Source organism: Lytechinus pictus, chromosome 8, assembly GCF_037042905.1.
Source record: "Lytechinus pictus isolate F3 Inbred chromosome 8, Lp3.0, whole genome shotgun sequence".
Classification (NCBI taxonomy): Eukaryota; Metazoa; Echinodermata; class Echinoidea; order Temnopleuroida; family Toxopneustidae; genus Lytechinus; species Lytechinus pictus.
The window spans coordinates 1,493,728-1,552,500 of NC_087252.1; the positions used below are offsets into that span (position 1 = coordinate 1,493,728).

A 58,773-nucleotide genomic window follows, 5' to 3' on the forward strand; every position below is an offset into this window, starting at 1 on the left:
TTATTACACATTTATGTGGCTTATAAAGTAAAGCTAGGAAATGACTGTTAGGACATGGGCGTTTTGCCCACCCCCCCCCCCAAAAAAAAAAAAGAGAGAATCAAGACTAAGAAAAAATAGAGAGAAAAGGAAATGGATTAGGATGAAATATAATATTATTTACCAAATATTATGTCAAAATCTATCACAACCTTGTATTTTTGTAATAAAAATGTCGGCATATTTGCTTGCTCGCTTCGCTCACTGGCAACTTCTTATTAATTTTATGCGATACACCATATCGAGCCCCCTCGAAATTGTTGGCTCATTACGGCACTGGGACAACCCCTTCAAAGAAAAAAAAATCAACTTTGAGCGGCCGATCGGGGAAAATATGGGTGAAAAATGGCCCCTCCCCCTACTGGCGGAAGATGGGTCCGCCCCTGACTTAGGCTTTCAGGATATAATACATGAAAAATCTATTTAAAAAAATCAGATCGCGCTTCGCGTTCTCATTATTTATTTAGGCCATGTGAGAGACCTCAATGTGTTTTTAAGAATGAAATCTCAGATTTTCTTTAACGTCTACCCCCCTCCCACTTCATTTATTTTTTTTAACTTGGTGCCGTCGCCACCCCCCCCCCCCCCCCGTGCACCCATGCTGAATAAATACGCCACTGATGAGGAGAATTAGTCGATTGCTTCGAGATTGCATTATTCCCAAGAGGTTATCATTAATATTATTGAAGGGTATTCTAATTCAACAGTACAGAAACTACAGCTCTCGTTCACACAATATTCTAGTAGGGCCTACTCTGGTTAGAAGTTACACCAATTTGAACACCCCCCCCCCCCCCATCGCTCGTGGTTCGCGCTCCCATTGATATCACATTATACATGTATATTGAAGGATTTTTTTTTTTTTATAGAACACATGAAAAAGTGGTCTTTGTTTTTTTTTAATGTGATTATAAGATAATTCAAAATCCATTTAAGGCACTTAAGTTAGCCTGGCCAGGAGGGAGTGGGCGCCATTTTTCGAAAAGTACACATGGGCGCCAAAAATTAGGTCAAATTCCCCCCTCCCTCCCCACGAAATCCTGGATCCGCACCTGGGTTCTATAACAATAACCCAATTAGGGCAATCACCCCCTGACAACTACTTCAAGGAAAACATTATCCCCATATTTTTACCGCCGGGGACTGTTACCCCCCCCCCCGGAAATTTACTCTCCAGACGGAGCCTTGAAACTGCCATCAACGTGAAGACATGGCGTGGTACTTTATCTTGCCATGTCTTAATTAATCATTGGTGGCGGAAGGCAAAAAAAATTAGGGGGTCCACCTAAAATTTTGGGATGGACACAGGTAAAAATTTTGACAAGCAAATCAACCAAAATTTATAGGAGGGACCACCAAAATTTCTTGACAAGAAAAAAAAAAGGTTATCAACCAAAATTAGGGGGGGGGGGGACAAAAAGATTTTAGGGGGGCCCACCTCAATTTAGGGGGGTGGACGTAGAAAACAAATTGACAAGCAAACAAAAAGGTTCTCAACTAAAGATCTAGGGGGGACCGTCCCCCACCTCAAATTTAGAGGGGAAATACCCCCCCCCCCCCCGCTTCCACCGCCTAAGTAATTAATACGCTTATTATTTCGACATAGCGATATATTCTATCTTGTCAAGTCGATATGTCCACATGGCGAGATATGAAGTGTACAAGTCCCGGCGAGAATCCCGATATATCGCCTTGCTGACATGTAACTTATTTAAGTCGACTTGGCAAGATAAAATATCTCGCCATGTTGACATATAACTTTTTATAAGTGGACTGGCTTGGCAGGATAACGTATCGCGCCATGCGGACATAATAAGCTTATTTAGTCGACAAGGCAAGATAAAGTATCTCGCCATGTCGTCAAGTCGATGGCATTTTAGAGGCTCCGTATGGCGTCTAGAGGGTAAATTTCCGGGGGGAGGGGGGTAACAGTCCCTGCACGATAAAAATATGGGAATAATATTTTCCTTGAAGTAGATGTCAGGGGGCGATTGTCCTTTGGGTCATCGTTATAGAACCCCATGGACTCGTATCATTGGCCTTTTGACCTCTTGATGACATTGGATCTCACTATATCCTGATCATAATTTTACACACACCGCGGACTATCGGACCCGCGGTCTATCGGACCCGCGGTCTATCGGACCCGCGGACTATCGGACCCGCGGTCTATCGGACCCGCGGTCTATCGGACCCGCGGACTATCGGACCCGCGGACTATCGGACCCGCGGTCTATCGGACCCGCGGTCTATCGGGCTGTAACCGTGAAAGACGGTGAAGAGAGAGGGAGAGGAGGCCCTGGAGAAAGTGACGGGAAGAGGAATGGGGGGGGGGGGGGGGGGTGTGGGAACGTGGAGTGTCCCCGGGGTGTGTCTGGGGAGTGAGGGGGTGTTGTATAATATTAAGGTAGAATGCCTTCCTGGGAGGCCAACTTCATGTCGAAGCGGAGATGCACTTGACAATACTTAAAAGGAAGGATGAGGCTTCGGCAAACATCTTTATCAATTTATTTTACAAGTAAACGAATAAGAGTCACACAAAACGTCGACATGAACTCCCTTTAAGCCCTTTGGAGGTACTCTGCCCCCCCCCCCCCCCGTACACCAATAAAGCAACTAAATTATTCTGGTCCAAATAAACAATACAAATTTTCAGGTCTAAAATATGAGTTTTAGACCGAGAGATAATTTTTAGATTTTTAGTTGCATGAGCACAGACTGTAAGACGTACAACAAAAGAGGGCGTTTGTAGAAAAAAGTTTGCGTCAGGCCGAGGCAACTCCGTGAGTTCAAAACACCACCTTTCTCTCACTATTTCTTATTTTGCGTTTACATTTAGAAAAAAAAGAGGAGGAAGAAAAATTAATCCATGTTACCCGATCAAATCTGCATCTTGCGATTCCAGCAACAGCCAAGGGCCTAACTTTTTTTTCTTTTCTCAGAAATAGCACTTCCAACCAGTAATCCCTTGCTAATGCTATTTGGTCCGTCCTGTTCAAAAGATGGATTAATCGATTTTGTTTTTAGTTCGCTTTTCATCCAACAATGGTCTTGATCTGGGATTTCCAACTACACGTGAATAGGAAGGAGGAGTATCAGATACTCAAAAGGGCGAATGTAAGATAACAGTGTTTGATGCGACAACAGAGCTTTAAAAACACAGTTGTCGCATCATTATTTGTTAAGATGGTGTGCATACACTGGCGATGGTGGTGGTGATGATGGTGATGATGATGATGATGAAAATGGTGATGATGATGATGATGATGATGGTGGTGATGATGATGATGATGATAATGGTGATGATGATGATGATAATGATGAATATGATGATGATAATGACGATGATGACGATGATGGTGATGATGGTGATGGATGATGGTGATGATGATAATGATGATGATGAATATGATGATGACGATGATGATGATGATGGTGATGATGGTGATGGATGATGGTGATGATGATGGTGATGATGATGATGATGATGATGATGATGATGATGATGGTGATGATGATGGTGATGATGATGGTGATGATGATGATGATAATGATGATGATGAATATGATGATGATGGTGATGATGATGATGTATATGATGATGATGATGGTGATGATGATGATGATGGTGATGATGATGATGATGCTGATGATGATGATGCTGATGATGATGAAAATGGTGATGATGAATATGATGATGATAATGACGATGATGACGATGATGGTGATGGATGATGGTGATGATGATGGTGATGGTGATGATGATGATGATGATGATGATGATGGTGATGGATGATGGTGATGGATGATGAATATGATGATGATGATGGTGATGATGATGATGATGATGATGATGATGGTGATGATGATGATGATGATGGTGATGATGATGCTGATGATGATGATGCTGATGATGATGAAAATGCTGATGATGATGATGATGAATATGATGATGACGATGACGATGATGATGATGATGATGGTAATGGATGATGGTGATGATGATGATGATGAATATGATGATGACGATGATGACGATGATGGTGATGGATGATGGTGATGGATGATGATGATAATGATGATGATGAATATGATGATGATGATAATGATGATGATGAATATGATGATGGTGATGATGATGATGATGATGATGATGATGATGGTGATGATGATGATGATGCTGATGATGATGATGATGAATATGATTATGATGATGATGATGATAATGTTGATGATGATGATGATGATAGGTCAGAGAGAAAGATGTTCTTTAAAATGTACTTTCTCTAATTTCTGTTTTTTTTTTCTTCAATTTATTGTGCTCGTGTCTGCCCTAATTTGGAAATTTCTATCCCAATTGATAATTGCTCAATTGTTCCAAATTTTAGAGCAAGTTTTCCATTATGACGTTAATCATCATCGACCGATCATGAATTGTGGTTGCTTTCCAAAACAATCGAAACTTTTATTTTTAAGCTGCAGGTTTATCCAGATTATTGATCAAAATAATATGTGATTGTTATAAAATGTTATTTTTGCACACAATGTTACATAATTCTATTTGAAAAGATAATAAAATAATTTAAATATTTCTTACAGCCACAATGTATATTATGGAACCATACACTTCTATCACAAACATAAAGTGTTCATTTTCCCTCGTTTGCTGCACTCGCTCACACAAGTCATATATATTATCACTATATGGTTTAAACAAGCAAACTAATCTAGAAAGCAAGAAGAGGAAACCAATTTTAATTACAGAGCATGGTTTCGGAAGCTAATGATTTAGCTGAGCGAGATGACCGAAAATATAAATCATTATGACAAAATATAATATCTTCATCTAATTTTTTTTCTCGCATCACTCGTTCTTTATATCTATAAGACAGTGTAATTTTGGAATTACATCCTTATTGGCATATTGTAATTATAGTATGCAAAATTTTGCAGTTATGTGATCATTGTTACCCTCTATTTTATTGAATGAAAAAATATATTTAGCGAAAAAAAAAGACCGGTTTGTTCCATTTGCAGTGATTTGCATACGAGCTAATCGAGCGAGCCAAAATGCCCACATAAATTTGTGGTATCAAGGAAAAATGGGAAGAGGGTATACCTACAATGATGGAGATAGGTGAGGATAAAGAGTAAGGCGAGGGAGAGTCGGTCGATGTGGGAGAGATGCACGGGCCTATCTATGGAGAGGGGGATGGCGAGAGGATGAGATAGCTAGAGGCAGTGAAGGGGAGGGATGAGGGGCGGGGGAAGAGGGATTGGGGATGGAGCTAGGGGGGGGGGGCTGGAAGTGTGGGAGGAGATAGAGGGGTTGCATGATTGTATATGGCTTAGGATGCCTTCATTGAAGCTACTGAGCAAGGAGAGGCGGAGATAGGATGGGGGGGGGGGGAGAGGGGTAAGACAAAGGTGTCAGTATACATCGACGAATTCTCTGCAAAATCTAGGGCGTCCATCCCAATAAAAATGTCGTCTCACTCTCGCTCCCCATACATACCCATCCCCCCTTCATGTTATACCAACTTTCTACGGGATGTCTGCCCATCGACCAATGCGAGATGCTGGTGGTGTGACGTCATTACCTACGTCAAAAACCTTCATTCCATGTCTTCTCGAAGCCCGTGATGAGCGGGAGATCGATCGCGGTTGTCATGGTAATGAGTATCACTTTCCTCGCGTACGCTCCGCATGGATGGTGTGTGTGTGTGTGTGGGGGGGGGGGTGTCTCTAGTTTGTTCTCGCTGAGGTCTCGTTAGTTGGGTAAATGCAAATTAATGCCAAACAACAATACGATCAAGAAAAAGCATTCTCTAATTCAGCCAAGACAAAGTACTGGTGATAAAGCCGTGGGGGAGGGGTTATACTTATACCACTCCAGTCACCTCTATATCCTTTAAACTTTTATGACCCCCTTACCTGTAATTATGGGAATAATCCTTTCTGTAAAAGTAATTAAGCAAGTCCGTAGCCGGGGGGGGGGGGGGGGTCCGATCAAATCCTCCCATTCTCCCAAAGGAATAAAACAAAAAATAGGGAAGGAAATATATATATTTTCGGGGACGAAATTTAAAACAATTTTTACAGAAGATTTTTTTTAATTATTATAATTCTCTGGTAAGGGATCGAAACCCTAATTGAAAACCCTGGCCACGGGGCTGAAACGAGAGAGAGAGAGAGAGAGAGAGAGAGAGAGAGAGAGAGAGAGGGGGGGGGGGTTAAAGTAATAAATCGGAAGGTTACTTTAGTATGATGAATAATAATAATGATCATAAGGCGATGATGATTACAATTTTGATGACGATGGCGATAATTAGATGATAATAATAAAAATAAAGATACTACTTCTAAAAATAACATTGCCGGTATTATTAGTAATAAAAACAAAAATGATAATGCTGACACTCATAATCATATTCAAAACATTTTCTTTGTTCCAGATTAACAAAGAAGATTTCAGTTTTGACATTAAACCACAATACGGTATACAAAAGGTTTGAGTTGTGTATGTCTGCCATTTGCAGTATTTTGATTCCTAGGTGGTGCTCTTAATGCATGGAAAATTCACGTGGCATCATATAGAGGATTGTAACATTTGTATGGATTGGTTATAGATCTCTCTATTACTTTGTTTCGAATAAAAGTTCAGTAATAATAATTTATATCTTTAACAATATAACAAAATCAGCCATGTCAGTCTCCCTTTTCCTTTGAAAGTTCTTGTTTCTAAATACTTAACATTTTTCGCCCAATATATTGAACGACAGAGAGGCGTTTTAAGACAGTGTACACTGGTTTAACGGTTGAATAATGAATGACGTACAATGTGACCTTTTGTGCAAATTTTCTTTCCTCTTGACTTTTATTTCTGCGAAAGAGTTTGTCACTGTAAAGTTGCCCCTATAGATGGCGCTATAGCAAAAACAAGATGAAAACGACACCGATCGCCGCTGATGATCCATCGTTATATGGGGATATACTCTCACAGAGCTAGATTTTCATTTTTTTAAAAGGTCAGTATTTTTGCTTGTTCGCTTTGCTCACTCGTTACGATTAAGAAACTGTATCTACATAGACCTACGTCGTGTTGTTTGCCTCGACATTTTGCCTCATTACGAAACTGCTCTCATCTTTAGTACCAGACCAGTCAGACAGGTTTTTTTGCTCTTTTATGTCTATTTTTCTCTCTCATGATGTAAATTATAACTGCGCGAAGCGCTGGAACTAAGCTCTCTGATCTGATTAACATATAGGAGATGAAGTATCACATGACTGAAATTCAGTGTATCTTCGCCATTCAAATAATTAAGAACATGGTCATAATGAAGCACATTAAAACAGACCGTATATAAACTTATAGCAGAAAATGGTTATGAGGGCGTAGACCCCCTGTCTACGGATGGGTGGGGGGGGGGGGGGGGGGGGGGGAGGGCAGAGACTTAATTGCAGAGTGAGCCAATTATATGAGGGGGGGGTTGTTGAGGATGAAGGGAATCGTCGAGCAAGCAAACATTTCGACCATTTTTAGACAAAAATATAATTTTTGGATAGATTTTGACACAAAATTCAAAGAATATAGTAGGCCTATATAATATTTCACTATTTCCCATTCCCTAATACTTTCCTTTCTCCCCTTTTCCCTGCATGGTCATGAAACCTTTTTTTCTGGGGTGGGGGAGGGGATCTCACCCAGACATCTCTACATCTTACTCCCAAGTTGGCAATCGTATACGGTTGCGTGGATCAGAAGGGGGGGGGGGGGGTATTGCGCTCTATCTATTATTTTGATGCAAATGCTTTCATGGCGTTTAAAATAAATTGGATAGCACTGGAAAAGACCTCGAGGTAGGCCCTATTTGTTAGAAATGTAGGATGGGTACCAGTGGCGTACCTAGGATTTTCCACAGGGGGGGGGGGGGGCAAAATCGGCAGTGGCGTACCTAGGATTTTCCACAGGAGGGGGGGGGGCAAAATCGGCCGCCAAAAAAATTGACAAGCAAAAAAAAAAAAAAAAAAAAGGTCTTCAATAAAAAATAAAGGTTATTTTTCCAGAAAAAAAATTGACAAGCAAAAAAAAAAAAAAAAAAAAAAAAAAAAAGCTCGTCAGGGGGGGGGGGGCAATAAAGGTCTTCAAGCTCGTCAGGGGGGCATAAAAGGTCTTTCAAGTTCGTCGGGGGGGGGGGGCAGTGATATGTATTTTGTATGGGTTGTGGCTCGTCAGGGGGGGGCAGAGTGCCCCCCCTGCCCCCCCCCCCCGTAGGTACGCTAGTGATGGGTACTGCAAAATGTCTTTCATCGGAGACGGAAAGGAGAGGAGAGAGAGAGAAAAAAAAGAGAAGTTAAGGGGTGTGTCCCTTATCATTCACATACATGTATGTTTGAGCTCCCGTCATAATTTATATCGGGATTTTCTTTCACAGACTGCAGTATGTAAATCAAATCTTTGGAATGCTAGTGTGCTCACATACATTCTAACTTTTCAATTAAACAATTATAGTATTTGCAGCTCGTTGTTTATATAAAAACATGATGAAAAATAATTTTTGAGATCAAGTTCTTCCAAAACCATTTCGCGGGACCTCGCGATATCGCTCCTGATTTAATTTATAAACAATGATGACGTCACCGGTTCAAACCCAGAGATCCTCCAGAAACATGGCGACCGGATTTTTACGAATCCTTTTTCTGGTGCATATATTATCACTCTTAAGTGTTTCAGTGCATTCTTTCAGACCAGGATCGAGGTCAAAAACTCTAAATTTTCCTCACCAAGAAATCAATGATGGAATAAAAAGGATAAGGCGGAGTATCCCCACTGAAAATGCAGCGTCTTCTTCGCGGTCGCGGACGGCAAGACAAGCGGAGAGCTCAGCCGACGATTCCGGGGGACATGGTATTCAAGTCACGAAGGTTTGTATTGGCTGCACTGCTGCGGTGTGTGTGTTATGTCATCCATTGTCACCTGTTTATTTACGCAATGCCTAGTGGAAATACAAACTTGTTTGACTTCCTCATCTTTAGTTCACGAAGCTTATGACTTATGTTATCTTTATGTACATGCTTATGGCGTTATGCAGTCCAGAATGGCCAGATGAGGATAACTTAACTGTCTTTAACTTTTAAGTTTAAAAATTGTTGAATTGTAAAATAAAAAATTGAAAAAGGAATGCTTAATGAATAACAAATCAGTAACAATCATGACAATTGTCATTCTGTATATATGCTGTAATTGTTAAATCCCACTTTTGGCCTTTATGACGTGAGAGTATAGAGCTAGAGTAGATCTAAACTCCGTGGACATGATGGACAAGCAAAAAAAAAAAAAGAAATGGGGTCTATCACCTACACGTATGACTTATTTTTTCCAAGTATGAGCATTGAAATTTTGAGGCTAGGGGGTGCAGTAACTTAGATGATGAGCATGAAGGCAAGATATTTAAGTTACTTCAGGAATTCTTTAAAATACACTTTTCTGAGCTGTCCTCTAAATTTTTAAATTTTGAGATACATTTCCAGTCAAGCAATGATGTGATTTATGAATGATATTCTAGAATAGAAATATATTCTAGATCATATTTATTTGCTTGGAAGCTTGTTTTTTAATGAACTACATGTAACTACATGTACAACTTTTATAAAGACAATTTAATAATACATTTATAATACATATGATTTATATAGCGTCTTTTCCATTTTGATTAAATGCTCAAGGCGCTTAGAAGAGAGCAAACTTATAAGTAAAGAGAACTAAAAGAAGACCCCCCCCCCACAGATCCAGGAAATTACTTTTCTGGAAGATTTTTTTTTTTATATGACAACATGTATAAAATGATAAATTGTTAAATATTTCTTCATTCCCTCCTACATACATGTACATTCTGATGGAAACTTAGATTATTTGTGTGAAGCTTTATATGGAATGTGCTTTTATTTTGTAAATAAAAAATGTAAAATAACAATTTATTGATTTTTATTGAAGTGATTGATGTTAAAATAGTAAGATCCTGTATATTAAGGTCTACAGAAAGTGTTGATTATTTTCTTTTAAGTATTTTCCCTCCTTTTTTATATTTTGGTTGGATCATGTAAATTTGATTATAACATTTCCCTCCTTTTTTATTTTGGTGGGATCATACAGTATATACAGTAGGCTTACATGTAAACTAAGATTTGTATTGTGTACTCAAAGATTTTTACCATCCATGTTCTCCTTAAATCCTTGATTTTGATTGGCTATTGAGTATTGTTACCATAGCAGTAACCATTTGAGAGTAAAGTTACAATAATGGTACCTTATTTGCATGAGGGTGCCTGTAATAAACTAATTATAGATAGTAGGGAGTGGGTAAATTTGGAATATGACTTGTCCTTTTATATTGGAATGTAAAATATACTGCAGTACAGTACGTGTAATTAAGAAAACATAATATAATTCATGTTAGTTGAAATAATGTATTTATGTAATGTTCAGACATGTATTTAGTTTTTGTTGTTCTGCTCTGAAGCGCTTTGAGCATCTAATCAAGATGGAAAGTGCACTGTACAAATCTCATGTATTATTATTATTATCATTCATGTCTACCAAACTAGTTGAATATTTCTTGTGTTTGTCTCCCCCTTCCACCATACAGTTTGACCTGAATGACCCTCACCCGGAGCTTATTGTTCATTGGGCGGGTAAAGGCAGTGATGTCATATTGTGTCTCACCCGTGACATCACGCAAACCACCCATTCAGCGAGCTACGTTTATATCTCAGAAGACTATGGGGCAACTTTCACAAACAAGTCTAGTACAATGTTCAACACTTCACCCAATCAGAGACCAGTCTACGATCGATTTTACAGTAGTAAGGCTGATGAAAGGAGGGTAAGGCTTTGTTTAATTCCCCAGGCACCTGTTTCATAAAACTTGCTCTAATAACAAATTTCTGATAACAGTTTAAAGCTACTGAAATCATACAATTTGATTGGCTAATAGTAAACTTGTTATTATTACAAGTCTTTATGAAACAGGACCCATGCTTTTAATTTTATGTTTTTTTCACGTTCTTCTGAAAATAATTTTCAAATAATTTCCTACTAAGACCACATGACCACGGGTATTGTGGTCTAGTGGTTTGATCACTGGACTCATAATCGCAAGGTTGTGAGTTTGAATCCCAACTCTGCCACTGTCTCCACTTTGATTAAAAAAAAAAAAAACAGAGAGTAATATATGTCGTCTATATGGTCAGCCACTATGACTGATTAAAGGTTAAAAGACGGTAGTTGCAGCAAATAGTTATTTCATGAAAAAGTCTTTTTAAAATTAAATCAAGGTTAATTGTCAAAATATTAACATACACTGTATATTTAGATTGGGTACATTAATGTAAACTTGTAAAATCATGAAATCTTAGCTCGAAATCGATAATTCTGATGATCAGTAACACAGAAAAGCATATGTGGAACAGTGTATTAATATTGCTTTGAAAAATACCCGACATTTGATGGAATTTCATGCTTATTTTGCTAATTTCTCCACAATTTTTCTTCCAGAGCTACGTACATTTAATAGGCAAATGTATATATACAAACACTTTGGTGGTAATTTCATTGGATTCTCTTCAAACTCGGTTTGAGATCTTTACCACAATTATCTTTAAACTAGACGTAAAATGTTTGCTATGTAATTGGTTATACCAGTTTGGCGTTTACCAGCAAAAAGCTGTCCTGCTGAGTTCCTATGGGAGTTACCATAAACAGAAACAGAAATAGATAATTCCTTGGCCCCTGAATATCTCAGTGAAAAATTAATCAGATAATACCTTCACGTAATCTAAAGATCTTCACAGACATATAAAAGTGTCCAGTTGTTCAGACCAAGTTCTATGGGGAGAGATCATTTTGTCATGCTGCCCCTAAACTTTGGAATTCGATCCCATCTTCCATGAAGGAGGCATCTACATACATGCTCTACATTCTAAAGTTGCCTCAAAACTTATTTGTTTTGATTGAGTCAGTCTAAGTACTGCTTTAATCCACTCTCTTCCCTCTAGATCTATTTTCCTATTAAGCGCATCTAGAGAGATGCCTTTGGGCAGTGATATGCGCTATACCAGCACTGTCGTATTATCATTTATTAATTATGCAAAATCTTCTAAAAATGTATTCACAGATAAAGCTTGAAAAACACATGCTAACACTCAGGTTGGATGGGCAGATATTCCACTTAATGCCCAGTTTTCTTTAAGATTTTGCTTTGGAAACATTTGTTTTGGCCTTAAAAATTGTGTTTGTGAAATTCTGTGAATTCGGTAAGAGGATTTTTTTTAACGATCAATTTAACCTCAACAAAACCAAACACAGAACAGAAAATCAGGTGTTAGTTTAAAAGTTATAGAAAATTGATTAAAGTTATTTTTCAGTTTTAATTTGATGTTACAACTTCACACCGTGCATAGATAAAGTAAAGGGGTGAGTTGTAACTTGAAATATGGTGGCCTAAAATAATGTCCAAAATTTCAAATTCAAACATATTTTGTGAAATCCTGCTTGATACTACATGTAGTTTGATTTTGAACATTTAAGCTTTGGAATTTTATGAATTTCAAAATTCTTTGGATCTAAACCAGTCTAGATTTTAATTTTAGAAATTGGTTTGCAAAAATGACCATGATGACCTACATACAATAATGTAGTACATCTTTAAGTATAACTTATACATACATGTACAAACAATAATATGAAACACCCCCTAGTTCAGTTCAGGTACACATGCTCTTTTTAGAGTCTTAGACACCGTTCTCATTACGCTTTCTAAAACTAGTTTACTGGAAACCGATTCAGGAAACCAGTTTGGAAGATCGCTTTGCTAGCGTTCCCACTTGATCACACGAAAGTGGTTTTCAATATCACTTCACGTAAAGCGATCTTGTTGCTATAGAAACGCTCTCAGTGGGGCAACACGTTTCATGCAAAATTCGAAATCGCAAAGTAGGAATTCTACACCTGTCGTGTGGAGTAGCGCACTCAAAATGTGCGAAGATCGCTTCCCGATGAACGGTTGTGTCCTCACTTGCGCTAAAACCAGTTTAAAGCGATCTTGAAAACTACATCGCAAGGTTTTTTTCTGAACTGGTTTAAAAGATCGCTTCAACTTTTCTCACTACGCGTTTAACTAGTTTCCACTAAAACTAGTTCCAGTAAACTAGTTTTAGGAAGGTAGTGAGAATGGTGTCTTAAGGCCACCGCAGACCTTACGACTGTTCGCGATCCGATTTTGGAACAAATCGCATCTTGCTCATTTCCTGAAAATGTGAATGGAACATATTATTTGAGGTTTAAATTAATTGGAAGAAAGCTAATATAACCATTTTGAAAGATTGCAAGCCTTTATTTCGAAGTAAAGGCCAAATTAGTTTTAAAACATAGGCAATGGTACGACTGCTATGACGTCATTACGACTAGATATAAAATTCGCTTTTATTCTAAGAAGGATGATAGCATAGTCACAGACTTGAACATACTGTAGGTATTCGTACGATGATTTAGAACATTACACAGTATTCCAAGTCTCAATGCTAGCATCAAATTCTAGTCCATTTTATTCTGAAATCGGGTCGCAGCAGACCAATCGTAAGGTGTGCGGTCGCCATTAGATATAAAAAAAGCAAGAAAATGATTGATCATAAACAAGACCAATTGCAGCTTGTGTCTAGAGTAGACATGTTTGCAGCACCTTCATAAAACAGTTTGATCATGTGACCCAGAATTGGGACAAAGAGGGACTTGACTAGGATCTGATTGGATAGGGAAGAGAATCAACCAAACATCGTTCCAGAAAGAGCAAATAGTATTAAAATCTATATTGTCATATTTCTATGGGTTGGTGGCAAACAGTATGGTCGTACATGGGCACAGTGCTTTGTGTGGATGTTCATTGCCAACAGGTGTGCATTCATGTGTGTAGAATGGCAATGCCCATGATGAGAGAGAACTTGGTACAATGGTCATATTTCAGTGCACACAAATGCATCCTTGTGTCACGTGCGTGCAGACTGCAGAGCAAATAATCTTTTTGTGTACCTATAGTGATATTTATTCATACATGGCCTGGCAATGGTTGAATGTGATAGTTTTGTCAAATTACAGACCAATTTCATTAAAAAAACTTTTGAGATACATTTTATTGGGTTTGTGTATTTCAGGCAAAATGGGCTGCCAATATTGTCCAGCTACATGTAGTTGAGAGTGAGACTCCTGTAGGCCAATGACATCAAAATTAGTGAGATCAATAGAAATGCATGCGAAATGAAATAGAGTGAGAAAGGACCAAAATGAGTGAGTCTCACTCTCAATGAGTGAGAGTTGCCTTTTTTCAATTTCAGGGCCACTTTTCACACCAGGCTACAGTATTGGCCAAATATCTCCTACATTGGAGAAGCTTTAAGATTGCAGTGATTCCAGTGAATGGGGACATTCCAGGGCTCTTTCAAGCATTTCGGAAGCAAAATCACCCAAGCCCCATGTTCTTTATTTATTTATTTTTTTTTGGGGTGTATTTTAACATTTTTGCACATAATTTGTAAAATAAAAAAATGATATCAATACCGGTAATTTGTTTTCTCCTTTTCTGTGTAGTGTACGGTACATGTAATGCTGAAGTTAAAGGAGAATGAAACTCTTGGAGCAAGTTAGCTTTTGTGAAAGCAGAAAAATCAAAGAATAAGATCAACAAAAGTTTGAGTAAAATAGGACTAGCAATAGAAGAGTTATGAGCATTTGAATGTTGAGATCACTAATGCTATGGAGATCCTCCCATTGGCAATGCGACCAAGATCTATGATGTCACAGATGAACAACTCTCCCCTTTTGGACACTGAAAATATACCCCAAAACATCTCTTTTTGCTCATTCTAATCATATGACAAATGATTCATCAATGATATAATGTTGTGAAACCTCTGTACTTGTCCTCTCATAAAGAGAACACCTCACCTTGTGATAGACTCTATAAAAGTGAGAATATAAGTGAAATAAATACTAAAGTAATGAGGGAGTTGTACGTGTGTGACATCACAGATCTTGGTCGCATTGCCAATAGGAGGATCTACATGGCATTAGTGATCTCAATATTCAAATGATCATAACTTTCTTATTATTCATTCAATCTTCCCCAAACTTTCAACAATCTGTTTCTTTGATTTTTCTCTTTGATATGGATTCAGCTGGTTTCAAGGGTTTCATTCTCCTTTAAGTTAATAATATTATGGATCAGTATCCATAGTGCAATACATGTAAAAGAAATTGCAATTAATTTCCCCCAAAACAATGGGTCATTATTATCCCTTCAGAATCAATGCAGCATAACATTACATGTACATGTAGGCCTTACATTTGATTCAAATTTATGGATAATTCTTTCCTTTACATGTATATATACTTGTAGGAAGCCAGATTCGGATATGTTCGAAATGCTTGTGGAAAAGGTTGGGGTTGTTTATTTACCTTTTGAGAAAAATTATGTTGTGCATGTTAGTTTTTAGGATTTAAGGATATTTAGAGATAAATAAAAAAAACCTGGACTTCTCATTCTCTTTTCTTTTGTTGTTGCCTTCTTGCCTGTTTCCCCTTTTTAACTTCTTGAAAAATCCAAGGGGTGGAGGAGCAGTCACCCGACTTCCCCATCATTTATCCATCATCCGAATTTCAGGATATTTCAATGAATTACACAACCAAGATCTCTCATGTCTTCTTTATCGTGTCTGCTGCTTGCTCCATCATTTTTCCCCCTGTCCTTTCCTTTTTTTTTAATGAAAAATGATGTTGGGGGGGGGGGGGGGATTGGCGCCCTGTCTGAGCTGCAGCCCCCATTTAAGGTATACAGTAGATTCCTGCCTCTATTCATCTCTGTATGTATGCATTTCTTCCTATCCTGTTTGTATTATTCTATGATGATGAGCTATTGTAATACTACACTAGGCATGCCTCTTGGGATAGATTACTTCCCAAGCACAATTTGTAGATACTATGCTCGCTAGGATCAATTACAAAGTCAAGTAAGGTTTTGCATCTAAAGCTTTTCACACCTAAATCAGATTTATTCACATTTCACACAAGGACCGGTAGTATACATACATACGTAATAGGCCTGGGTGTACATGTAATATGTAGTTGCATGTAGATTCAACTGAAACATGCTTTGGCTATTGTCTGGATGTATGCAATGAAAATATATCAAAAATTATTATAAAATTGGGAAATTTCTTCAAAACAAATGCAATATCTCAACACATGAATCTTTCCCAATCTTGCTCGGGTTTAATCAAGACTGTCCAAAAAATTAATCCAAGAATGTTTGTTTTTTATAATGTACATTACATGTAGGTACTGAATCAGGCACAAAACTGTTAATATAATTTTTTTTTTGAGGGGGTTACTTTTCAAGTTTTCACAATATTAGTATACACGTACACTCTGCAACATTTAAGCTTTATCATTGCAAGGAATTGAAATTTTCCATGGCCCCTTTTATATTTCACTTTCCAGGGCCCTTTTGAGCATTTCAATGCGAAAATGCCCAACCCCCCATGTAATTCCCCCCCCTATAGGTCTACTGCATGCATGGATCTTGGTACATGTAGCTCATACAGTACATACATGTATGTACAATGTAGTTCATTTTCTAGTTCAGGTGGGATTTGAACCCTCGACCCTTGGTTAAAGAGTCAAGTGACCGAACCACCACACCATTATATCTTTCAATTCAATTCAATTCAATTTATTGACCATTAAAAAGACATCAAAATATTTACAAAAATAACATGATACAAACAAACTTAATTCAAAATATAACAGGTTACAAATTAATTAATGGTCAGGACCTCTAAGAAACAAGACTGCTAATAGCCGGGGCCCAACAAATACACAAATAACATTACTGGAAAAAAAAAAAAGTTTATAAATAAACAAACACACACACACTTCCACACATCATCACACAATGCAAAAACACAGGAGATAGAATAGAATAGAAGAGAAGACAAGATAAAAAACAAGAAAAGATGAAATGCTATTACAATTCTCCACACCTTCTGCGGCCCCTGCATTCTCCTGTAAAGTTACATGTACCTGTACATGTACGTGTAGGATTGCCCTATGACTGTTGACAACCTCCTCTCTACCGTTCCTTCTTCTTGCAGTATTTGTTCACCGATGTGGTCAACTCGCTGGTCACATCCACCGAGGACTTTGGCAATTCATTCAGCACCTTCGACGTCCCGTTCAAACCGACGTCCATCTATACCCATGCCGTCAATCCTGACATCGTCCTCGGAATGGACGAGAATGACGATCTCAAAAGGGTAAGTGGACCCAATCAATATCGTTTGGGATCCTTTTCTCGACTTTGAAAAAAAATGGCATCAGCTTCCAAATTATTAAAGTCTTGGTAGTTTCCAACTCAAATTAAAATAGTTTGAAGGAAATATTTAATAATGCCTATCTACATGTACATGTAGGCATTTCATGTCTGTAAGATGTGAAATTTCAGCTACTTTTAAGTTTTATGGAAAGTTCTACCCCCTTCCTTTCTGGTACATGGTTTAACCGCCCATTATGAAATCCAAAATATGGGGTTCAGTAAAACTTCATTGCTGATTGGCAAAATACACATTTATTCAAATTAATTGAATACCCTTTCGACAACTACATGAGCAATATTAAATAGTAAAGGTTATATTTTCCCTATATTGTTCATTGATAGCTACATGTACATATGTGAGCTTATGAATACGGTGTTTAATTCATCAATCAATGTTCATTTTTTGTTTGGTCACATGCAGCTAACATGTACATTATAAAAAGTGCTTTTAACTTTAACAATAAAATGTATATTACATTAATATCTGAGTCACCATAGGCAGAAACATAAACAATAAAACCGATCCTACCTCAACATGGTACAGTGTATTCAGAGTACCGGATATATTATATATATTTTCATTATAATGTTTGTAATTCCACTCCATGCAGTTTATGGTTTTATTATGAGCAGTGTTTATCACTTGTCTTTTATCTCTTCTTTCCTCTCTTCTCATATTAATTATGCTCAACAAAAGAGAGCAAATTGGACTTTGAGTCCATTTTCATACTCTCACGCTATAATGGCCTCCAAATGTTGTGATGGGTAGACTAGCCAGTACATGTACAACCATGTATTATACAGACCCATTTCAGTAGTTGGTTTATTGTTGCTAAAAAATGCTAAAAGAACATGAAAGGGGGAAGTGCATACTGTTTGAATAATGATTTTCATGTGTACTCTATGTACAGAGTAAATACTGTATATGAAGTATATGACCTTAGTTTTTGTTGTTTTTGAATTATATCAGGTTTCTATTGAAATATTAAAAAGAAGAACAAACTTTGAATGTAATAAATCATTGGAATTTTCAATTGAATTTGACAAGAACAGAAAAAAAAAAATGATGGGAAATGTACAATGTTGTGTTTATTACAGTACATGAATTTCCTTAATTTTCACATTTTATCATGTTGTGAAGAGGAAATAAGGTCTGAAATATTTTATATTTTTATACATGTACCTTCAATATTCAAACATAAAAATGCACATTTTATACTATACCCTACATAAATGTCTTTAAAAAATGAATTGGGATCAGTTTAATTCCCTGTAGAATTAAATCTTATGGCCCATATTCTCAACTCGGGTTTAAAGCAGAAATGAACCACCAGCATTAACAGCGCCACCTCAAGTCCTAAACTCCTCAGATCTGGCCAACATAATGCAGCATTCTAGGCTGTGTAGTCTTGTTATATAGGCCCACTTGAATAAAACACACTGATTCACATCTCAATACATTCATATCACGCTAATTGAATCATATACTAAGTCGCAAAATAAGAACTATCCTATCAAAAACATTTTTTAGTTTCTCTGTATGAATGAAATTATAGGCTAATTAATGATCTATGTTATTGATGGTTATCTCAAAATTTACATTTTTAAGACTATTTATAACATACCTGTACAGTCAGTTAGATATTTCATTGCATGTTGGTCAGTTTAATTCTCCTTCTATTTAAACTCCAGTCTGATGTGGTTTAACTATGGATAGCCATGCCAATAGTGTCATTAATCTCTTTACAGTAGAGATTTGTAGGATCAGCTCATGTGACTCTCAAATACCTGCACAGTTGGTGTCTCAACCATTAATGAATTGGGAAAGAGCACCATAAACATATAATGTAATCAGAATCGTGACACATTTGGCTTCCCATAATTATATCACAGACTTTTATAGACCACGGTCTAAACCCAACTTCAGAATACAGGCCATTCAGTATGGGCCATCTACATGAGTATCAGGAGCGATATTTTCATATTTTGTTCAGCATGCATGCATGTTGCATGGTGTGACCAAAAAAAAGAAAAGAAATCAAGAAAAGAAGAAAAAGCCTCAGCTGTACAATTTATTCTTTGTACTTTAAATTGCAGTTAACTTGTCAGTTTTGTTTCATATTGAATCTGTTAATTTCATCTCATTATTTCTTCTTTCTTTTGCAGCTTTATATCTCCATGAATTTTGGAGGTACTTGGGGTCTCGTAGAGCAAGATGTTAAGAGCTTCAGTTGGTAAGGTCAAAGTTCATTCACAAAAGTCAAATTTTAACATTGAGCTGTATTGATGAAAAAAAATCATAGTGGCAATGTACTGTTTCTCTCTGCTTTATGTATGAATCTATCAAAAAGGCTGATAGGTAGTTTTATAGTGTATGTTGTTTAGATTACTGCATGTATTTATACCCTTTATTTATTATATGAATATTTGCTCAGAATTTCAAACAAGCATAGATACATGTACTGAGGGGCCGGGGCAGTTGCTTTAGATATTCCCCACGTGAATTAGCCATTGTGTCACATTATAATTTTTAGAAGTTGCATTAGATTTCAGCAACTGAAAATTTCAAGGCAATCCCCCCAAAAAAAGAAAAAAAAAGAAAAATGGTCGGATAGGTGCATTGGTGTATATTTGTTATTCCATTAATATTTTGCAACATGAATTATTGATGCTCTCATCATCGAATCCTGGCGCAAGTCATGAATATTTTAATGGATCTCCGCAACATCAGATATTCACTACAATACTGAAAACATGTAGAGTACATTATTAATTTCTGGTGTATATATTTCCTGAAAATAAAGCTGAAAATTTATCTGGAATATATTGATGGTTCTTTGGCTAATTACATGTAGATTGAAGACTAGTCTACATTGCAAGCATGTAAGCAAATTTATTTGTACATAATAATAATAATAGCTGGATTTATAAAGCGCTTTTTTTGCCTGAGGATACAAAGCGCTGCTATTATTACCCCAGCTTTAGCTCGAGCTACCATCACCGGTGCTCAGTGCATGCAAGGAATTACTCCTACCGGGTACCCATTCACCTCACCTGGGTCATGTGCAACAAAGTGTGGATAAATTTCGTGCTGAAGGAAAACACGCCATGGCTAGGATTTGAACCCACGACCCTCTGTTTCAAAGGCGAGAGTCAGAACCCTAGACCGCGACGCACCCACATGTAGAGTGTAGTTCTACTAGTGGAATTTATTGTGATTATTAATTCACAGATCTTGTTCTTATATTAAGTTTAATGCCAATTTTACGGATTTCATATTCAAATTATATCCCTTTGTATCAAAGGATTACCGGTATATCATTTTTTTGATGCACGATAATTTGATTTGTTATTTCTTCATTAGATATTTTTCTATTTATTAGATATTTTTCTATTTGTATGTGGCATATAAAAAAATATTGCATGATGAAAATATATACAATTCATGTAATTTAATTATTGTCGAAATTATTTCACCGGAATATTCTGGGGTTTTTGCCTTGTTGTGATGAAAATAAAAAACTGTTCATAATTTTCCCACTTTTCATCTCCAGGGGTGTTGAGCCGTGGGATAGGACCGATACCATCTATGTAGAGAGGTTGGAGGTTGATGGAACGAGCTCTGTCAGTAAATCAGATGATTTTTATGAGTCCAGAGAGGTTGTTATCACTGGTATAAAGGACTTTGAGGTCAGGGATGACTATCTCTTTGCCACGCGAGAGAAAGCTGGCACAGTAAGTGCATTATGACTTTATATTAATTCTTTGCTCCTTGCTATATATTCCTTGTCATGTACATGTACCATTCATTCTTCTACAGGTGTATAGAAACATGAATTATAAAGCATGTTACAAATTGTGCGTATTAAAGGAGAATGAAACCCTTGAAACCAGCTGAATCCATATCAAAGAGAAAAATCAAAGAAACATATTGTTGAAAGTTTGAGGAAGATTGAATGAATAATAAGAAAGTTATGAGCATTTGAATATTGAGATCACTAATGCCATGTAGTTCCTCCCATTGGCAATGCGACCAAGATCTGTGATGTCACACACGTACAACTCCCTCATTACTTTAGTACTTATTTCACTTATATTCTCACTTTTGTAGAGTCTATCACAAGGTGAGGTGTTCTCTTTATGAGAGGACAAGTACAGAGGTTTCACAACATTATATCATTGATGAATCGTTTGTCATATGATTAGAATGAGCAAAAAGAGATGTTTTTGGGGTATATTTTCAGTGTCCAAAAGGGTAGAGTTGTTCATCTGTGACATCATAGATCTTGGTCGCATTGCCAATAGGAGGATCTCCATAGCATTAGTGATCTCGACATTCAAATGCTCATAACTCTTCTATTGCTAGTCCTATTTTACTCAAACTTTTGTTGATCTTATTCTTTGATTTTTCTGCTTTCACAAAAGCTAACTTGCTCCAAGAGTTTCATTCTCCTTTAACTATTATAATTTGGTTCGCATTATTTTCCTGGTATCAGAACATACATATAACGTTGTACAATAAGTGCTGGAATCACACAATTGATTTGCTGCTAGGTCAGGAGGAGGGCTGTCTCAATGCTTTCCCGTAGAGTTTACGCAAAATTTTAAAGGGAAGGTGAGTTGAAACTTATGAAATCATAGGGGGGAAACCCCGGTGTAGTGGTCCACCTGCACTCCCTCCAGTCAGTTATATCGGGAGGAGAGACATGCGGGTCACAGTGATTCAGTTTGCTTTTCGCCTCCCAGGCACAGGTGACGCCAAACAAATAATAGTAATAATAATGACAATTCATGCACATGTTGCTTTTGGTATATTGGATCAATTAAAAAAAAAACGGTGGGTATTTCAAAAAGCTGTTTGTAAAGATAGGTATAACTTTTACACTAGACTGGAACATGTTCTTAAATTTAGTCAGCAACAACATATCTAGGGATATGGCATATAGCACAACTAACTGGTTGCCAACTGTGCTTAGTAATTAATTAGTTACAGCTTTATTAAAAAGGTCAAGTCCACCTCAGGAATATATTGATTTGAATCAAAAGAGAAAAATCAGACAAGCATAATACTGAAAATTTAATCAAAATCAGATGTAAAATGAGAACGTTATGACATTTTGAAGTTTCACTTATTTTTCACAAAATAGTTATATGCACAATTTAGTCACATGCAAATGAGAGAATAGATGATGTCCCTCACTCACTATTTCTTTTGTTTTTTATTGTTTGAATCAAACAATATTTCAATTTTTACAAATTTGAAAATAAGGACCAACTTGACTGAACCATAAAATGTTAAACAATGGTAATTCCACATATTCAGGGAGAAATAAAACTTTGTTTCACAGGACAATGAGGAGAAAATATTGATATTTCATATTTCATATAATAAAATACAAAAGAAATAGTGAGTGAGTGATGTCATCAGTTCCCTCATTTGCATGCAGACCGGGATGTGCATATTACTGTTATGTGAAATTAAGTGAAACTTTAAAATGTCATAACTTTCTTATTTCAAATCCGATTTCGATGAAATTTTCAGTGTTATGCTTGTTGGAGTTTTCTCTTTTTATTCAAATAAACATTTTGTTGGGATGGACTTGTCCTTTAAGCATCCACTCGCTCAACCATATTCACATGTGTGATACAGAAACTAGTAATGATGAAGATAATCGTGTCTAATGTTACAATAACATGAAACTGTATTTTTTAAAACTGTGTTCACACTAGAAAACACCTAAGAAAGTCAAGTGCCTACATGAACAGAGCACAAGAGGTTGTTGATTCATAAGTAGCTTGTGGTCTAGTGGTTAGAGCATTGGACTCATGATTGTAAGGTTGTGAGTTTGAATCCCCATTCTGCCATTGTCTCCACTTTGATGATATCTGTTTGCTATAAGGTCAACCACAAAGCCTGATTAATAGACATTTTCCTATGTAATTGGTTATACACCAGCAAAAAGCTGTCCTGCCAAGTTCCTACTGGAGTCGCAATAACAGAAACAAGTAGCTTTAATTCAGCTGACAGGTTCAGTGTCATCATGAGTGCATGAATGAATGAAGGAGTGGATGAATAATGTAGATGAACAGATGAATAAATGAGTGAAAGAAAGAGAGAAAGAGAGAAAGAAAGAAGGAAAGAAAGAATGAAGGAAAGAAAGAAAGAGTGAATGGATGAATGGATGAAGGAATGAATGAATGAATGAATGAATGAAGGAATGTACATGTATGAATGAGTGAATGAATGAATGGATGGATGAATGAATAATATTCCGCATTTATATAGCGCTTAACACATCGGAACGATGTCTCTAAGCGCTTTACAGATATATTATTACCCTGGTCATCGGATCCTTGCATGCCTGCATACAATGTATGCATCTTCTCCACTCCCTGGGGAGCATTCCAACAAGAGTTCCAAGACTCAATTGCTAGGCATACTACATAGGCTTTCGCATCCTACCGGGTACCCATTTAACACCTGGGTGGAGAGTGGCAAATTGTGGATTGAGGCCTTGCCAAAGGACGCTAGGCCATGGTGGGATTCGAACACACGACCCTCTGATTACAAGGCGAGAGTCAGAACCGCTACACCATGGAGCTTCCACTGAATGAATGGATGAATGGATGAGTGAATGAATGGATGAAGGAATGAATGAATGAATGAGTGAGTGAGTGAGTGAGTGAGTGAGTGAATGAGTGAATGAATGAATGAATGAATGAATGAATGAATGAATGAATGAAGGTACATGTATGACTGACTGACTGACTGACTGACTGAATGAATGAATGAATGAATGAATGGATGAAGGAATGAATGAATGAATGAATGAGTGAGTGAGTGAGTGAATGAATGGATAAAGGAATGAATGAATGAATGAAGGAATGATATAATTGATGAAGAATGAATAAAAGAAAAGAAATAAAAAGTGAAGTAACAAAAATAAAGATTATACTGATCACAAATGATGAATGAAGTATCAACTTCCACATAGCCAGAAGGAAAGGAAAAATCCCATTTGTGGCTACCCGTAAATCCTGGAAATACTTCCTGTATTTCCGTGATGAATTTGTACTTTATATAAATACCAAAGTTAACAAATATTTGCTTGAATCACTGATGATGTCACAATGGCCCTTGGTCTTTACAGTTCACTTCCACTTTTGTTCTTGCTTATTGTACTGAGTTTCTATCTGAATCATTTATCAAATGTTTTTTAATTAATCCATGTACTTGTACATGGAGGGCTACAAACTCTTGGTGTTCATCAACCATGTATAATTATTTCATTTTTGTCTCGCCTGCATAGCAGAGCGAGACTATAGGCGCCGCTTTTCCGACGGCGACGGCGGCGGCGGCATCAACATCAAATCTTAACCTAAGGTTAAGTTTTTGAAATGACATCATAACTTAGAAAGTATATGGACCTAGTTCATGAAACTTGGACATAAGGTTAATCAAGTATTACTGAACATCCTGCCTGAGTTTCAGGTCACATGACCAAGGTCAAAGGTCATTTAGGGTCAATGAACTTAGACCATGTTGGGAAAATTATTTTCAAAATCTTAACTGAAGGTTAAGTTTTTGAAATGACATCATAACTTAAAAAGTATATGGACCTAGTTCATGAAACTTGGGCATAAGGTTAATCATCCTGCTCGAGTTTCAGGTCACATGACCAAGGTCAAAGGTCATTTAGGGTCAATGAACTTAGACCATGTTGGGAAAATTATTTTCAAAATCTTAACCGAAGGTTAAGTTTTTGAAATGACATCATAACTTAGAAAGTATATGGACCTAGTTCATGAAACTTGGGCATAAAGTTAATCAAGTATAAGTGAACATCCTGCTCGAGTTTCAGGTCACGTGACCAAGGTCAAAGGTCATTTAGGGTCAATGAACTTTGGTCAAGTTGGGGGTATTTGTTGAATTACTATCATAACTTTGAAAATTTATGGACCTAGTCCATGAAACTTTGACATAAGGTTAATCAAGTATTAGTGAACATCCTGCCTGAGTTTCAGGTCACATGACCAAGGTCAAAGGTCATTTAGGGTCAATGAACTTTGGCCAAGTTGGGGGTATTTGTTGAATTACCATCATAACTTTGAAAATTTATGGATTTAGTTCATGAAACTTGGACATTAGGTTAATCAAGTACCACTGAATATCCTGTGCGAGTTTCAGGTCACATGACCATGGTCAATGGTCATTTAAGGTCAATGAACTTTGGCCGTGTTGGGGGTATATGTTAAATTACCATCCTAACTCTGAAAGTTTATGGATCTAGTTCATAAAACTTGGACATAAGAGTAATCAAGTATCACTGAACATCCTGTGCGAGTTTCAGGTCACATGACCATGGTCAAAGGTCATTAAAGGTCAATGAACTTTGGCCATGTTGGGGGTATTTGTTGAATTACCATCCTAACTCTGAAGTTTATGGATCTAGTTTATAAAACTTGGGATATAAGAGTAATCAAGCATCACTGAACATCCCCTGTGAGTTTCAGGTCACAAAACCAAGTCAAAGGTCAGTTAAGGTCAATAAACTTAGGCCATGTTGGGGTAATTGTTGAAGTGCCATCATAACTTTGAAAGTTTATGGATAGAGTGAATGAAATGTGGACATGGGTGTAGTTGACAGTCTTAAGTCTCTGTTCAAATGTCATTTATGGTCAATGAACGTGGTATTATGTCATTATATGAATGACGTTTTTGTGAATGATTATTTTATAGTAGTTTTCAAAGTTAGCACTGCTGCTATATTAAATTGCGTAATGCAGGCGAGACTGCCAGAGGCGTTCCACTTGTTTTAATTCCTTCTGGCTCTGTATAGATTCATTTTCTGGTCATAATACATGTACACTGCTCCAAAGTGGGATTCAATGTCATGTGCCTTTTATACATGGATACATGGTGTCATGCTTGATCATTGACAATGCATTAGGTGGTTTCAAACCGCCTCGATCACAAGAATCCCCGTTGAATTACGAGATCTTTTTTAGGCTGAAAAATACCCATTAATTATTCCTGCATTCACACCGCCCTGAAACATACCCTTTGGGATAAGTTCCTGAAGTTACGAGCATGCGCAGTATGGTCTGATAAGCAGCAAGGCGCGAAATTCAAAATCACTAGCCCAGCAGCAACCCATGCACGGCGCCGCACCCAACGACACGCTGGGCTAAAAGTTCCCGTAATTTGCTTTCAGACCGCCAAAATACCCACGACCTTGGAAAAATCCCCGCGAAAGTTCTCGTAATTTCGCCAAGTACCTACTATTTATCGGGTATTTTCTTTCGGGGATATTACGCGTAGTTTGCTTTCACACCGCCAAAATACCTGGTATTTTCTGATCGGGGTAAATTTCCCGATCAGAGAATACCTGGAACTGGCGAACTTCAAGGCGGTCTGAAACCACCTATTGATGATATTACATATATACTTTTTCAAAAGAAACCACCAAACTTTTCACGGTTGGTTGATTATGCTCTAGAAAGCCCTGCTCCGTGTCAACAGTGGCCCTGGGGATCTTGTGTTTTTTTCGTCTGATACACCCACCCGTGCTATCCTTCCATTGCACTGCCATAAATAGGATGAACTTTGCTACTGATTCCTCTCAGTGCAGTATATGCTTTCCATTTTCTCTAAATGAACTACATTGGCTACCTGTTTCTGATGGAATACATTATCGAATACTTGTTCAAACCCATAAAATCTCTGTCTACCATACTACCTCCTTGCATTTCTTCATTATTTCAGCAACAAAGATCGACAGATCGTTCTGCAGCTGCTCCTTCCTATGTCATTCCAAAATCCAGAAAACAGGCCGCTTTCAACTCCTTTCAATCTCTTGCCCCCCATCTTTGGAACACTCTCCATCTCTTCGAAACTTTTCTTTTCTTGACCTCTTCAAAAAACATCTCAAAACACACTAATATAACCATAAACCTTAACTTGTCTTATGCAATCAACAGCGCTTTGTATCCTCTGGAAAAAGCGCTATATAAATCCAATTAATATTATTTCACCTGTCATAGAAAAAAAAAAAACCATTTCACACCTGTCATAGGAAAAAAAAATGCTGACCATGTACATGTATATTTGCCAGTATGGAAACAGTAGGCATATTCAGTCCTCCTCGAAGCTCGAGAATACCTCTGAATCTCTGATTGGGGGTTATTGCAGTTAATAAAACAGTGGTTTGACTGAGAGAAGATCACTGTATTAAACAAATGTAAAGAAATAAACTGTGGTACTGTCAAGAAAGGAAAACTTTAGCATACATTTAGTTCCTCCAGCCAATTACAAAGTGGTGGGACTTGACTCCAAAGTGTATTCTACTCTGACAGTTAACATTCTTATTGGTCATTGATATACACTTGAGGATCAGGATCAGTATCAGGATCTCAACAGATTCAGAAAATCAGATTTAAAATCAACATTGTTTTATAACACCATGGGGGTGTTTCACAAAGATTGAAGTATGACTTTAATTAAGTCGCACTTAAATGCCGACGCGTACATGATATGCAACGTGCAATCTGATTGATTGATACATGGTAGTGCGCATCCCGTTCGCATGTTCTGACCAATGTGGTGATGTCTTCTATACCGTAAGCAACTGGGAGTTTAAGTGCGACTCTAAGTTACACTTAAATCTTTGTGAAACACCCCCCATATCTATATCTGTATCTGTTCTTGTTTTCTGTGAAACTAAAAATCTTTTGTTCACATACACTGTACACATCTACAGGACAAAGCTCCTGTTACCAAAGAACATGGAGGGACTGTTACTTCCTGGTATAGCTACTATTGTCCAATTATAAATGGAACATTATAGGCCCTGTCACATATCGTTCAATGCAAGCTTTGCAGATGAGTTGCAGTCACCTGCATCAAAGTTTTAAAGCATGTTCAAAACTTTGCTGTTGGCAAATATCAGACTTGTGGGCAACTGCATGCAAGATACATGTGGAATAAATGTCAATGTGGCGACCTGCGGGTAGCAAAAAGTGTCACCTCAAGTCACATGCATAGCTTGCACAGACTTTATATGTGACAGGGCCTTACAGGGCGTAATAAACATACATGTACCGGTACACATATTTTAATTGGTCTATGAAATGATTTTTTTTGTTTGTTTTTTTGTTTTTTTATTTCTCTCAAACAGTTGTGTCTCTCTCCATTACTGCTTAGTGCTACCCTATTGAAGTAAAAAAGACAATAAAATATTGTTAATGAATGAATGAATAAAGCAGATCCTGAATGAGTGCGTTTTTAATTTCATAACTGTACTCTAATGATATTTAGGCCTATATTTAAAAATCTCACTATACAACTCCATGTACAGTAGGTTTTATAGCAAATTTAAAGAACGCTGACAATGGAATTGTAATTTTCATGACAAAAATAGTACTTTTCTCTTTGAAATGGCACAGACATTTTCTTGTTCCGCTCAAATCTGAGGCTTTCTGCATTGATCGTACATGTCTAGCATACAGGTTATAATTGGTAAACAATGAGCAATTTGAAAACAGCTTTGTTCAATTATGGTACATGTACTAAAAAATTGCGTATCATGTGCCATTTCATGAAATCAACCTTTTGTTTGCATCCAACTGCGTACATGTATGTATGTATGAAAATACCCACTATTTCCGCATACATTTGTAATTCCGAAGCTTCGTTATTCCGAAGGTTCGGATATTCCAAAGGTTCATTATTCTGAAGGTTCGTATTTCCGAAGGTTCGTAATTCCTAAGGTTCGTTAGTCCAAAAACGAAATGATTAACGAACCTTATTTCGTTTTCGGACTAACGAACCTTCAAAACAACGAACCTTATTTTGTTTTCAGATTAACGAACCTACGGAACAACGAACCTTATTTCGTTTTCGGATTATCGAACCTTCGGAATAACAAACATTCCGAATAGTGCCACAAATGTTCGGATTAACGAACCCTTTTACGTTTTCGGATTAATGAACATCGAGGTATAGGCAATTTACGTGATTCGGAATTACGAACCTTCGGAATAAAGAACCCTCGGAATTACGAAGTGTAACCACTATTTCAGGGTGTAATGTATTATCCATCAGCCGAAGAACCCTTGATAATGGAAAAGATTATTATTAGTTTTTTGTCTGCATTTCCTACCAGTAGAATTTTTGTTTGTATGAAATAATTTTATTTTTTTGGCCATTCAATAAAAAAACATTTTCCTGGTATATATATACAAAGTCATACGTTTGGTTGTGATTGTAATTTGTGATATAAGATAAGGCATCAAGAGTCGATGCATAGATCTACAAAATTTTCTTTTTACAATTAAAATGTACTGTACATTGCATGATATTGTCAAGATGAAATAAAGAAAAAAATGTACAGATACAGATGTTCATTCAGTACATATACTGAATGCAAATGCTGATTTCAAAATGCTTGTTTCAAAGACTCGAATCAAATCAGTTTTCAATAGTTCAAATAACATGTAATTCCATGATTAAGAAAAAAAAATGCATTAAATTCCTGATTCTGATTTTGATGTCACTGAGTTTTGCAAATTATTCCCTTTATTTTATCGATGATCATCAGGGATTATAAAGGCTACCGCACACCTTACGACTGTTCGCATTTTGCTCATTTTCTGAAAATGGAATGGAACATATCATTTTATTTGAGGTTAAACTTAATTGAAAGAATACTAATATAACCATTTTGAAAGATTGCAAGCTTTTATTTTGGAGTAAAGGCCAAATTAGTTTCAAATCGTAGCCAATCGTACGACTGCTGTGACGTCATTACGACTAGATATTAAATTCGCTTTTATTCTAAGAAGGATTATAGCATAGTCACAGATTTGAACATAGGTATTCGTACGATGACTTAGAACATTAGACAGTAAGATATTCCAAGTCTCAATATTTGCATCAAATTCTACTACATTTTATTCTGAAATCGGGTCACAGACCAATCGTAAGGTATGCGGTCGCCTTAAGAGATACAAGAACTAGAAATGAGCATACAGTGTACTGTACACTGTATTTTTATGTATTTAAGCTACTAACAACAAAAAAATCTAGCCTGAAGTACATGTATGACTATAAAACCAAAAGTTAATAGTCATTCCAGAGAGAGAAAGCCATAACTCTACAGGAGACTATGATAGTGGTGTACAAAATGAAAGGGCACAATTATGAAAAAAAATCAGAACTTATTTCATTGTTTATGTTCAACAATTAACCTAATTATCAAAGATGTTTTATTTTGAACATCAATGAAATGATTCATGGTATGGTGACAGTCCAGAATGTACTGGGCCGGATGAACTTAATGGCCCAAATTCACAAAGGTGGTTTTGAAAACCCATGGTTGAGTCCATGGTTTATGCAGAATTCCTGTATAAATTACGCTTAATTTAGCGTGTATCGGGTGCCTGTATAAAAATGTCCAATGCTGATGCGCGCTTTTGTCACAGTGCGCCAAATTGACGCATGTTACAGTGTACCATGGTTAGATACATGTAATATATGCTATTATATTCATGAGTCCACTGTTTGTAGAGTGGACTCATTAATTCAAAACAGTGGACTCATGAATAAAATAGCATGGATAACCACGGCAACAGACGTCAATATGGCGCACTGACAAAAGCGTGCATCAGCATTGGCCATTTTTAATATACGCGGTAAAATAAGCGTAATTTATACAAGGAATCTACATAAACCATGGACTCAACCGTGGGTTTTCAAAACCCCCTTTGTGAATTTGGGCCAATACAGGTGCGCCCTATAGTGTAATGTCATACATTTGTTTGTTTCTAAACTCTTTTGAACATCAAACTTTTTTTACAGTATATTTTGTACGTTTTGTTTTCAACCCAGCTCATTATGATTTTGCATTTTTATTAACACGGTAGCATAGCTACTCCATCAGTAGAAAAATATATTTTTACAAACACAAACAGATATTACAAAAGAAAAAAAAACATCACAACTACATACATGTACATGTATTAAAGACAGCATTCTGAGGTAAAATTAAAGGAAAGTATTATATTTCCATTGTACGCTACCATAAAAGATGACTTCATTCACAGTCTTGTAATTCAGCATCAATATGAATATAAAAAATAACGGTGTATTCCAGAAATATAGATAAGTTACAAGAAAAAGTAAAGATAAATCTTAAAAAGTAAAGAAATGGCAAAAATGAGAGGGCGGGAAGCAGGATGTAGCCAGAAAGAAGAAAAAAAAAAGGCATATATCAAATTATTAGGAGACATTTCCACTCACTCTTGATATACATGATGTACTAGTATAACATTGTCATGAACAACACAACATTTTCAATATTACCAAAGAGTCTGTTATCAAAGAGCCGTCCATATTTGCTACCTTGACAATGAATGGCTGATTGATGATCTTGTCCAATAGTGTCGGCTTCCACTTCCAGACAAAGGTTTATAAAGAAAACGTGGATTTAGGTTTGATTTACGGTACATCATGGCTTTCATTCCCATTTGAAATAGTAGCACTAAACCTAATGGAAAGAATTGCATTGTTATTGGAAAACTGAGAGAAAAAACATGATTGTTTTCATCAATTTAACTCTACTTTTTCATTCGATTTTGCAGAGTGGATATACCTTGGTTGCATGATTATTGCATTATTGTTGCTGTTGTTGTTTTTTAATTATTGTTATTATTATTATTATTATTACAAATATATCATCATTATCATCAACCCTCATCATCATCATCAACAACAACAACAACAAAAACATCATCATCATCATCATCATCATCATCCTCCTCTTCCTCCTCCTCCACCTCATCATCATAATTTTTCTATTATTTCTAGGTGAATTCAACCACCGTACATCACTATGTGGGCCATGTTTTAGAAACAAAGTTCTTCCCTTTTTTTCACATTATTTTTTTTTGAACTTGGGGAAGGTTATGACGACTTAATTTGGGGAAATCAATATTTAATGCACTTGTATTTCCATGTTAAACAAATTTCGATTTCAAATGCTCGTGCACTTTACATGTATATTAAAATCATACATTTTTTTGTACATGTGTACAGTATTTTTTCTCAGAACCATATTTTGTGCCACCCCTTGGCTTTTGTGCCATACACAGCATGGTGTACAAGAAAGCATTATGCATGATTAAACATGCGGGTCTGAAAAAAATACCTTTTTTAATAATGAATGAATAACCATTGTCATGGGGCATTGTGTCTTTTGCTGAAATCTGAGAAAATGGTCTATTCATATATTTCCCCGTATGTTTTTAATAATAATAGAAAAAAAAAACTAGGTCAGTGTTTACATATATATACTTTTGCTGTTGATAGGGTTCAAAATGTCTCTGAAAATCCAAATCTACAGTATATGCATGTATAAAAGCAAATCTTACAATTACCTGTGCATGTATAAACTATACAACACATTCTATCCGTAAAAAAGGCTATGAAAAATAATATTATCCATTAATTGCCATTATGGTATTATTTTTATTGTTATTATAATTTTTGTCTCACCTGCATAGCAGAGTGAGACTATAGGCGCCGCTTTTCCGACGGCGGCGGCGACGGCGGCGGCGTCAACACCAAATCTTAACCTGAGGTTAAGTTTTTGAAATGACAGCATAACTTAGAGAGTATATGGACCTAGTTCATGAAACTTGGCCATAAGGTTAATCAAGTATTACTGAACATCCTGCCTGAGTTTCATGTCACATGACCAAGGTCAAAGGTCATTTAGGGTCAATGAACTTAGACCATGTTGGGGGAATCAACATCAAAATCTTAACCTAAGGTTAAGTTTTTGAAATGTCATCATAACTTAGAAAATATATGGACCTAGTTCATGAAACTTATACATAAGGTTAATCAAGTATCAATGAACATCCTGCTTGAGTTTCACATCACATGACCAAGGTCAAAGGTCATTTAGGGTCAATGAACTTTGGCCGAATTGGGGGTATCTGTTGAATAACCATCATAACTTTGAAAGTTTATGGATCTGATTCATGAAACTTGGACATAATAGTAATCAAGTATTACTGAACATCCTGTGCAAGTTTCAGGTCACATGATCAAGGTCAAAGGTCATTTAGGGTCAATGAACTTTGGCCAAATTGGGGTATTTGTTGAATTACAGCCATAAATTTGAAAGTGTGTTGGTCTAGTTCATAAAACTTGGACATAATAGTAATCAAGTATCACTGAACATCCTGTGCAAGTTTCAGGTCACATGATCAAGGTCAAAGGTCATGTTATAACTTGCGCAATCTTCCAAATGTTCAACTTGATGTTGATGGTACACTCTTTAGACCATCAGAAAAAATAAGAAACCTTGGTGTCATATTTGACTCCCGCATGTCAATGTCGTACCATATCTCTCATATCTGTAGCACAGTCACTTTTTATTTAAGGAACATTTCTAGAATCAGAAGGTTCATTGACCAGTCTGCCTGTCACAATGCTGTTCGTTCATTGGTTCTGTCTCGTATTGATTATTGCAATGGGCTCCTTTCTACAATTCCCTCTAATCAATTAATTCGTATTCAACGACTACAAAATTGGGCAGCACGATTAATTTTACAGGTTTCCCGAGATCATCCTTCCCAACCACTCTTTAATTCTCTTCACTGGCTTCCTTTTAAACAGAGAATTACGTTCAAATTACTCTTGATTGTCTACAAAACACTGAATAAACAGGCTCCACAGTATTTAAGTAACTGCTTGAATCTGTATACACCAACTAGAGCACTTAGGTCGGCCAGTGATCACCTTCGCCTCACATAATCATTAACTCGTACATTAGCTGGTGACAGAACTTTTACAGTGTCGGCTTCAAAATCCTGGAACGACCTGCCACTAATAATTAGACAGTCTCCAACATTAGCAATTTTCAAAAAGTCATTAAAAACTCATCTCTTTCGTACTTTGTAGTTTTTAAAATATTACATTTAATTAATTCATTGTAAGCGCTTTGGGCCTAAAGGGAAAAGCGCAGTACAAATAATAAGTAATAATAATAATAATAATAATGTTAAGGTCAAAGAACTTTTGCCACGTTGGGGGTATTTGTTGAATTGCCATCATATCTCTATAAGTGTATTGGTCTAGTTCATAAAACGTGGAAATAAGAGTAACCAAGTATCACTGAACATCTTGTGCGAGTTATAGTAGTTTTCAAAATCAGCACTGCTGCTATATTGAATCGCGTGATGCAGGTGAGACGGCCAGAGGCATTCCACTTGTTTATTATTATTACTATGATTGTTGTTGTTAAAATTATTAAATACATTTAAAATCTATGATAATAGTTATATTCTCCTTTTATGCAGTATGTCATGACCTTTTTTAAGGAAACTGTTTATATGAGATACAATGTTGCTACCATTGTCATAATTCTAAAATATTGCTTTTTTTTACATCCATCCTATGTTATCTTTTAATTGTAAGGATTTTATCAGCCAGTGATGTATGATAATTGCTCTTGAAAAGAATTTATGATATGAATGAAAACATTTCAATACCCACACACACATGTCTTTGTATTTATAAATGTGTATCTGTTGAAATTGGTGGGAGATGAACAGCTCATTTTACATGCATGAAATCATGCACCAACAGTGCCATAGCAACGGTACACGTTCACATCGACGACTAATACAGTAGGTAATACTGTACAATCATGTAATGCATTATACATGTACACACTGTTCCACATGTAGGTGATCATCATCACTTCATCTCTGTGCAGTAATAATTGTGAAGTTGGGATGTCATGTTTCAAATGATAGTCATCACTTTTTCTCTTTTGGTGATAAAGATCAGCTGCTGTATTTCAGATTTTATTGATAATGCCTATCAAGCATAAAATGCAAAATACTGTAGGACCATATTAAAGCCAAGTGTTAGAATTTGGCCTTGTATTCTTAAAAAAATGTTCTACTACTGTACAAGTCTTTTTTCTTCTATTCTGATTTATATGTAATGATTAAACAAAAATTCTTGATGGGATACAGTACTGTATGAGCTGAATTTCATGCCATGGACTTTTATACCCTTATTTGGCAAGAAAGAGGTTGCTAGAATTTCTGTTTCATTATATTGCCATGAAAACAAGGTCCAATGTGTGAAAATACCAACCATATGATTACATGTATGCTGTATCAGAATAAAAACTGAAAATATTTATATGCTATTTAATGTATTGGCTGTACAGGACTCGGGGAATAATTTTGCTTCACAAATTTGAATAGCATTTTTATTCATTAGAGAAAAGCTCTCAACTATTAAAGTATAAATATACAGTCTAGATGTAAAAATATATACAAAAGACTTTATGCATAGCAGTCTTTCAAAAATGTGGAGCAAATTGCGATGCAATACCAGGAAAATTATTCCCTGGTACTGTATTTTACTGATTGAAAATACATACATGTACACTGTACATGTATGCTGTACATGTTGCATACATTTTAAAGCCAATTGGATGATCTTCAATGGATTATGAAAGTATGGAAATACATGTTTTATGTAAACACATGATGAGGTATTTATTAAAAGGTCCAGCATTTGAACTCTATATCAGTTATTTATCAAATTGCCCAGATGATATCTTATAATATGAAATATTTGTAGATTTATGTTTGATGTTGGAGTCATATCATATGTGTTTTGACTTTTGTGTTATCTTTGGGCACTTGTACCTTGAACTTGAAGTTGGTATGTACATGTAAGCAAGGGGTCATGTTTATACCTTATCGTTTGAAAAGTGTACAGAAGAAAGAAAAATGAAGAAAATACATACATGTACATGCACATTATATGAAACAAAACGATAAAAGATGAAGGAAGATGCATCAATCACAATCAGTAAATACATGTACAAGTAAAAAGGAAAATACATGTATATGTAATAAGATATTAAAAAAAGAGAGGAAGAGAAATAAAAACGTGGCCATTGTTAATGTTCCTTTTGCTCAATTACTTGTAAAAGAAAATTATATTTGGAAACTTTTCTTGGCTTGTTGAAAAAAAAAGAGACAACCCCTATTGATGGTGTTTCAAAAAGCATCATCAGTGGTTCTCAATGACAAACTTGTTAAAGCCAATCAGATGCAAGGATTTCAGTAGCTTATAACCAAAAATCAGTGAAAATCTCTCACTGTTTTGTTGTATTGGTGCAAGAACGTCCTTAGCAAAATATTTCGGCAATGCATCGGTGCAGAAACTCCTTTACACAATGCACTTAACATGTATGTGCTACTAAGGGCGTTTTTGCTTGCATGCGATGAGTGAAAGTCTGGTGTTAAGGACGTTCTTGCACTGACACAACAATTTGTTTCTTGAAGTTCTTCCCTGGGCTGTCCCGTTATTATATTCTCACTGTGTTCCATTCCTTTTTTTTCTTTTTCTTCAGGAGGATGAATTGGAGCTTTTGGTATCTCACGATAGAGGTTCTTTCAGGACTGCCCAGTTTCCTTTTACTGTTCCAAACAGGGTAAGTTTAAACCCCTTCCAGTAAATCGGTGGTCCACCCCCAACCTGTGCTAAGTAATAAAAAGGTCAGGGCCCCATATTAACACAAAGGTTAGTGATTAATCGCTAAATGAAATGGCCTATCAAAATAATTGTGACATTCACATTTTTTGCTCAGACTGACTAGGAACCAATCAGAAAGGTTCTTTCAAATTAGCGTTTCATCGCTAACCTTAGTGTTGCGGGACCCAGGTAAAAATAGTCAACATTTTCCAAGTGCCACCCTTTAGAAGAACCAGGGCCACATCTTACAAAGTGGTGCGATAGGTTTAAATCAAGCTGAAATTGTGTTTAATCTAAAATTCCCATTTCTCAATTAGATTACTTGTAATTTGGGTTTGATGTGAATTTACCATTGTATAAAAACGGGACCAAGGTGCAGGCCTTCCGCAGCTCAGTGTTTCACAAAGACTTAAGTTAAATGCCTAGTTGCCAGCATTGTAAAAGGCATGACTGCATTGGTCAGATTATGCCAAGAGGACTCCCACTACTGCGTTATAATCGATAAGACTGCGCGTTACATGTCATGTACGCGTTGGCATTTAAGTGTGACTTTAAGTAATACTTAAATCTTTGTGAAACACCCCCCAGAATTGGTGAGAATAGATTTAACGTAGTTACTCTCTTATCTTTCAGGAGTTCTACATTGCCGATGCGTCCGAGGAACAGGTCTTTGTCTGCGTCCATCATCAGAACCTACAGACCAATCTCTACATCTCTGAGGCTAGGGGTGTAGAATTCGCTCTCTCTCTCATGAACATCTCCTACTATAACCCTGAAGGTGTGGGCAAAGACACGTGGCTAAGGTATGCTGTAGACCTGGGGAAAATTCTACAGGGGCTCGGGGTAGCTCTCCCTCAAAATGCTCAAAAAGAGCCCTGGACATTTAAAAAAGAGCTCAGAAAAATCACTGCCATGTTAAAGCTTATCCAATGTAATTAATTTAGGCAGTACATTAGGTTGTAAGGAATAGCCCCCCAAATAAAACATGATACTAATATATAGTACATAATCAATCACTTTGACATACAGCTCTCCAATATTGATACAGTAGGAGAATGATACAGTGTAGATCTCTCTTTAATGATTCCACTGATGTACAAGGTCATACTGTAGATATGCTTGCAAATTATTCCACACTTTGGGACAAAAAAAAAATCAAAGCTAGCTTTATCTTTTCTTTTTGAAACAACTTTTGGAATATGTATTAGAATGAAATGTCTTCACTAGAACGTAGTCTGTAATGGTGGCCTGTTTGGTGAGTATGGTAAACTAGGTATGTATTTACTGGTAAGGATTGTTTTAGATTTTGATTCCTCATTTGGGTGATTTCAAGTCCGGTGTTGGCCTTGGTGTTAGTGTTGAAATTTGGATCGCTTCCCCTAGCTCCAAAACTTATTCAGAGTTTGTAAAACTGATCCAGATCACATTATTGACATCTCAACAACTAGTGAATAACTTTTCGGGACCATCCTCATTTTATGTTTGGTGTTATAATCGTGAGAAAATTGACCTAACACCAACACCAAAAGGTCAACACTGAACTAGAAATCACCCAATGAAATTCCTAAACCGTTTTTTTTTGCAGCCGGTATGCCGATGAACCCTTTGCAGACTTCCACAAGGTTGACGGACTGCGTGGGATCTATGCGGCCAATGTCCTCCTGAACACCGACTCCTCATCCTCTTACACTGCTGAGAACATGGCTACGTATGGTACCTTTGATAAGGGTGGAGAATGGTTCCCGGTCCCTGCTCCTGAGAATGATGTTGACGGCCATCCATACAACTGTAACCCTTTGGTGAGTTAGTCACTAGATTAGAGACTGAGCATACAATTGATTTTTGTCATTGAAAGTACATTTTGTTGTGTGCAATCGATCCTAAAAGTTGTTCTTTTTTTCAATTTCTAAGCCTTGTGTTACCAAGCATTGGGATCATTTCAAGAAACAGTGATTTACATTGATGCAATTTTTGCAATTGATCCTCAATATTAATTGTAAAACTTATTTTTGGGATTGATAGTGCATTGTGCTCTATAGATGCAATCAATCCTAAAAATTGTTCTATGATCATTAAATTCTGGCAGTTACCCACTGCGTCAAAGGTATCGCAACAATCCCATCAACGCTTTTGCTTCCTCTTTTTGAACCTATCAGGAAGGATGTTCTCTACATCTCTCTCAGAGGTTCAGTCAATTAGCTCCAGGATCTCGCACCATCCCAATTCTGTCCAAGTCCTCGGCTCCTGGTCTCATCCTGGCTACGGGTAAGGTCGGCAAGACCCTTCTTGGAAACGAAACAATGGAATTTAACGTCTACCTCTCTGCAACGGCTGGGGCTTCGTGGTATGAGGTAAGATCATGGAAATCCAATACGATTGTTTCCCTAGGAATTGCTTGAAAGAAAATAGACACCTCATCATGTTAATAATAATAATGCACTGCCGTTCAGTTCCAGGCAGCAAATGATGTAAAGTATGTGTTAAGAAGAGCAGATAAAACCAAGAGAAATGAATGAACGGAAGTTTGCTATAAATGCACTGGATGATAGCAACATTATGAATTTTGTGACATCACATGTTATTGGTTTCCCCCATGTGCTGTGTATTATGAATTGAATAAATCTTTACTTGGCTTCTTATTTTTGTTTTGTGTTAATTGTATAAAGGTGTTGCGTGGCAATCATTTCTTTGCATTTGGAGACCATGGTGGTGTGGTTACTGCTGTAGAACAGAGAGGAGATACAAATGCTGTCAAGTAAGTTGATGTCATTTAATGATGTCAATTGATGTTATCAAATGCTGTCAGTTGATATTATCAAATGCTGTCATCTGATATTATAAACACTGTCAAGTATAAATTTGATGTTATAAAATGCTGCCATGTAGGTTTGTGTTATTAATTTCCATTAAATAAGGTTATGTTCTAATTTGCTGTCAAGCAAGTTGATGTCATAAAATGTTGTGAAGTAATTAAATAATGCAAATGCTGTCAAGTATTTATAAAATGCCATCAAATAATGTTATGTTATAAAATGCTGTCAAGTAATCAATTAAGCAGTAAAGTAATCAATCAATAAATGATCCAATCAGTGAATAATATACTAGTTTTTCTAAGTGTAAGTTAATCAAGAGCCTGTTTCATAAATATTTATTTCTTATTTTAGCTTTGCCACTATAGTAAGTACCTTGGGGATAATTAATTTCAGTTAGCTGATGTGCCTTATTACCATGGCAGTTACCATAAATGTAAATCCTTTCATGAAATGTTCCCAAGAGCTTTTAAACAACATCCTCTCTGTCAATTTTCCCTTACAGATACAGCGTGAATGAAGGAGAGACCTGGCACTCTGAGGCTTTCTCAGAATCGAAGATCTATGTTTATGGATTGATGACTGAACCAGGAGAAAAGAGTCTAACCTTCACGGTCTTTGGATCCGAGACTGAAACACACTCGTGGCTTATTGTACAAATCAACTTCAGAAATGTCTTCTGTAAGTGGAAAGTAAACCTAGTGATGTAGTCAGGGAAAAGTCAGGAAATTCAGAAAATTTGTGAAAAGTCATGGAATTGCATTTACCTCTTGGCTATGGCAGATTTCCAGTTTGTCATGTCTCACAACTCTCATACTCTGCTATTATAATTGGTGTTCATGATTTCCATTTTTCCCAGTTTTGTGACATCCCAAATTCTACATAACTCCCGGGATGTCACAGGAAGCCATGGAAAGCAGCAATTTAGTCATGGAAAAGTCATGGAATTCTTTTTTCAAATTTCTGTGGGGGTCCTGAACATGAAGCCAATAGTGAAGTTCTGCATGACCTGAGAAATTCCTTTTTAAAAATTTAGAATATGTTGGAGTGCTAGATGTTGAATATGTGATGCAAACTTTCTGCCAAATTGTTTTGATGAAAACTTTACAAATTGCGACTGTATTAAAAAAAAAAACTCTTGTTTTAATCCAAAGAACATACTATGCCAGGATATTTTCAGAACAGAATATGTAAATCATGTCTTTACATCTTCTAATTTGAATTTCGGTCATGTCAAGCAGATTTATTACTATTATCTGTTTGGCATCACCTGTGCCTGGGAGGCGAAAAGCAAACTGAATCACTATGACCCGCAGGTCTCTCTTCCTGATATAAGTGATAAGGAGGGATGCAGGTGGACCACTATACCGGGGTTTCCCCCTACTCTTAACATGCAAAGGTGGTGACTCTCTTCTACACGGGGCCTTTATTAAACTTCCTCTCAGAGGGACGGAATGTTTTCCAATGTAACATAGCCTGCATCTATGGAACAGGTTAGGGACATGTTTACACCAATGCAGGCCTCAATCATCCACCCGGGACTTGAACCTGCGACCTTTTGTACGACAGGCAGACGCTTTACTGACTGAGCAAACTCGCTCCCTGTTGTACCAAGAGATATGACTTGTGTAGAGTCACCTGCAGATGCAGAGATGCCAACCGTTACGGAATATTAATCAGATAAGAAATTACAATGTGAATAACCAAACGGCTGAACCAAATGTTTTCTAAAGAGACAAAACATGTTAACAAAAGTTTTTTGCTCAGTCATTCAATCAGAATTCACATTAGAACACATCTCATTAATATTCCGTAAGGGTTGGCAATTCTGTATATAAATATGCACATGGTAGCTGTTCTATGCACCTTTGAGTGGATATATATTTTTATTATATTTCTAATCAGCTACCGTCTGTGGGGACGATGATTACAAGCAATGGTGGCCAGGTGAAGAGTTCCCTGAACATAGCTGTCTGTTAGGTAGGAAGACCATCTATGAAAGGAGACGCGTTCATTCAGACTGCTTCAATGGACGGGACTACGACAGACCAATCTCTTCTGTCAACTGCTCCTGTGATAGAGATGATTTCGAGTGGTGAGTTAATGAGAAGGGGGATAGAATGTGTGTCGTTAAACCTAAATTAGAATTCTGGTATAGAAATCTGATTTTGATATGACATGACTGGAAGCAATCCGAAAGTGTTTATCATATGCCTGAATGCTTTAATATCTAGAACAACAAAGTTTGATCAAAATCAATTTTAATTTATTTGCTCATAAAAATCCATACAAAAACAGTCATACAAAGAATCATATTCACAAAGTAGAAAATAATAACATCAATAAATACAACTAAACATTGGATTTAATACAATCCAATACATACAAATTAAATACAACTGAACATAGAATGATTCAGGTTTGCTGGAAATTATATTCATTTCATTACCGCATGCTTTTTCTGGTCTAGCTAACAGAGGAAGCAACATGTGGGACTACACTTTAAATTGACAGGCATTTTTCAGTAATTTCCCTGATCTTCATTTGCTCGTTACTCTGTTATTATACATGTACATTGTTGATATTACTTTTTACTAACAATCTAGATTACATGTACATGTAGGCTTGATCTCTTGATAGCATTTTGAGCATGGGGGAGGAGAAGTACAAAACCAACAATGCATGTTTTCTTACCGACACAATTTATTTTATATGTCTTCTTCACCCAGGGTAGCCTGTTCAGTGATTGAGACACTGTTGTCAACCAGGGCCCTGCACAATACATATATACATAAAACAATCAAAAGAACACATTTTATACAGCACATTATGAAGTCGACATTGTTATAATACAATTGAATGACAATAGAGGGAATGATTTGAGTAATTGAAAAAGAACCAGTATTGCAAATTAGCAGGAAATCAAGGAAAAATTTATAAGTATGCATTTTCATTATAGGTTACTTACGTTTTTATAATAATTCTAAACTTATATTAATTGAGTGAAAGTGAAAGAGGAATTTAATATCAAACAAAAAACTTCATTAAAGGAACCTATGTGTAGGTTATTATCCCGGACAATTTGCTTGTTCTTAGAAAAGAAGATACGCATTCTACGTACACTAGAGAGTGGTTATAATTAATTATTACTTGTTGGACTTAGTCATATTATTCTAGTTACGTAACAATTATTTACATATACTTTACATAGAATATATCTTAATTAAACATAATACATAACATAGGATAATATTTATATTGAAGATTCATTAGTGATTGTATATTTCATAATGATATAAAATTACATAGGATTGCTATTTTAAAAACTTCAATGAGCACGAGTACACGCATTGGCCAGCTAACAACAGGGCGTAAGCAAGTAATTCTCGCTACCCCAAATAGGAACAAAAATCTCATAATGCGCGAGACGAGATAATTTTCACTCCGTCGGGTCGTCATCACCACTTCCGGTTCAGAGTCATGCTCGCGCGAGGTTCGCGACACTGAGTTTTCCACCACGTTGAAATCGATGCCAATCAGCGTAATATGTACAGATTACAATACTTTTTATCTAATTTGGTCAGTTTTGATTCCATTTGAATTATGAATAAAAAATATATTTCATGTGAAAGAGAAGGTTGTGATCACGAACTTTCCGAGCGAAAGCCACGTTGTGTTGTTGTGCATGACGGCACTGTTGATCTGAATGGCAAAACAGTGCATTGGACTTCCGATCAGGAAATTGTAATACCGAAAAGCTATCCCATAATGCAATGCGCGTTACAGGCATTTTCCCGGATCTCGGCGAAATCGCTATTTGGGGTAGCGAGAATTACAACCCCTTGTGAGTTTTTGCTAGCCTCCAGTATAAAGTGGTGAATGCTTCTTTAGTTGTTGCATTTTTAAGAGCTGAAGGAAGTCCGTACTTCTTCATGAGAGAAGCTTCTTTCCCTCATCTGTGTCTTGACCATTGATACCAGCAAAGCTTGTGAGGTGGCACGATAAACTCTGTCCTTGTCTCACGAAATAGATACACTGCCCTTGGCACTGTAGACCTCAGTGTGGTATATTCATTTGGTCTTCTCGTACATCTTTCATTATTTGGCCCTATTGTCGTGTTTGGGATTGGTAAGATATAAAGGGGAGCTTAAAGGAACATAAATGATGAACTCTGAACAAAGTTATTTGCAGTTCAAAATCACAGGGTATTTAATAATCAATAATCAGCTGCATTTCACAATTCGAAGTACATGAAGATATCAATGAAGATTCCGATAAAACAGGAGACGATAAATATAATAATTTTGATGTATAAGATTAAGATTCTGAAGCTGAAATAATATTGGATGGACGTCTAAGTCTTGAAGTCAGTCAGTTTATATGGATGAGTGTGGGTCTAGTATTATCTCGTTTCTCTAATAATCAAAAAGCCTTATTTATATCATTAGTTTTGGTGGTGTAACAATTTAAGGTGGGAGGGTTCTAAACTTGATCTGATTGGTCTACAGTTAACTGTCTATCAAACTTTCTCTGTTATAAGGGGTGTGGTGATGCTCTGTGCAAGTGACTGGGGCTGGAAGTGTGAGTCATACTTCTTCCTTGAGGTTAGCTGACGTCACTGGGGGTTGGTCATAAATGGTCAAGGTTTAGGAGTTAAATGGTATTGGGGTTTGGGGAATCTTAGATGACATTGGGGGAGTTTGTTAACAAGTGAAGGTGAATGACTGAAAGGATAACAGGAAGTTAAATACATACTACATAACAATATTTGCACATGCTCACATGCATTAATTGGATAAATAAATATTATACTGAAGTCTAGTACTCAATTCTTGATTTGAACAGTGATTTTGGCTTCATGGAGAATGAGGGTAACAGCTATATCTGTGAGAAGGATCCAGAAGACGAGAGGGATCCTACTGTTCAACCGGACCCCTGCCCTGAGGATACATTCTGGAGGAGGTCAAAGGGGTAAGAAATTCATTCATATTTAGTACTATTGACTGATTTGGGGGGTGATAATATATACATGTATTGCCCAGTCGTATGAGGGACCCGGAGGATGATAGAGATTCTACCGTTCAACCAGACCCCTGCCCCGAGGATACATTCTGGAGGAGGTCAAAGGTGAAAGAAATTCATTCATATTTAGTACTATTGACTGATATTTAGTACTGTTGACTGATTGGGGGGGGGGGGGTAATATCTTATATTACCCAGTTGTATTGTTCATTCAACATCACCACTACAAGTGAAAATTCAATTAAAAAACTTTTTTCACTTCTCTGGTCAAGTTTGCTTACATTGTATTACAGTTTGCACCCTATGGAAATTTCAGCCTTAAAACAAAATAGTTTCCTAGCCCTGGCTCTTTGGGGCATTTTGGAGGCGAATTAGCCCCAAGTTCCATGTAATTTTTTTCCCTGCACCACCACCACCACCAACACCTCTACTAATAATGAAAACGTCATTAAGTTCACTGTCATCAAAGCTTCTAATCTCTATGTATGTCTTTTTGTTGTAGATATCGTAAAGTGGAAGGGGATACTTGCAAAGGAGGTGATGAGAAATACTATGAGGCTGATCAAGTGTCATGTCCCGTTGCAGGTAACTCCCTGACTCTCTAATCAACCTATAAGTTTATTGGTTGTACAGTCGACCTTTCCATGGCCTAACCCCTAATATGAATAGTGCAGAAGCTAATGCCAGTAATAATAGTTAGTAATAAAAAAGCATTTATTATCTGCCATATATCATTTTGTACATGTAGCCAAATATTTTTTATTTTTATTTTATTTTTTATTTTTTCTTTTGCTACTTGCTGCATCCATATATTACAATTATTTTAAGAATTTATTTATTTTGGGTGTGTGCGTTTTAACAAGCCTTCTCCTGGCTTTTTAGTACACTCCTGTTTTATTTATATTTCAATGATATGTTTTAATTTTTATTGTCTCTTTGTTTGTACATGATCATGATATCAACTTGTATTTTTAATGAATTGGAAATGAATGCTGAATTGAATTGAATCGAAATAAGTGCACGTATTGTGGGTGTAAAAGAAATCTTACTTTTCTCTTTCCTTTCTGACATACAGAGAGCTCAGAATTTATGTTGTACATGTATTAGCTAAATCAGTGCACATACCGGTGTAAAAGAAATCTTACACTTTCTCTTTCCTTTATAACATATAGAGAGCGCAGAGTTTATTTTGTATGCCGAACGCACAGAGATTCACCGATACTTCCTCAGTGATGGCATCAATGAACGACTGCCGATAGACAACCTGAAACTAGCTACGGCCGTCGACTACGACGTCGACCATGATTGCTATTACTATGCAGAAGACACCTTCCATGAAATACATGTAAGTAAAGTTCTGCAAAATATATTCTTAAGATAAAACTTTGTTATCATGGTAACATGGCCTGCAGCCAATCATAATCAAGGTTACCAATGTAGTAATCAGGGATGTAGTCGAGGCCATATTTTGCTGACCTTGGCCTCTTCTCGTTCGCAGATCAAAGTGTATAATCGAGGTTACCAATGTAGTTACTGGGGTTGGTCGAGGCCGGCCTTGAGGCCAGCCTTGAGGCCAGATGTTGCTGATGTTAGCCTCCGCCTCCGCCCGAGTCATATTGTACAATGTATATGGGAGAAGGTTATGTGTAGCCGCCTGGTGACTCGGGAAGTACTGGCCTTGACTACACCCCTGGCTAGTTCCGACAATGTCAAAGTTATTGTAGATGTAAGTTTTTATGTAACAGACCCCTGGGGAGCGTGTCATGAAAGGACTTGTCGGATATTTTATCCAACAAGCCCCGTTATATTTAATGGTTGCCATATGAACTGTGCATCTCATCCAATCAAAATCTAAGCAAGTTTTCAGATCTGACAACTTGTTAGAGGAAATGGTTGATATAACGCTCCCCAGATATCAATGCTCCCAAATCCCACCTTTGCAGAGATTCTGTCCTGGACTTTATGCAGACCAGGATCATAGCATTGTCATCTGATACGATGTTAACATGGCCCATCAGACAATCATAATCAAGGTTGCCATGGTAGGTACAACAATGGCAAAGTTACTGTAGCTCTAAGTCTTTATGAAACACACCTTGGCATCAATATTCTTGAATTGGTATCCTTTGCAGAGATTCTGTCCTGGACTCATTGAAGACCAGGATCGAAGCATCGTCAGCGGCCATCTTGATATGGTTGAAGGTCTTGCCTTTGATTGGCTTGCTGATAATCTATACTGGGTGGACTCCGAATCTGATCACATCGAGGTCGCACGCTATGATGGCCGCTTCAGACGCGTCCTTCGTATAGATGCTACGCTAGATCAACCAAGAGCGATTGCTCTAGACCCCAAGAGAGGGTTAGTAATCATGTTTTGTTGATGTTGGTATCCCTCCCTGGTTGTGAGGTTTTATTGTGAAATGAACTATTACTAGGAAGGTTTATCATACACAGGTTGAAAGTTAAGGTATGCTGTGATGAGGTATTGGAATCAAATTAGAATTACAAAACTATTTATTCTGGTAGTATGTACATCAGCTAGGGAGCTCTTGCAGTGCAATAGAATATATACAAATAATAATTGCATTATCTAAATATAATACTTTTAGTATAAATTAAAGAGAAAATTAACATTATGAAGATAGATTAACCAAATAGAAAGTTATTTGTAAAAATGAGATCAAATTCATACAAAAATAATTTGAAAGCACAGAGTATATTTTTTCTTCAAAAATTTCCACATTTTTAATATAAGTACTTTAATTCCCTTTCAACCTGTCATAGATACATGTACTGGACTGACTGGGGAGAACATCCTTACATCGCCTCTGCTCACATGGACGGTGCAAATGTTACCATGTTGATCACTACAGGAGTCTACTGGCCGAACGGCTTGGCCATCGATGACCAATCCAGCCACATCTTCTGGACCGATGCCCACTTTGACCGCATCGAGTCGGCGTGGTTGGACGGCTCGCATCGTGTAGTCTTACGCGACCAAGACACCCCGCATCCTTTCTCCATCGGCGTTTACAAGGTCTTCACATGATTTTCTTATTCTTTACCATCCTGTACTTGAAGAGGTGTTGTTGCTCAGTGGATAAGTCTCTGGACTTTGAACCACAAGGTCTGGGGTTCGAATCCCACCATGGCATTTGCGTCCTTTGGGAAGGCATTTATCGACATTTGCCACTCTCCACCCAGGTGTAGTAAATTGGTACCTACGATAGAGTTGATATCTTTCATGAACCGATACCGCTCTGTGCTTCAAAGTAATAATAACATTACATTCAAACCTGTCTATGAAGCCATTGAAGTGGAACAGAAATAGGGGCTACTGTAGACAGGTGGCTTTTATAGACAGGTTCTATAACTCATTCCTTTTCAAGTTGGAGATGATTTTGGTGGCAAATATTGACAGGCTTTCACGATTGCCAGGTGGCTGATTTGACTGTAGTATCTTTATACAATGCCGATATGATACAGTAATGCTTTTATACAAAAACTCCTGGGCCCCGTCTTACAAAGAGTTACAATTGACCCAATCAATCTCAACTGTATGGAAATCCATCCATACCATAATTTTTTCTTGAGGAAATTTGCTCAATCTCCTTAGTAAACAAAGGTGATCACACAGAATCTTCAAGAGGACGATGAATGTATGCATTTACATCATATCTAGAAAATATTTTGAACAAATACATGTATACATTTTAGATATTGACGTTGCTGGCCGTCCATAGTTGTGTTTGATCGGATCAATCGCAACTCTTTGTAAGACGGGCCCCTGATATGATTATAAATTTTGGTTCAAAATTGAAATTCTGTCGTTTTATTGAATATTGCAAACAACCTTAAAGTTTGTTGTCATGGTTTCCATTTAGAACAAGATATACTGGGATGACTGGTCACAGTTGAGTATCCAGTCGGCCAATAAGTATAATGGAGGTGATGTCCAGACGGTGGTACGTAACATGAGCAGTGCTATGGATCTTAAAATCTTCCACAATGCATCGCAACAGGGTAAGTCAAATTTAGAAGAAAACAAGTTTTAAAAGGGGGGGGGGGTAGCGAACACTGTATGTGGTCTCTCATTGAATGTGAGGTATAAATAGCTAGTCTTAAAAATATATTACCTTTTCAGATATACTAATACTGAATAGAATGATAGATGAATAGAGAATAAATTGGCATATAATTTTATTTGTATATCAAAACTAAAATGTTTCCCCCCATGTAAGACATATTTATCATGTAGATCATGTACATGTAGGAACGGGATCATTCTAGATGATTTTGAGAATTTTTATCAGGCATGTATGACATCCCTGGTAAGTGTTATTTCAGTTAAAACTTCTATAGTTGTGAAACTCCACCCTGTATCTCATCTTTGGTTTGTGTAGGTGTGAACCCGTGTTCTTCACACAACGGAGGCTGCACCCATCTATGTATCGTGAAACCGGATCCGATAGACCCTGATGCAGTGACGAGGGTGTGTCTGTGTCCAGATAACATGAAGGTTGTTATTACACCTGACGGGAGAGAGGAATGCCAGTGTGAGGCGGGGGAGAAATTGAATGTTACCTCGGGATATTGTGTTACCCAGGGTAAGTAGTGGTGGTGGTGGTGATGATGATGATGATGGTGACGATGATGATGATGGTGGTGATGATGATGTTGATTTTGATGATGATGATGATGATGGTGGTGATGATGATGGTGAAGATGATGATGATGATGATGGTGATGATGATGATGATGGTGATGATGATGATGGTGGTGGTGATGATGATGATGATGGTGATGGTGATGGTGATGATGATGATGATAATGATGGTGATGATGATGATGGTGGTGGTGATGATGATGATGATGGTGATGGTGATGGTGATGGTGATGATGATGATGATAATGATGGTGATGATGATGATGATGGTGGTGGTGATGATGATGATGATGGTGATGATGATGATGATGGTGGTGGTGATGATGATGATTATGATGGTGGTGGTGGTGATGATGATGATGGTGATGATGATGATGATGATGATGATGATGATGGTGATGATGATGATGATGGTGATGATGATGATGATGATGGTGGTGGTGATGATGATGATGGTGGTGATGATGATGATGGTGGTGGTGATGATGATGATTATGATGGAGATGGTGGTCGAGGTGGTTGGAATGGAAGTTAAGGTGGTGATAGTTGTTGTGGTTATAGTGATGGTGATGGTGGTTATAATGATGGTGATGGTGGTGGTGGTGATGATAGTGATGGTGGTGATGGTGGTGATGTTGCCAATGGTGGTGGTGGTAGTGGTGATGATGATGATGATGATGGAGATGATGATGATGACGATGGTGATTATGATGATGTTGATGACAATGGTGATTTTGATGATGATGATGATAATGATATAATTCTGGTTATGATGATGGTGTTAGTTTTTATATTAACTCTTTCCATGCTCAATTAATTCTGAAGGCAATAATGACTATTCTGATATTTTCTTACATACAATATACAGTGAACTTTGAATTAAAAAAACAACCAAAATTTCTCTTACAGGAGTTACTTGTGAGCCCGACCAGTTCCAGTGCTCTAACTCTGACCGATGTATCCCCATCATGTGGAAATGTGATCGTGAAAGTGACTGTACAGATAATTCAGATGAACTCAATTGTCGTAAGTATTGTTTGTGTCCTATCAGACATTGTCCGGCCTGCTGCAGGTCAGTACCTATCACAGTGAGCATCTTGTCATTATGTAGTCATTTTGTAATCCCGTTTGAAAAATAGCCATAAAACAGCAAAACCAAGTTAGTTGCCATCCATGCTTCGACCTCAGGGTTAGGGTTGCATTCAGGATTTGTTTTAGCTTTAGGGTCAAGGTTAGGAAAGGGTGTAGTGTTAAATCCAGGGTTGAAGTTTGTCATTCTATTAAAGGTCAAGTCCACCCCAGAAAAATGTTGATTTGAATAAATACAGAAAACTCAAACTAGCATAACGCTGAAAATTTCATCAAAATCTAATGTAAAATAAGAAAGTTATGACAGTTTAAAGTATCACCTATTTTTCACAAAACAGTGATATGCACAATTCAGTGACATGCAAATGAGACGGTCAACGATGTTTTTTGTTTTTGTTTTTTGTTTTTTATTGTTTGAATTATACAATATTTCATTCTCTATATATTTGACAATAAGGACCAACTTGACTGAACCATATACATGTAGTATTAAACAATGCTAATTCCACATGTTCAGGGAGGAATTAATTGTTGTTTTACTTGACAATGAGGAGAAAATTAGAATATTTCATATTTCATATAATAAAATACAAAAGAAATGGTGAGTGGACGACATCATCACTCTCCTCATTTGCACACCGACCAGGATGTGCATGTAACTGTTTTGTGAAATTAAGCAAAACTTTAAAATGTCATAACTTTCTTATTTGATATATGATTTTGAGGAAAATTTCAGTGCTTGTTGGATTTTTCTCTTTTTATTCAAATGAAAATTTTAGTTGGGATGGACCTGTCCTTTAATGTGTGGAATTCATAGCGGAGCAATTGTCGGCAGATTAAATGTCATGGGACCTCCTAGTTACTCTTAATCTTCATACTAATCTTTTGTTTCCATCATGCAGCCTACTACACGTGTAAGGCAGGAGAGGAGTTTACCTGTAAGACTGGCTCTAGATGTATCCCTAACAATTGGATTTGCGATCACTATGACGACTGTGGCGATGGTTCTGATGAAGAAGACTGCGGTACGTCTCCTGTTAAAAACTTATTTATACAAAGGAAAAAATTATATTGGGGCTTTTGGGGGATTTCTCACCTGAAATGCTCATAAGAGTCCGAAAAAAAATAGAAAATCCAGATTCAGTGCAATGCTCAAGCTTATCAATGTTGGCAGATTTATGCAGTAAGTTGCGAAAAAGTAGCTCCCGAAAATGAAAAATTGATTTTTTTTTGGCCTGATATATACCAGGTTGTCTATCATTGAGAAAAATATACTTCATCTTAATATAGAGATGTTCCGGGCCGAAAATATTTATATCTAAATAAATACAATAAAATTCGCAGAGTAAAATGCTGAAAATTCCATCAAAATCTGATCACAAATAACAAATTTATTTAATTTTAAAGTTTATTAATATTTTGTGAAAATAGTTATATCCATGTGTCTCCATTATGATGAAATAAGTTGTGGCAATAAATAAGTAATGCACATAATCGGTTGTCAATCCACTTGTTTTAGTTCTTGGTAGAAAATTTTTGAATAAACCTTATTTTGTATGATAAAATACAAAAGAACAAGTGGGGATATGACATCATCAGCCCATCTAATGAATATTCATAAAGACATGCCTAGAAATGTTTCACCGGAATAATGCAAATGATCGTGAATTGACCAATTCATACCAATATTCATAAAAGGGATATAATTATTAATATTAATATTTTGAATTTTCTGTCTTCTGTATTTAGAATGGGGTACATGTGATCCAGACCAGTTCCAATGTGATAACCAGAGGTGTATTCCTGAGAGCTATGTTTGTGATTTGGACAATGATTGCTGGGATAACTCAGATGAAAGGGGCTGTGAAATAACAAGTTAGTTACTTTGTTCTTAATGAAATATTGAATGGTGGTGATGATGATGATTATGATGATGGTGATGATGATGGTGATGATGATTTGATGCTGATGATGATGGTAACACTACAAAATTTTGATAATTTTGATGATATGTGAATGTAGCTTGTTTTCATGATATTGGTGAAAGATACAATATGCATGCACGTATCCTTCACACTACGACATGCCTAATTAGATGTATCCTCATATTCGCCCAATGTGAACATGCCATGCGTAGCGATGAATAATTTCTATTCAATCTTCTGCTGTGTTCACACTTGTAGATATACCAACGACGCGACCAGCTGGATGCAATGACAATTACACCCAGTGTGAACCTGACGGTCGCTGCATACCATATACGTGGATCTGCGATGGTGACAACGATTGTGGAGACAACTGGGACGAACAAAACTGTGAGTGGAACAATTCTTCAACCCAGTATTCTAATCTCTGGTTTAAATAGTTGTGGTTTCACCCTTTAGCAACTAAACCACCGTTTATAATAACTTAACTCCTCAAGTCTTCATGTGTGTGTCACTGCAATACAGTGCATTGAAAACAATGAGGGAAAAAATTCAGAGATTATTGAATTTCGCAAAAATTTTAAAGAGTAACTCCTCAAATATTCATGAATTCTTTAGATGTAATAATGATGAACCAATGGAACTACAAGTGAGAACCCAGGAAAATGAGGCTTGGAATGTTCAAGGTTTGCTGGGGAAGTTTCATTATGTTGTAAATACAATTTATTGCTTTCTACCCAGTAAATAAGATTGATCAAAGCAATTTACAATATTTACAATAAATGAGGTTGTAATGACACCTAGTGACATCACAAAAAATAGCAAATTGGACATTAATTTTTCAGGTCTTTTATTGCATCTAAAATCTGGCACTTCAAGTACGGCAATTTGATCAAAATTTGATGTTTTTTAAAATAAATTTCAGGCAGCACCAGTAGCTGCAATCAATACCAGTTTACCTGTGCAAATGGCGGATGCATACCATCTTATTGGAAGTGTGATAACTACGATGATTGCGGTGACAATAGTGATGAGATTGACTGTCCAAGTAAGTATTCAATGCTATGTTAAATAGTTAGAATAAACTCCCTCTTCAAATAGTATATGCAGTTTTGCTTGACAGCTTCCAAAAGCTCAGAAAAATCACCTTGAAAATATCCCTCACTCCTCATAATGTGCATCCAAGTGTAATTTCATCTTCGAGCTAGGCTGCAGAGCCCTTTGAAGATGATAGCAGATGATGATGATGATGATGAAATGCTCATTTTGGGAACCAGAATGAGCTTTTTAAAAATTTATTAGAAGTAGAAGCACAGTTGTGTCCTATGGGCTTCTAGAGGCCTTCCATTAGTATCTAAGAAGATATTTGTTGAGATAGACTGTCCAAGTAAGTATCCAGTGCTATGTTAAATGCTCATTTGGGAACCAGAATGAGCTTTTTTAAAATGTTTTAGAAATAGAAACACAGCTGTCTCTTATGGCATCAAGAGGCCTTCCATTAGTATCTAAGAAGATGGTTGATGCTCTTTACCAGAACAAGCTTTTTGAAACATTTAGTGCAAAACACTTTTGTTTCCTTGGTATGATAAGCTTGATGGCTGCTTAAAAAAATGAATTTAATTAGAAAACACAGTTTGGTCATCTGTGACATGTACAGTGACTGCATAGAAATCTGTGCTTCAAAAAGCTTTCCATGTAAGTATCTTAATCTTTATTTGATGTTCATTTTTGGAGAACAGAACATGAGTTTTTTTTAAACATGTTTATTTAAAGGTACCCTTGTTTACTTTGTGTAAGTATGTTGATTACATAGACAATTATTTGTATAGGATTTTCATGTACAATGTATATGCACATCTTGTTTTTGTCTCACCTGCATAGCAGAGTGAGACTATAGGCGCCGCTTTTCCGACGGCGGCGGCGACGGCGACGGCGGCGGCGGCGGCGGCGTCAACACCAAATCTTAACCTGAGGTTAAGTTTTTGAAATGACAGCATAACTTAGAAAGTATATGGACCTAGTTCATGAAACTTGGCCATAAGGTTAATCAAGTATTACTAAACATCCTGCCTGAGTTTCATGTCACATGACCAAGGTCAAAGGTCATTTAGGGTCAATGAACTTAGACCATGTTGGGGGAATCAACATCAAAATCTTAACCTAAGGTTAAGTTTTTGAAATGTCATCATAACTTAGAAAATATATGGACCTAGTTCATGAAACTTATACATAAGGTTAATCAAGTATCACTGAACATCTTGCATGAGTTTCACGTCACATGACCAAGGTCAAAGGTCATTTAGGGTCAATGAACTTTGGCCGAATTGGGGGTATCTGTTGAATTACCATCATAACTTTGAAAGTTTATGGATCTGATTCATGAAACTTGGACATAATAGTAATCAAGTATTACTGAACATTCTGTGCAAGTTTCAGGTCACATGATCAAGGTCAAAGGTCATTTAGGGTCAATGAACTTTGGCCAAATTGGGGTATTTGTTGAATTACAGCCATAAATTTGAAAGTGTGTTGGTCTAGTTCATAAAACTTGGACATAATAGTAATCAAGTATCACTGAACATCCTGTGCGAGTTTCAGGTCACATGATCAAGGTCAAAGGTCATGTAAGGTCAAAGAACTTTGGCCACGTTGGGGGTATTTGTTGAATTGCCATCATATCTCTATAAGTGTATTGGTCTAGTTCATAAAACGTGGAAATAAGAGTAACCAAGTATCACTGAACATCTTGTGCGAGTTATAGTAGTTTTCAAAATCAGCACTGCTGCTATATTGAATTGCGTGATGCAGGTGAGACGGCCAGAGGCATTCCACTTGTTGATAATTTGGTTCTCATAAATTGTCAGTGAACGGGGCAGCAAGGGCACCAGGCCCCACCAGGATGTAGCTGGGAATTTCAGTGGTGATGATGCAAGACTGTACTTGTAGTGATTTACGATTTCTTTGTCAATTTTCAAAGAATCTTTATGCTGCCCCAGTGCCATGAGCGTCTCTGGACGGTGGGTGTGCTCAATAAGACATCACTGTTATTATTATTATATTTTGACCAGAATACACAATTTGAAATGTAGATAGTTGAATAAACCCACCTGTGTTCTTGATGGCTGAGAATATACAACAACTACCACAATCACTACCCAACAAACATGCACCACCGTCACTGCTACAACACTTACAACAAATGTCATGGAAAACACAATAACAAGCGCAGTTGTGTCTTTGATTATTAAAGGCCAAGTCCAACCCAGAAAATTGTTGATATGAATCGATAAAGAAAAATAAAACAAACATAACGCAACAAATTTCATCAAAATCGGATGTAAAATAAGAAAGTTATGATGTTTTTAAATTTTGCTTATTTTTCACAAAACAGTTAAACGCACAACTCAGCGATATGCAAATGAGAGAGTCGATGATGTCCATCACTCACTATTTCTTTTGTTTTTTATTGTTTGAATTATACAATATTTCAATTTTTACAGATTTGACAATAAGGACCAACTTGACTTAACCATAAACTGTTAAAATAATGGTAATTCCACATGTTCAGGGAGTAATAAAATTTTGTTTCACATGACAATGGGGAGAAAATTTGAATTTTTCATATTTCATATGATAAAATACAAAAGAAATAGTGAGTGGGTGACGTCATCAGTCTGCCAATTTGCATACCGTCCAGGATGTGTATATAACTGTTTTTGTGAAATTAAGCAAAACTTTAAAATGTCACAACTTTCTTAGTTTACATCCGATTTTGATGAAATTTTCAGTGTTTTGCTTGTTGGATTTTTCTCCTTTTATTTAAATTAACTTTTTGGTGGGGTGGACTTGTCCTTTAAGTACATGTACGTTAAATCCATATTTAATGCTGCAGGCATGGAAAGTGAGGACTTAAGGCCACCGCACACTTTACGACCCAACTTGTCTGCGACAGGCTTGCGATTGAGTGGGGGAGATGTGACGTCACAGCTATTGTCAGCTTGGTAGTTGCAGACCGGTTAGAGACAAGTCGCAAGGAAAATCAGAAGGATTTGACATGTCGAATCCTTATGACTTGATCGCAAGCTCAATCCAACTTCCAGCCAATCAGACAGCAGAGTTGTACAACGCCTATATGATAAACAACGCGCATATGCAGTAGTAAGCGCATTTTCTCAGTTTTGTTATGGAAAAAAGCAAAAAGCCCATGCGTGAGTTGCAGACAGCGTGGTAGTCGGATCGCAAGGTGTGCGGTGTCGAGGCTTATGACCACCTTGCGATTCATCTCCCCTCACTCAGTCGCAAGCCAGTCGCCGACCAGTCGGGTCATAAGGTGTGCGGTGGCCTTAAGGCATGCAAAAGGTTCAGCCTGTCTAACATTAATAATCAAATGAGCACAAAACTCATATTATAAACACATATCAATCTTAATTGATGACTTGGGGTAATTAAATTTGCTGGCATGATTGTTTGACATTTTTTTGTATTTTTTTAAAGGCATAGCAATCGTTTGCATGGAATTAGAAATTCAGAAAAAAATCAATATATATTTCTGTTTTATTTTTCCTTAAGCTACCACGATGTATCCGTGGACAACCTCAAACCCGTTTGATTGTGAACCTGGTTACTTCCATTGCATGAACGGATCTCAATGTATACCTTTCACCTGGAAGTGTGATAATTACCGGGATTGCCCGGACGGCTCCGATGAATACGATTGTAGTAAGTAAAAAAAAAATGGATAATTGACATGATTTCAGTACATCTATAATCTTTCTCCAATAGTCCACTTATTTATTCATTTTTTTTTTCATTTGAGAGTCTAAAATTTGGGATGCGGTTTAATGACAGCTGTTATTTATTTGAATATGATAGTTGAAATTAAATAATGTTTAATAGAAGTAGTACTAGTAGTGGTACTAGAGGAGTAGAAATTTAGTAGAAGTAGTAGCAGTAGAAGAAGCATTATTATAATTATTCATATTATTATAATTATTCATATTATTATTACTGTAGTTGTTGTAGTAGTAGTATTACATGTATGAGTAGTCGTAGTAGTCAGTCATTGTCGTAGTAGAAAAAGTAATAGCAGTAGTAGTAATTGTAGTTGTAGTAGTACATGTAGTGGTAGCAGTAGTAGTAAGATTGTAAGATTGGAAGATTTTATTGACTCTATCGACCCCCTCTCGGGGTATGAGAGTACAAACATATTTACAATACATGAACACAAAAACATAAGTAATAATACAAAAACATAAGTGATTATACAAAACCATCAGTGATAATATATGTACAAAAAATACCAGATAACATATTTACAAGTCAAGGCGTTTAGGGCGTTTGACTACTCTACCACTACATGTACACACTTTTTCATCTAGATCTACTTTACTTTCTATAAAACTACTGTCTGTCTTCTGTAGTAGTTGTGTAGTAGTAGCAGTAGTTATGTAGTAGCAGTAGTATTAAAAAAAAACAGGAATTGGAGGAGAAGAAGAACGAAAAATGTCAGAACTAATTGATTTTCAAAGTATGTGACATGTCATTTGTTCAAATTCCTTTCCAGTTTATAACAACACTACCCCTCTCTACCCCGATACGTGCGGTTGGGACAGCTATGTGTGTGACAATGGACAGTGTATCCCAAGAGATTGGGAATGCGATAACTATCAGGACTGTGCAGATAACAGTGACGAGGATCATTGCTCAAGTAAGTAAACAATCTGCGGGTGCAGCAATCACACTGGGAAACCTGCCCCCAATCCTACTAATAGTATGTCATTGGTAAAAATGTAATGATTATAATAATAATAATAATAGTTACATGTATATAGCGCTTCATACGTTGGTTTCTAAGCGCTTTACATTGTAATTATTATTACCCCGGTCATAGGATCCATCACTGTTCCACACATAAAGTGCACCATCTCCACTCCCTGGGGAGTACCATGGCCATGCAACTGTTTATCAGTGCACACATGCCAATCTAATCACATTGACTTTCACATCCTACCGGGTACCTACATAACACCTGGGTGGAGAGTGACAAATGTGGATAAGTGCCTTGCTAAAGGACATTAGCTCTGGGTGAGGTTCGAACCCTCGACCCTTGGTTCATGAGTCAAGTGACTGAACCACTACACCACCACACCTCCACAGTAGTTTGATTTGTCTGGAGTCAGTTTTGCTTGTACAGTATGACTGGCCATTGATATTTGTATGAGAGTTAAAG

At 36.8% G+C, this 58,773-nt stretch overlaps 2 protein-coding genes across 2 annotated transcripts in view; both read left to right on the forward strand.

Annotated features, from left to right (window-relative positions):
• Positions 1 to 8,602: 8,602 nt before the first annotated feature.
• Positions 8,603 to 24,360, forward strand: LOC129266862 (sortilin-related receptor-like). The gene is made up of 5 exons (XM_054904643.2): positions 8,603 to 8,964; positions 10,686 to 10,922; positions 17,239 to 17,400; positions 19,626 to 19,693; positions 21,014 to 24,360. Exons 1-5 carry the CDS (start codon positions 8,668 to 8,670, stop codon positions 21,207 to 21,209), a joined length of 960 nt encoding a protein of 319 aa, XP_054760618.2. The 5' UTR covers positions 8,603 to 8,667; the 3' UTR covers positions 21,210 to 24,360.
• A 10,346-nt stretch (positions 24,361 to 34,706) lies between these two features.
• Positions 34,707 to 58,773, forward strand: part of LOC129267329 (sortilin-related receptor-like) — a 66,393-nt gene continuing 42,326 nt past the window's right edge. Inside the window, exons 1-22 of the mRNA XM_064103218.1 lie at positions 34,707 to 34,712; positions 36,911 to 36,991; positions 37,666 to 37,835; positions 38,618 to 38,831; positions 39,189 to 39,383; positions 39,699 to 39,787; positions 40,348 to 40,523; positions 41,748 to 41,937; positions 44,688 to 44,813; positions 45,367 to 45,449; positions 46,037 to 46,209; positions 46,997 to 47,223; positions 47,649 to 47,901; positions 48,749 to 48,887; positions 49,268 to 49,471; positions 50,440 to 50,556; positions 51,522 to 51,644; positions 52,369 to 52,494; positions 52,803 to 52,934; positions 53,470 to 53,592; positions 57,114 to 57,263; positions 58,108 to 58,251. Coding sequence (XP_063959288.1) covers positions 34,707 to 34,712; positions 36,911 to 36,991; positions 37,666 to 37,835; positions 38,618 to 38,831; positions 39,189 to 39,383; positions 39,699 to 39,787; positions 40,348 to 40,523; positions 41,748 to 41,937; positions 44,688 to 44,813; positions 45,367 to 45,449; positions 46,037 to 46,209; positions 46,997 to 47,223; positions 47,649 to 47,901; positions 48,749 to 48,887; positions 49,268 to 49,471; positions 50,440 to 50,556; positions 51,522 to 51,644; positions 52,369 to 52,494; positions 52,803 to 52,934; positions 53,470 to 53,592; positions 57,114 to 57,263; positions 58,108 to 58,251 — 3,241 coding nt within the window. The remainder of the gene's footprint in view (positions 34,713 to 36,910; positions 36,992 to 37,665; positions 37,836 to 38,617; positions 38,832 to 39,188; positions 39,384 to 39,698; positions 39,788 to 40,347; positions 40,524 to 41,747; positions 41,938 to 44,687; positions 44,814 to 45,366; positions 45,450 to 46,036; positions 46,210 to 46,996; positions 47,224 to 47,648; positions 47,902 to 48,748; positions 48,888 to 49,267; positions 49,472 to 50,439; positions 50,557 to 51,521; positions 51,645 to 52,368; positions 52,495 to 52,802; positions 52,935 to 53,469; positions 53,593 to 57,113; positions 57,264 to 58,107; positions 58,252 to 58,773) is intronic.

What these genes read in the sequence shown, in the direction of transcription:
- LOC129266862 (XM_054904643.2), top strand. Translation starts at nt 8,668, where the DNA reads ATGATGACGTCACCGGTTCAAACCCAGAGATCCTCCAGAAACATGGCG. An exon ending in ATGGTATTCAAGTCACGAAG is followed by an intron (nt 8,965 to 10,685) that starts GTTTGTATTGGC and finishes TCCACCATACAG; the next exon opens with TTTGACCTGAATGACCCTCA. An exon ending in AGAATGACGATCTCAAAAGG is followed by an intron (nt 17,401 to 19,625) that starts GTAAGTGGACCC and finishes TTTCTTTTGCAG; the next exon opens with CTTTATATCTCCATGAATTT.